General features: G+C 38.7%; 1 protein-coding gene and 1 pseudogene across 2 annotated transcripts; one reads left to right on the forward strand and one right to left on the reverse strand.

The window, feature by feature from the left end:
- The first annotated feature begins 21,611 nt into the window (after window positions 1–21,611).
- Window positions 21,612–23,890, forward strand: LOC140892368 (membrane-anchored ubiquitin-fold protein 2). Of its 2 annotated transcripts, XM_073301225.1 has the most exons (5): window positions 21,617–21,777; window positions 22,238–22,370; window positions 23,082–23,243; window positions 23,430–23,519; window positions 23,598–23,733. In XM_073301225.1, exons 2-4 carry the CDS (start codon window positions 22,238–22,240, stop codon window positions 23,480–23,482), a joined length of 348 nt encoding a protein of 115 aa, XP_073157326.1. In that variant the 5' UTR covers window positions 21,617–21,777; the 3' UTR covers window positions 23,483–23,519; window positions 23,598–23,733. The 2 variants fall into 2 exon arrangements, with proteins under 2 accessions (XP_073157325.1, XP_073157326.1); XM_073301224.1 differs by lacking the exon at window positions 23,430–23,519 and having other exon boundaries at window positions 21,612–21,777; window positions 23,598–23,890.
- A 941-nt stretch (window positions 23,891–24,831) lies between these two features.
- LOC140893222 (uncharacterized) lies at window positions 24,832–25,910 on the reverse strand (annotated as a pseudogene).
- Window positions 25,911–72,089: the final 46,179 nt, after the last annotated feature.

Below are 72,089 nucleotides of genomic sequence, written 5' to 3' on the forward strand. Positions count from 1 at the left end.
CACAGTATGATTTTAAATCAAAGAAGGAATTTTTAGAATACCACAAGCCGAGATTTGGAGTATTTGAAAGATATTTGAAAACGCGTTTTAAGGCGAACAAATGTGATTCCTTTGGACATTATTGAAATTGTGCACACAAGCAAACACTAAACATAATGTCCGGCCTACTGGCAGTAGCATATAGTAGGGAGCCAATCATACTACGAAAGGAGGACTGATCTACAGATTTACCATTTTCATCCTTGCGAGTCTGATTGCTGTGCTCATTGGTGTGGATGATGATTTCGTGTTCTCCATTCCAAACTTTTTTAAAATCTCTTTGATATAATTGCTTTGGTTCACAAAGAACCCATCTTTTGCACTGTTTGATTTGCAATCCGAGGAAATAGTTGAGTTCCCCCATCATGCTCATCTCAAAGTGTTCCTGCATAAGCTTGGAGAAATCTTGACAGAGAGTTTCGTTAGTTGAACAAAAAATTATATCATCAACATAAATTTGCACAATCAATAAATCATCTTTGATATTTTTGGTAAATAAAGTAATGTCAATCTTTCCTCTCGAAAAACCATTTGAGAGAAGTAAAGTTGATGGTTTTTCATACCAAGCTCTAGGAGCTTGTTTCAAACCATACAAAGCTTTGTTTAGTCTATACACATGATCAGGCAATAATGCATCAACAAAGCCATAAGGTTGTTCAATGTAAACTTCCTCTTTTAGTTCACCATTCAGGAATGCACTTTAAACATCCATTTGAAATAACTTGAAATTTCTAGAGCAGGCAAAAGCAAGCAACATGCGAATAGATTCAAGTCGGGCAACAGGAGCATATGTCTCATCATAATCAATGTCTTCTTCTTGACTATATACTTTCGCTACAAGCCTAGCTTTATTTTTAGTGATAGTACCATGCTCGTCAAGTTTAATCCTAAAGACCCATTTAGTACCAATAATAGATCTATCATGCGGCCTAGGAACAAGAAACCATAAATCATTCCGTTTAAATTCATTTAATTCATCTTGCATAGCAATAATCCATACATCATCTAATAAAGCATCATCAATACACTTTGGTTCAATATGAGAAACAAAATCAAGATGATTTCAAATATTATTAAGAGAAGAGCGAGTAGTTACACCCTTAGAAGGACTGCCGATGATAAGATCCATGGGGTGATCTTTGTGATGTGTCCATTCCTTCGGAAGTGGAGTTTCCTAAGCGTGAGCATCTATATCATTTAGTCTTGAGGAGACCATCTCTTCTTCGAGTAAATCTACGTCATCATTGTTAGTACGAGAAACTATAGACATAGATTTATCAAAAATTACATGCATGAATTCTTCTACAAGTAAGGTGCGCTAATTAAATACTCTATAAGCCTTACTCGTAGTAGAATACCCAAGAAAAATACCTTTGTCGGATTTGGTATCAAATTTGCTAAGGTTGTCCTTACCATTATTATGGATATAACATTTAGATCCAAAAGCCCGAAAATATGAAATGTTAGGCTTTCTCCCTCTCCATAATTCATATGGAGTTTTCTTGAGAATGAGCCTTATTGATACACGATTGATGATATAACAGGAAGTTTTCATTGCTTCAGCCCAAAAATATTTTGGTAGAGAATGCTCACATATCATGGTCCTTGCAATCTCTACAAGTGTCCTATTTTCCTCTCAACGACCCCGTTTTGTTGAGGAGTCCTAGGACAAGAAAATTGTGACCGATGTCTTTCTCTTCACAAAAATTTGTAAAACTCTCATTTTGAAATTCAGTTCCGTGGTTACTACGGATATGTTTTATTGAAAATTTTTCTCATTCTCAACACGTTTGACAAAAGTTTTAAAATAATCAAAAGCATCATTTTTGTGGGCTAAAAAAAATTTCCACGTGAAACGTGAAAAATCATCCACAAAGATAAATGCATAAAGCTTCCCTCCTAGGCTAGCGTTCCTCGAGGGACCACATAGATCTAGGTGAAGAAGTTCAAGGGGCATAGAAGTTAATACAAAATTTTTGCTTTTAAAAGATTTCTTTGTGTGTTTGCCAAGTTGACACGCATCACAAACAGAATATAATTTTAAATTGAGTTTTGGAATACCAACAACTAAATCAAGTTTAAAAAGTTTTTCTATGGTACTAGGACCAACATGACCTAGTCGTCTATGCCAAAAAATGTTGTCATCAACATTCAAGGATACAAGGCTTTTAATATTTGTCAAAGATAAATTATTTAAAAAAACCTTGTAAACATTTTCACTTCTATATCCTTTGAAATTTATGGATTTGTCAGATGTGAGTGATATAGTGCAGTGTTGGGGAGTGAATTTGACTTCATAACCTCTATCGCACAATTGACTTATTCTTAGTAGATTATGCTTAAGTCCTTTCACTAGGAGTACATCATCAATCAAGCAGGATTTTGATATACCTATTGAGTCAATTCCTTCAATTACTCCTTTGTTTTTGTCTCCAAAGGTGACAGTTCCTGTAGTGACCCTTACCGCGATTACCTACTAAACATAACTTAGGCATGCAATTAACTTAATTAAAACAGTAATTAGAACTAAGCTGCGGAAACCATAAATATTATACAATCCCAAGAAAAGGAATCTGCAAATACCCCAAATAATTATACAACCAAATCGAATAGCTGTATCAACCCAAAACAATAAAATAAAACCCTAGGCGAAGCTCCAACTGGCCAATCCACTGCCTAGCCCCTCTTGGATCCACCCGCCTCATCCAATCGCAAACCTGCCCCATGGAATAGGGTGTCCAGATACACAAAGTACGAGACATGAGCATAAAACGCTCAGCATGAGATCATGAGTATACATGAATGCAAATGTACCGTCTACTGACTAGAGGTCAAGAATCAGATAACAAAGACAGACCGGGCCCTGGTATGTAGCACGTTGTGTCGTCGCTTCAGGAGGTGGCTCACATACCAAAATACTAGTGGATACGCCGGACCCAAATTAATGGAAGTCCATACACTAACAGGATAGGGTAGAACCCTACTAACAGACATCTCAAAAGAGATAGCTCAAGATGCATATGTATGCACCATAAAATCATGTCATATAAATCATGCAGTCACATAATACATGCATACTCAGTCAGGATATCTCGAACAGTACTTTCGTACCTCTAATACTAGGCAAGTTCTACCAGCTCTAGGTCCACACCTACAATCCGCACTACACTGCCAAATGATACTAATATCATTATAGTGCTCTAAAAGCTTTAACTAAGCTATTGCATACTCCTAAATATTTTTAGAAAGCAAAAGCTATACCTGCGTCCGTCGTCAGCCCGTTGTTGTCGCTTGCCTCAAAACTAGGCCACAGCTCTGCTACGACGCTTGGATCGCTATGTCACTTCCGGATTCCCAATGAGACGCCTAGAAAGCCCTAGATCTAAGCTGGAAGACCAAGGAATCAAGAGAAGAGAGGTGATTGGTGCGCTCAAATGTGAGACTCAGCACCCCTATTTATAGACGGAGTTTGGGCCGTCCGAACTCAACTTTGGAGCGTCCGAAGTCCCATCAATGCGTCAGCAATGATGTCACCTTGCTGACGTAAGCAATGACATAATACTGAACTCCGATCGGGCCATCCGAAACTGCCGACGGAGCGTCCAAACACGTTCGGAGCCTCCGATCCTGGCTTCGGACCATCCGATCCCGTTCGGAGCCTCCGATCTTCCATTCGGAGTGTCCGAACTTGAGTTTCCTAATTGCGATTATTTCTCTTAATTACCTGATTTGGTTCGGGCTACTACATTCTCCCTCATTTAAGATATTTCATCCTCGAAATTAGATCTTAAGTACTGAATGTAAAACAACATGCAAAAACATTCTTTATCCAAATCAAATTATTACAAGGTACAATTTTAGTACAATACTGAAATAGCAATCAGAATAACTCGGGATGTTCTGAACGCATCCTACTTTCCAGCTCCCAAGTGGCTTCTTCAGTGCCTCGGCGCTGCCACTGAACCAAAACCAGAGGAATGAATTTATTTCGCAAGACCTTATCCTTATGATCGAGGATACGAATAGGTCTCTCTACATAAGTCAAATCTGTATCCACCTGAACTTCAGACGGCTGCAGAATATGAGAATGATCTGTCACATACCGTCGCAATAGAGATACGTGGAACACTTCGTGAATACTGGTCAGATACGGTGGCAAAGCTAGCCGATACGCTAAATCGCCAATGCTCTCCAAGATCTCAAACGGACCGATAAATTTGGGAGACAACTTGCCCTTAAGGACGAATCTGAGAATCCTGCGGAAATGTGAAACTCTCAAAAACACTTTCTCCCCAACCTCAAACTGCAAAGTTCTACGCTTAGTATTAGCATAGCTGGCCTGACGATCATGTGCAGTCTTAATCCATTTCTTGATCTGATCAACAACATCTGCTGTCTGTTGGACTAACGCCGGTCCCTCAGCCTGTCTCTCCCCCACTTTTTCCCAGAAGAGTGGAGTACGACAACGTCGCCCGTACAACGCCTCAAAAGGAGTCATCCCAATGCTAGTATGATAGCTATTGTTGTACGCGAAATCAATCAATGGCAAATGATCATGTTAGGCTGAACCAAAATCCATAGTGCACGCTCGAAACATATCCTCCAATGTACGGATAGTGCGCTCTGACTGACCATCTGTCTCCGGATGATAGGCAGTACTCAAACTGAGAGTAGTGCCCATCGCACGCTGAACACTCCCCCAGAACCTAGAAGTAAACCTGGGGTCTCGATCGCTGACAATGCTCACAGGCACTCCATGAAGTCGAACGATCTCTTGAATGTACAATCGCGACATACGATCCACAGAGTACTCTTGGCTATAGGCAATGAAATGCGCTGACTTGGTGAGTCGGTCTACCACAACCCAGATAGCATCACAATTCCTCGAGATTACCGGCAATTGGGTCACAAAATCCATCGTGATAAGCTCCCATTTCCACTCAGGAATAGGCAGACTGTGAAGTAAACCTCCAGGTCGTCGGTGTTCTGCCTTGACCTGCTGAAAGACCAAGAATTTTGAAACATACTGATACACGCTGCATTTTATTCCCTTCCACCAAAACCGAGTACGTAGATCCTTGTACATCTTGTTGCTCCCCGGATGAATACTCAACTTAGTGCGATGTGCCTGAGACAAGATCTCCTCTCGCAACTCTTCATCCTCCGGAATCACAAGCCTACCAGACAAACACAGAAATCCATCTGACTGATAGTGAAATCCAGACGTACTACTCTCGTTGGCTAAACGAGCCAAACGTTGGGTCTTCGAATCAGACATCTGAGCATCCCGAATCCGTGAATATAAAGCTGGCTCAGATAGTATCGCAAACATCTGGATACTCTGCATACCTTTCCTGTTCTTGAAGGTATACCCTGAAGAACAACAATCCCCGATCGCACTAGACATCGAACAAGTCTGAAGTGCGGATAGTCGCACTTTGCGACTCAAGGCATCAGCAGTGAGATTAGCAGCTCCCGGATGGTACTTAATCTCGCAATCATATTCCTTAAGCAAATCCATCCAACGTCTCTGCCTCATGTTCAACTCCGCCTGAGTGAACAAATACTTGAAACTCTTGTGGTCGGTGAAGATCTCAAATTTCTCACCATACAGATAATGACGTCAGATCTTCAAAGAGAACACAATAGCTTCCAACTCCAAATCATGAACTGGATAATTGCCTTCATATAACTTCAACTGTCTAGAAGCGTATGCGATCACATGCCCATTCTGAGTCAGAACACAACCTAACCCCTGAAGAGAAGCATCTGTGTACACCACATACCCTCCAGATCCTGACGGTAATGCCAATACTGGCACAGAAGTCAACCGCCGTCGAAGCTCACAAAAATTCTCCTCGCACTCTGAGGATCACTTGAAATCAACACCCTTGCGGGTAAGCTGCGTCAAAGGTCGAGCTAGCTGCGAGAAGTTAGGAATAAAGCGACGATAATATCCTGCTAGACCAAGAAAACTACGGAACTCAGCAACCGTCGTCGGGCGTGACCAATTAAGCACAGCCTTTATCTTGCTCGGATCAACAGAAATCCCCTCCCTGGAGATGATGTGGCCAAGAAAGACCACTCGATCCATCCAAAACTCACACTAACTCAGTTTGGCGTACAACTGCTCATCCCAAAGATTCTGCAGTACCAACCGTAAGTGAGAAACATGCTCGTCCGCATCACGCGAATACACCATAATGTCGTCAATGAAAACTACGAGAAACTTATCCAGAAAATCCCTGAAAAAGCGGTTCATCAAATCCATAAATATAGCCGGCGCATTAGTCAAACCAAAAGGCATCACTAGAAACTCGTAATGCCCATAGCGAGTACGGAATGCAGTTTTGGCTATGTCCTGATCTCGGACTCTCATCTGATGATACCCAGATCTCAAGTCAATCTTGGAGTAAACCGAAGTACCCTGCAGCTGATCAAACAAGTCATCGATACAAGGCAAAGGATACTTGTTCTTCACAGTAACTCGGTTCAGCTGCCGATAGTCAATGCACAACCGCATAGACCCATCCTTCTTCTTCACAAAGAGAACAGGAGCTCCCCAAGGAGATACACTAGGACAAATGCACCCCTTGTCCAAAAGATCCTGTAACTGATTCTTCAACTCTCGCATCTCTGACGGAGCCAGACGATACGGTGCTCGAGAAATAGGCGAAATATCCGGCATCAACTCTATGCCAAACTCGACTTCCCTAGCAGGAGGAAAACCCGGAATCTTATCAGAAAATACATCTGGGAATTTATTCACAACCGGAATACTCTCTAAACCCACACTCTCAGCGGACAAATCAACTGGATAGATGAGGTAATCTTTCCCGCCAGACTCTAGAGCTCGACAAGCTCTCAAAGCTGATACCAATGGCATCGGGGGTCGCGCTCCCTCACCATAGAAAAACCAGCTATCACTCCCATCCGGATGAAAGAGTACTAATCTCTGATAGCAGTCCACTGAAGCTTGATAGGTAGTCAACATGTCTATCCCCAGAATACAATCAAAATCATCCATCGCAAGAACCATGAGATTCGTTATCAGAATGTTCCATTCGAACTCTAAAGGGAAACCCATCACTAGACGCTTAGCCAAAGCAGATTGGCCCGTCGGAGTATAAATAGAAACTACTACGTCTAGTGCAATGCATGGTAACTTATGCCTCTTAACAAAACATGCAGAAATGAAGGAATGAGATGCACCAGTGTCAATAAGTACAAGAGCAGGTATACCATATAACAGAAATGTACCTACGATGACCTTATCATTCCCCTCCACTGCCTGATCATGCCTCAAGGCAAACACCTGGCCAAAAGCCCGCGGTTTCAAGTGAGAACTCCCAGCAGACTGTCCCTGCGACCTCTGCTGAACAGTAGCCTGAGAACCCGATACTAAACCAGAACCGCCTCCCCCAGATAGTGGACAATCCCTCCGGAGATGACCCACCTTTCCACAATGGAAACAAGCTCCAGAAGCTTTACGACATCTGTCGATCAGATGGTTCTTTCCGCAATGGTCGCACTTCTCCTTCTTCCCAAAACGAACAACACGAGCGGAACCAGAGGAAGAAGAAGTAGATCCAGACTTCTTGAAAGACTGAGCACGGGGACCCAAATAACTCGCAGGCCTAGACTGAGAGAAAGACCTGTTACGCCGAATACTATCCTCCGCTTGGTGACAACAGCTCACCAAACCCTCGTAGGTCATATCATCACCGGCCGCCAAACGGTCATGAATCTCCGGGTTAAGGCCCTGAAGGAACAGATTGTACTTCATCTCAAAGCTGTCAGCAATCTCGGGGCAATAGGATAACAGATCGAAGAACTTCTGCTGATACTCGTCAATAGACATGGCTCCCTGATGCAAACTCAGTAACTCACCCGCCTTCATCTGACAGAGTGCAGGAGGAAAATACAGCTTCTGAAAAGCCGTGCGGAACTCAGCTCAAGTGGTAAATTCTCTCGCCGCAACAAAGGGTGCAGAAGTGAATCTCCACCACTTCCGGGCTCGCCCATCCAGAAGATAACCAAGTGTCTCCATCATCTGCTCCTCAGTACAGTGAAACGTCTAAAAATTCGTCTCCATACAATCTAGCCAGTTCTCCGCATCTTCCGGAGACTCGCCTCCAACCAAAGGCTTAGGACCCATCTGTAAGAATCGGCGCACACTGAAGCGCTGATCATCATGGCGACGATGATGGTGTTCCCGACGACGCTCCCGATCGCCATCGCCCCAACTCCCACCTCCACTACCATGGCTACTCTGATCATCACGATCTGCCATCTACAAAATTAACCTCACGGTTACCTTATGAAGAATCTAAATCCCAAGAATACTATGCATGCTCTGATACCATAAATGTAGTGACCCTTACCGCGATCACCTACTAAACAAAACTTAGGCATGCAATTAACTTAATTAAAACAGTAATCAGAACTAAGTTGCGGAAACCATAAATATTATACAATCCCAAGAAAAGAAATCTGCAAATACCCTAAATAATTATACAACCAAATCGAATAGTTGTATCAACCCAAAACAATAAAATAAAACCCTAGGCGAAGCTCCAGCTGGCCAATCCACTTCCTAGCCCCTCTTGGATCCACCCGTCTCATCCAATCGCAAACCTACCCCATGGAATAGGGTGTCCAAATACACAAAGTACGAGACGTGAGCATAAAACGCTCAGCACGAGAGTATGAGCATACATGAATGCAAATGTACCATCTACTGACTAGAGGTCAAGAATCAGATAACAAAGATATACCGGGCCCTGGTATGTAGCACGCTGTGCCGTCGCTTCAGGAGGTGGCTCACATACCAAAATACTAGTGGATACGTCGGACCCAAATCGATGAAAGTCCATCCACTAACAGGATAGGGTAGAACCCTACTAACAGACATCTCAAAAGAGAATGCTCAAGATGCATATGTATGCAGCATAAAATCATGTCATATAAATCATGCAGTCACATAATACATGTATACTCAGTCAGGATATCTCGAACAGTACTTTCGTACCTCAAATACTAGGCAAGCTCTACCAGCTCTAGGTACATGCCTACAATCCGCACTACACTGCCAAATGATACTAATATCATTATAGTGCTATAAAAGCCTTAACTAGCTATTGCATACTCCTAAATATTTTTAGGAAGCAAAAGCCATACTTGCATCCGTCGTCAGCCCGTTGTTGTTGCTTGCCTCAAAACTAGGCCACAGCTCCGCTACGATGCCTGGATCGCTATGTCACTTCCGGATTCCCAACGAGATGCCTAGAAAGCCCTAGATCTAAGCTGGAAGACCAAGGAATCAAGAGAAGAGAGGTGATTGGTGCGCTCAAATGTGAGACTCGGCACCCCTATTTATAGACGGAGTTCGGGCCGTCCGAACCGGCGTCGTAGCCTCCGAACACGTTCGGACCATCCAAACTCAACTTTGGATCATCCGAAGTCCCATCAATGCGTCAGCAATGACATCACCTTGCTGACGTAAGCAATGACGTAATACTGGACTCCGATCGGGCCGTCCGAACCTGCCGACGGAGCGTCCGAACACGTTCAGAGCCTCCGATCCTGGCTTCGGACCGTCCGATCCCGTTCGGAGCCTTTGATCTTCCCTTAGGAGTGTTCGAACTCGAGTTTCATAATTGCGATTATTTCCCTTAATTACCTACTTTGGTATTGGGATACTACAGTTCCCTTCTCCTTTGGTTTGACCGATTGGATTAGATCTTTATTCCCCGTCATATGTCTAAAACATCCACTGTCTAGATACCATATGCTAGGGAGAACATTTTTCTTATTTCCCTGCGAAAATTGATTTTGGTACCCTTTAGTTCTTTTGGGTCCACAGTGTTAGAAAAGAGAGATACAAAATAGATTTCTAAGAGTTCAGTCTATCCTAGCGACATCATCGCCACTTTTCAAGAGTGCTCCCAGTAGTAGGTAGGGCTATGGCCACTTTAAAAACATATTTCCTTGGACAAAGCAGCGTTCATCAGGAAGACCAGTCGCAAGTCAAGGCAGTTTAAACCGGTCTATGATTAACTCCCTTAGATCATGATCTCATAATGCCGACTGATGGGTTGTTAAGTACTCTTAGGCCTCCATTTCAGATAGCTCTTTTGATCATATTGATATTTCAAATATCTACATTTATGCCTAGCATAACCTATTTTACAGCAGTAAGAGCATGTAGGTGGTGATCTCATTTTTGCTTTAGCAATAGGGTAGGAAAGTCTATAGATTTTTTACCATACCCTATTCCACCTTTATCAAGGCTACATTTTTGCATGCTTAGTAAATTATTCAATTTATTACTACTAACATTGAATTTATCAAATGATTTTTCTACGTGAGCTATATCATCTTTTAATCTTAGGTTTTCATGCTCCTTAGATTCTAATACATTTTTGAGATTTTTATTTTTCTTTCTAAGTGATTTAGCCATATCAAACATATGTTTATATGCATGCAATAATTCATCATAGGAAGGTACCTCGTCATCGTCGTCGGAGACGATGTCATCACTCCAAGCCATGAGGCAGATATTAGCTTCCTCCTCGTCATCATCGCTATCGCTCCAAGTGGCTATGAGTGCTTTCTTCTTTTCCTTGTTATTTTTCTTCTTGAGAGGGCATTCATTTGCATAATACCCTTGTTGTTGACAGTTGTAGTATGTTACTTCCTTATCCGTCTTCTTCTTGAATTTGTTTCCTCGCATAAATTTTTTGAACTTTCTTGCGAAGAGTGTCATATCATCATCTTCTTCTTCTTCGACTTGGGTGGATAAGACAATCCCATTTGCCTTGGTCTTCTCATCATCTTTCTTAGATTTTTTTCTTGTGGATACTTCCAACTCATGGGTTTTTAGGGTTCCATGAAGTTGATCAAGATCATAGGATGCGGTGTCACCTTTGTTGGACTCAATGATGGCCGTTCTCTTGGCATCCTACTCCTTGGGTACGGCGCGTAGATCTCTCCTCCACACTTGCTTGGTTGGATATTGTTCTCCAAGTTGGGCTAGCGCATTGATGATTTGAGAGAGCCTTCGAAATATTGTGTCTATATCTTCATTGGATTCCATCTCAAATGTCTTGTATTTGAGTTGTAGAAGATCTATATTTGCCTCTTTGACTTGGTTGGTTCCCTCGGGCATATCTCCAATTTGTCCCAAATCTCTTTTGCGGAGGAGCACATCGAGATTCGGTTGTACTCATTCATATCTAGGGAACAATGCAAAATATTCATAGCTTTAACATTTTGAGATATTAATTTCATATCCTCCTTTGAAAAGTCGTCCATTCCCTTAGGAATTTTGACTCCATCAACCTCTTTCATAGGTATGTAGGGACCTTTCACAGTTACTTTCCAAAGGTCATAATCTACGGATTTGATATATAAGGACATTCGATTTTTCCAATATCCGTAGTTTATGTCGTTTAAAAGAGGATGACGATTGGTTGATTGCCCTTGAGCATAATTGCTAGCTAGATTTGTCATAGAGTCTTTTTGAAAATATTTTGTAAAAATGTGGCTTTGATACCACTTGTTAGAACCTAATGGAGGGGGATTTAGGTTCTATTGGCAACTTTAACAATTTAAAGCGATTATGCAAATACACAAGTGGAAGACTTAAAACAATAAAAAAATAAATGCGGTAAATAAATGCGTAAAGTAAATAAAGCAATAAATGATATAGGATATGTTTATGAAAATTCGACGATAAATCGTCTACGTCTCCCCATCTTGGTTAAGATCGATTAACCAAGGATCCACTAGCACTTCAATGTCTTGGTCTTGATGGCTCCAAGGATAGCCGTACAATTCAACACGATCACCGCGCCGATACAACTCGAACACTTGGTCTTAAGGGCTCCAAGGATAGCCTCAACAATCAAACAACATACTAGGCTTCACACACGAGTGTTTACAACAATCGAACAACCAACTCACAAATGATCTTATACAAACAACCTTCGATTTGAATATATCGCACAAATATCACTTGAACACTTGATTGAGAGGATATTGCTTGTAAAGAAGAGAGGAGATGAATTGGTATGTCACCAAATGACCTTGGAAAGCCTTTATTTATAGTTGTTAAGGATTTGAATCTGATTTTGGTGCATGGAGCGTGTGTTGGAAAGTCAAGGAGTAGACCAAAAAGTGTTCGGCGCCGCTGCCTGCTTCCACCTATCACTGAGCGGATTTTGTGGAAAAATCATATCTAACAATCTAACTGTTGGATTGATCTGAACTTTTGAAGGAAGCTTTAAAACATCATAATGTTCATTATGAACAGTGAAGATTTGATTTGAATAAGTCAAACATTTCCAGTAATTTTCGGAATTCGTTTCATCATGTTTTTGCGACACATTTGAAAAATTCTTATCTCCCAATCCATCCGTTGGATTGATCTGAAATTTGGGCATAAGGTTTATAACATTCTGATCTTGAGTTTTATTGGAGGAGATTTGATTTAAATGTCTCAACCATTCCCAGTTATTTTCTTAAGTTGAATCTTTATGGTTTCGTTCCTTGCAGAAGTAGGTATTGTGCAGCATATTTGAAAAAAATCATATCTCGCAATATGACCATTGGATTGCTCTCAAATTTGGACATTTGGTTTAACATATCCTCAGCTAGATTATGACTGGGGAAGATCTGATTTAGCTCCATAGAAAATTTCCAGTAATTTTCGGAAGTTTCTGCTTCATACTTAAGCTTTTTCTTGTCATTTTTTTCATATCCTCATAACAATGTTCTATCCATTCAATGAGCAATACAAGAATTTATAAATACATTTATAGCTTCAAAATAGCTTCCAAGAATTTAATTGTCAATAAATATAATCTGCAAAATCTCACTTTAAATTGTTAGTAACAATTAACCGAGTTTTGTAATCATCAAAACATAATACGAGACTTGTTAATGCATTAAAAACATTAATCTCATAACACAAGATTTGTATGTGTTTAAGGTGTAACAAGTACAGAGTCACAATTCAAGGATCTAAGTTCAAAACATTTATGACCATGTTTCAGTACAGTTTATGCAGTTACATTGATTATGTTCGACTTAGCTATGCATATGTTTCAATCATGTTCACTTTCTTTTTGAAGTCTTTTGTTTACAGTTGAGGGCACAAAGTATTTATAGTACAAGCTATTTTTAATCTTTCGTGTGCATGTATGTATATAGTACTCGTTATTTCCCCCATATTCTTTCTGGGCCCCTAGGCTTACTACATCTACTTGGTGCAGGTTAGATTATTGTAGAGACCGAGGGGCAGGACTATTGAGTGGACTGCAATGCGGTCACGACACATCCCTCCGACTTATGCCAGTCTTCCGCAAAAGTAGTTCAAATTTTAATGATTTAAAGTCTTTATTTTGTTAATTTAATTGATGTAAATGTAAAGGTAATATTTGTAGAATGGTTTGTGGACACGTATATATCGAATTGTTAAATTTTTGGGTGTTTGTAGTGTCAAACCTCTTTCTCAGGTTTTCGATTATTTTTCTCAATCTAGTTTATTTAGTGTCGTGTTTGCATTTTAAATTTGTTGTCTGTGACAGGTGGGTCGTTATTTAAATAGATAGGTCATGCCGAATTTTTTTTTGAAAATCTGTAGTTTATTCAATAATCAATTATAAGTAATTAGGTCGTTTCAGTCCAGATCTTAATAGGTAAGACAAAATTCTGGTAGAGATAACGACAACGCAAGGAAAAATAAGACTATTTTGCGCAATATTAAGCAGTATCCTTGAGCACTCCAAATCGGATATTATTCACTTTGCTGACTTCAACCCCCGCTCTATTAGAAAGCTATCAAGTTTGTCAGGATCATCTAAGGGTTTTCAAATCCCTCGACCGCTCAAGAAAGAAAGCTCGAGAAGAAGGATTTGAGAGTTTGAGTTTGAGAACTCAAACAGAGTTATATTCACGAATAGTTTGATAAGAACTTTAAATCTTATTGTAACGTCCTAATTTTACAATCGAAACGTTACTCAAACATACATACTTAAATTTGGTAAAAATAAAAATTTCGCGGAAACATCATCTTCTTTATTAAAAGGAGCAAATAAAAATTTCACATAATAAAATAGTATCTAAAAATCTTTGCCAAACATGGCCAACAACTAAAGAAAATTAAACTTGTTTGCCTCTCATCAATTAAAAAAAATAAAACAAATGTTTTTAAAACATCTCCCAAGCTAAAGCGTTCACACTCATGCATTGCCCATTGGACCGACCCCAGCCTCTTCTTCATGCCCGGTCACATAATCATCAATGTAAGCATCCACATCATCGTTACCTGCACCATTCAAGTATAGTGAGTCGAAAGACTCAGCAAGAACAGGCAAAAAAAGTATTTTCTACTTTAAAAGGAAAACATTAACTTAAACTTTCATGCAATAAACATAACTTTGATGTATCCATAACATAAAAATATTTGAGGTGATGAAGTATGAGTAGTGTGGTAACCGTCATAACGAGCCATTCATGGTTTCCTATTGATCAACAAGCATATGGCATTACGCCCGTAAACTTTTTTTCTTTGGATAGCTGCTTCGGCGCTCATCCCGAAGTGCATACCCCATATAACCATCCCGTGAGCCATGTTTGGATAGCCGCTCCGGAGCTCATCCCAAAGTGCATACCCCATATAATCACCACAAGACGCATAATTCATCAAAATATTTTTCATGTATCATATCATTCATTTATCATATCATATCATATCATTTTCATAAACCTCGTAACATGCTCATAAAATTTCTCGTGATGCTACATGTTTAAATTCCTTAAAAACATTTCATGAGAAATTAGCTTTCATGAGAAAATCACATAATCATGCAATACATAACTTGACCGATCCATGTGAGGCATTCCGTCCGTTTCGAACCCTGAAAACTTTAACATTCTTCATGAACATTCTTAAAAATAATTAAAATACCTTAAAATATCAAAATCATGATTTTTAGAACTCAAAAACTCGTATACTCATAAAATTTTCAAGAAACATGCATAGATCATCAATCAAACACCTAGGGTTTTACCTAAAAAAAAAATACATATATTCTTGAATGGGTTTAAAAACATTAAAAACTTGCCTAAATCGTCTGATTGGGATTAACCTGGAAGGCGGAACGATCTAGCCTTGAGAAGTCGAAGAACCCTAGCTTTGATGCAGTGTTCGAGTGAGAGAGATTTGAAAAAAAAGAGAGCGTTCAAAAAAAAATGAGAGTTTAGAAGGAAAAAAAAAATCTGAACGCTTATTTCTTTCATGACTAATGGGCTCCAACACGGCCCATTAGTTACATTTAAAATCCTTAAAAATTTGTACTCTCCCAATAAAAATACACTCCATACCTTTAAAAAAAATATTTTCTTACTCGCTTCAAGGCTAAACTCGTTCCTGCGACCCAAGATTAATTCCAACATGAAAACTTTAAAATCATATATATTGCATAAAATTTCAGGCATTTAATTTAATCACATAATTAAACATAACAATTAAACATTCTAAATAACATGCATTAAATCATATAATTTAATCAATTAACCGTGATTAAGCTAGTGGACTTTTTGGACCTTACAACTCTACCCTCCTTAAAAGAATTTCGTCCTCAAAATTCGACTTACCAAACTGTTCAGGATAGCGTGCTCGCATATCCTACTCGGTTTCCCAGGTAGCTTCCTCAACCAGCTGGTTGCGCCATAAGACTTTCACCATTGAAATCTCTCTGTTTCTCAACCTACGAATTTGTCTGTCTAAGATTTGAACAGACATCTCCTCATAGGACAAGTCTGGCGTCCAATCCACTGGCTCATGGCGGATAACATGAGAGGGATTTGCCACATACTTCCTTAGCATGGAGATATGGAAGACATTGTGAACACCCTCCAAGTTGGGTGGTAGTGCCACTCGGTAAGCTCGAGCCCCAAGCTTTTCTAGGATCTAAAAAGGTCCTATATCTTGGACTCAATTTACCTTTTTTCCCGAATCTCATAATACCTTTCCATGGTGACACCTTTAAAAATATATGGTCACCTACTTCAAACTCCAAATCTCTACGTTGCTGGTCGGCGTAACTTTTCTGTCGACTTTGAGCCGTCAACATTCTGTCTCTGATCTTGGCTATCACATCTACTGTTTGGGTCACTATTTCCGGTCCCAAAACAGCTCTTTCTCCAACTTCATCCCATTGTAGGGGAGTTCTACACCTTCTCCCATACAATGCCTCATAAGGATCCATGCCAATAGTTTCTTGATAACTATTGTTGTAAGTAAACTCCACTAAAGACAATTTCGATTTCCAATTACCTCCAAAGTCGATCATACAAGCTCTCAACATGTCTTCGAGTATTTGGATCACTCGTTCTGACTGACCATCTGTCTGAGGGTGGAAATTTGTACTGAAAGCTAGCTTCGTTCCCAATCCTCTATGTAAACTTCCCCAAAAGTTTGAAGTGAATTTAGGGTCTCTGTCAGATACTATCCTCGCTGGTACTCCATGCAATCTGAAAATTTCTCGAATGTACAGCTCTGCATACTGATTCATCGAGAATTTATTCCTGACTGAAATAAAGTGAGCTGAATTAGTTAACCTGTCAACTATCACCCAAATCGAGTTCATCCTTCGCGTTAAAACTGGCACTTCTACCACGAAATCCATGGTGACATCTTTCCACTTCCATGTGGGTATTGGCAATGGTTTCAGGAGTCCTGCCGGTCTCTGATGCTCGATCTTCACCTGCTGGCAAGTCAAACATTTATTCACAAATTTAACAACATCCCTCTTCATTCCTGGCCACCAATATAAGGATTGCAGATCCTTATACATTTTCGTACTTCCTGGATGAATGAAATACGGAACAGTATGGGCTTCAGTCATCACTTCAACTCTCAGTGAGTCTACTACTGGCACCCACATTCTACCTCGGTGATGAACAATTTCATCTTTGACAGTGTACAATGTACCACCCTTAGTTTCATCTCTGTTCCTCCACAACGTCAACTGTTCATCAGAAGCTTAGCTTGCACGAATTCTCTCAAGCAAACTAGGTACTACTGTTAAGGCTGCTAGAGTGCATACCTCCATTGGTTCGAATACCTCCAACCTCATCCGTTCAATTTCAGCAATCAATTCCTGCTGGACTGTCAATTGGTTCAATGTCGCAGACTTGCGACTCAATGCATCTGCTACAACATTAGTCTTACCCGGATGATAGCTAATGTCACAGTCGTAGTCCTTCACCAATTTCAGCCATCGCCTCTGCCTCATATTCAACTCCTTCAGAGTGAAGAAATATTTTAGGCTTTTGTGATCAGTGAAAATCTGACACCTTTCGTCGTACAAGTAATGTCTCCAAAGCTTCAAAGCAAAAACCACTGCCGACAATTCAAGATCATGAGTCGGGTAGTTTCTCTCATGAACCTTCAGCTGTCGAGATGCATATGCTATTACTTTATTATCCTGCATCAAAACAGCTCCTAATCCACTCTTAGAAGCATCGGTATAAACCACAAAACGACCTGTGCCTTCGGGAATTTCTAGCACTGGCGCTGACATCAGTCTTTCTTTCAATTCGGCAAAGTTCTTCTCACATTGATCTGACCACACAAACTTCACACCTTTTCGAGTTAAGGAAGTCAGTGGTAGAGCTATCTTAGAGAAGTCTTGAATAAATCTCCTGTTGTAACGCCCAGAAATTCGGCACGTAAATCCGCATGCATAACTAGGGGATTTAATAATTTTAAAATAATGTGAAAATGTGTTAAATTAATTTTTTATGTTATTATGTGATTTATTGGCATGTTTTAAATATTGGTTCGGCATTTAAATCGGTATGATGTGATTTATGAATTTATTTGAGAAAGTTTACTTTATGATCGCGTAGGCGGGGCCGTGGACGGACGAGATGTTATTTTCACCCAAATTCTTTTATGAATTTTTAGGAGCTTTAAAATATTATTTTAAGGTATTTTGTCAAGAAAATTTTAGTATTTAATAATATATTTATTTAAGGATTTATTTTTAGCCAAAATAAGTCATTTTAATGACTTTTATTGATCTTTAAAAATCCTTTAATTCTATATTTCGTGATTTACTATTATATATCAGATTAGTAGATATTTTTAAAATTTAAAAATCTTATATTTATGTTATATTATCTACCTAATCAATTTATATTAGTTATTATCCTATTTTCTACCTAATCTACCCAATATTAAACCCCAAATTTCTCCCTACCCTACGTCTCTCCCCACTCAGCCAACACCCTTTCTTCCTCACCACCATTCTCACGACTTTTGACAGAAAACACTAGCTCTTAGCCGATCTCTTCAAGGTTTTGGTGTTCTTCGTCGTCCCGTCGTCCCGGCGAGCCCGATACGTGTCGATATCAACGTTTTGTTCAAATCTTCAGCAAGGCACGTTTGATTTCCATTCTTTAACACCATTTAAATCATATTACAAATATTTTATGCTTACAAGATCTGTTCTTGCATGTGTTATGATCTAGAAAAGAAAACATTGAAGTTCATGCATGTTCCTCACGTTTTTCATGTGCATGGCCGGTTTCCTTTATGTTTTCTGCTTAAGGCTGGTTCGAGGGGCTGACCAAGGGATAGGGGTCTGATCTAGGGTCCTTAGGGTCGGGTTTGGAGGGCTGGTTCAGGGCTGGAAGCAGCTGGAACCATGCGGGAAGGAGCTTTGACAGCAGCTGGGCGTGCAGATTTTTGTATGGGATTTAGGGGCCTTGACCGAGCCATGCATGGCTTGGCTCGGGCCAGGGCTGGGTCAGTGTGGTGGCTGGTTTGATGAGTGTGTACAAAAGCATGTGTGCAGGTTTGATGCTTGAGAAAACCAGACATGGCCGAGCCATGCACTGCATGGTTCGAGCCAAGGCTGGACCAGAAAGGACCCACGGGACCTTGGTGAGGTCCTGTGGGCGGGGCTCCGGCCAGGGGCAGCCGGAGCAGGGTGGTCTAAGGCCAAAGGGAGGGACTGTCGTGGGAGGTAGAGTTAGGAGTTTAGGGTTGAGTTTAGGGTTTAATTGGGCCGGGCTCGGGTCTGTGGGATCGGGTCCGGGTCGGGTCAAGTCGTGATGGGTCAAAAATAATTTTAGTCCAAGTTTTGATTGTATTGTTTGGGCTTGGGTCTGTTATTTTAATTAATTAAGAGCTTAAGTAGTTAATTAATGGGTTGGGCTTGATTAATTAATTAATTGGACTAGTTTAATGGGCTTAAATAAATTATGTAAGTGAGCCCACTAATTTGTCATGGGCCGTGTGATCCATGAGAATTATTGGGCCAAGTTGTGTCGAGTTTAGTAATTTTATCGGTCTAATTTATAAGTTAATGATTAGTTAATAATTTTATTAATTAAATTTTAAGATTAATTAGATAATGGACTTAAATCATATTTTTAAGTAAGCCCATTAGTTTCTCATGGGCCTGGGGGCCCATGAAGCTTAATGGGTCATGTCAGGTTGGGCTTTTGGGTTTTTGAGCCAGTCTAGGAAATTTTGAGTTAAGTCTAGTGGTCAGCAGCTCGAACAAGTCCTTGAAAAAATAAACGTTCTTAAATATATATTTAACTCATGCATGCATTTTTATTAGATATATAAGTATGATTTTTAAGAAAATAAATTAAATATATATTTACGGACAAATTTTTATGAAATAAAGAAATAAATGAGAATTTTAAGTTCATGCATCATTAAGAATTTTCATGATAAGTTTAAGAGCATGTTATGGAAAAATATTTTTATGGAAGTTGAAGTGAAGGTGGAAAGTGATGTGGTTGGAGGCCGGAATACCTGGGCCCGGTGACCTTCCTAATGATGTATAAGTATGATGAGCTTATGGATCCAGCTGAGAGGGCTGGTGAAGTGGCAGCACAGAGGTGGAAACCCCACCGCCGCGTACGTTGGTTTATAGATTGATCAATCGATTAGTATGATGCCACCGACATGGATACGACCTGTTGAGAACTAAGAAATTATGATAAGTTATTTGATGAGATTTATAAAGTATGATGAATTAGGTTATAGCATGATGATTTAGCATTATAATTATTTATTCATGTTTATATGCATATAATTTTAAGATCATGCACGTATATTTATATTCACGTATTTTATATGATGAGTGCTTGTGTGTGGTTTAATTTTGTTATATAAGGATAGAACGTGCTGAGCCTCTAGGCTCACTAGATTTAAATGGTGCAGGTGAGCAGAATATTAATGAAGTTAATGTGTTCCCGACTGGCGGCGAGGGCGTATGAGTATCCAGGCGGCTAGAACCCGTGACCATTGCTCTAAGATGATTTTTATGTTGAGATTTAGCACAATCATTTTCGCATATGTTTTATTATTATAGATTTTTAATATATGCATGGATTTTACATTTAAGTATTTATTTTCTAAGTTTTCATGAATTTTTGTGAAAGAAATATTATTTAGGAGTTTTATTATGGAATTATTATAAATTATTATATAGTATTTAATGTTAGGTATTTATTTGCATGCATTGTACTTTTATTGTATGTATTGTGTATATGTATTTTAAATTAAGTAAAGTTATTTTTATGTATGATATATATATATGTATGGGCATATATATATTTATATTCATTATTTTATAATTAGAGATTAAAAAAAAAAAAAATCACTAGAAGTTCTAGGATGTTTCACCTGTAGTAGCCTGCTAAACCCAAGAAACTTCGTATTTCTGTGGCATTCTTCGGAGCAACCCAATTCCGAACCGCTTCCACCTTAGACGGATCGACCTCAATCCCTTTAGCTGAAATTATATGACCCAAAAATGAAATCTACTCCAGCCAAAATTCACACTTATTGAATTTAGCATACATCTGCTTTTTTTTCAAAATCTGCAACACTGTAGTCAAGTGCTGACGATGTTCCTCCCTACTACGAGAATAGATCAATATATCATCTATGAAGACTATGACAAACTGATCCAAGAAAGGTTGAAACACCCTGTTCATCAAATCAATGTACACAGCTGGTGCATTGGTCAATCCAAACGGCATTACCAAGAACTCGTAGTGGCCATAGCGAGTCCTGAATGCTGTCTTCTGCACATCTGCATCTTTTACCTTTAGTTGATGGTAACCTGATCGTAGATCGATTTTTGAGAACACCTCTGCCCCTTGCAATTGGTCGAACAAGTCGTCTATTCTGGGCAAGGGATATCTGTTCTTCACAGTAACTCGGTTCAGCTCTCTGTAGTCAATGCACAATCTCATTGACCCATCTGTCGTCATTTGTTTGAGACGAGTCTCTTATATGGATTATCCATTAAAAAGTATTACATTTTATGCCAAAATATTATTTATTATTATAAATATGGGTAGGATTGACCCATCTCATGGATGAGACCATCTCACAGGAGTGTTACTCTAAAATGTAATACTTTTGAATATATAACTTATCTAAGAGACCCGTCTAAAAAAAATAACCAAGAGTTTTTGTAATGTAAGATGCCCGTTTAAAAAAAAGAGCAGACGGTATTGCGAACATGTAATTACGTGCTGTACATTATTTCTGCATTCCACGCCTTCATCTTTTTCTTTTGTTTTTCTGATTTCCCAGTCCTTCATTCCCCCCTGCTTTGCGTTTCTTGAAAATTAATAGAATCTAGTTAAAGAGGAGAATCAGAGGAAGAATTCAACACCACCCCAGATCAAGTAATTACTTTCTTCAAAGATTTTTTTCCCCATCTTTTTGGGTTTGATTTCTTGAAGTTACAAAAATATTTGAATAACTTTTTCGTGATATTTTGTGGAAAAAGGTGGAGGTGAATTACTGTTTAAGATTCTATACCACTTTAACTTTTTTTTTCTTCTTTCTTTCTCTTTTTGTATCAGTTGGATCAGTCAACGCTCTGGTTCTTGTTCCTTGAAACCGGGCATGATAAACAAATTTTTTTTTAGTTTTCTATGTGGTGCTCATTGTTTAATGTATTAATTGATATTGGACTGTGCATGTTAAGAATTCAAAGATTGTATTTTTGGTTCATTTTTAGAATCATGCACGAAAATAAAAGATGTGGATGGCTTTCATAATTCTTTTTATTTAGTGAATTAATTCGTGATTGCTTTTGTGGAAGAGATCTGAAGATTTTGTTGTTCTTGAATTATTTTGAAGATGTCTGGGGCAAAAGATCAGCTGGAAATCAAGTTTAGGCTGAATGATGGATCAGATATTGGTCCAAAGAATTTTGCCATGGCTACAAGTGTCTCGACTTTGAAAGAGAATGTCATAGCTCAATGGCCTAAAGGTGTGATGATTTTTTCAACCAAAAATGATTTTTTGTATGTCCAGTCTTTGGAGACATGAATCTGCATCTGTGCTGCACTTATTTTGCTTTACAAATATAAGCACACAGTATCAAATGGTTAGCATGTACCAAAGATGGGGATTGAAGAACTGGAATGGAATTTTTTTCCTGACAAAGGAACCTAGTAGTCAAGTTTTTTGAATTTCCACGTGCTCTCTTTTTCTGACTTTTTGAGAACTTGGTGCTCTTTAGGCGTAGCATAGTGATGTTATCAAATTTACGTGAATCACCAAATTCTACAAGGGATTTTATCATAAGGTTTATGAAATGGTGTCTCGTCTTTGAATGGAGCCTGTTATACTTAGGATTCGAACCATTGGTGAGCAACACCAACAATAATAGACTTGTTTGTTAATGTGGTTCATTTTGAAATGAGTTGAACATGAACGCAACATTGTCACTTGGTTGCTTTATTTCTGCAATCCAAACTAGTATATACCGATGCTCTTATATACCTTCTCGGCTTGTGGGCTTCATCACAGCACATTATACAAAAAAAAAAAAAAAAAATTCATCTCTCTCTTTAAATTCTGTCTCCAGTGCTTATTCAGTCTCATACATTGGTTGCTCGTTACCTAAAATCAACATTCTTTATGTTATGGTGATATTGCTGCCTTTGGGTAAATAATCAAACATACTTTCCTTGAACAGAGAAGCAAAATGGTCCACGCACAGTGAAGGATGTCAAGTTAATTTGTGCAGGAAGAATACTGGAGAACAACAAAACTGTGGGGGAATGTATGAGCCCGTTATGTGATATTCCTGGAGGAGCTACCACCATGCATGTTGTTGTTCAACCCCAACCTGAAAAAGGTCTGATTTAAACTCCCCTAACAAATAGGTTCTGGGAGATATTAGCATTTATGCATGTGTTGGTTTTTATTGCACAAGGGTCGATTTTGTGTCTCCTTCTTTCCCTTACTATTGCCTCAAATGCTCTAGTTTCTTTTTACTTTTGAATACTATTTTCATCGGGTATGTATCATATATGTGCAACAGAGAAGAAACTACGAAGCGAACCTAAGCACAAATGTTTGTGTGTGATATTATAAGATGCAAGCAATGTACCAGAATTCAGATTCTCGACAGGTTTTTAAATTCTCCACTCCCTTTACTCATCTTTTGGAATAAAAACGAGCTTGTTTCTTCTTTTTCGACATTTTGCAGATGAAGTTGATGGGATATGCAGTATAGCTGTCCAAAGTGGTAAAATTCTTCTTGACACAACACAAGCGGTGAAATGCGCAGTCATAAAAAACCATGCCTTCTTGCAGGTTCGTGTGTTAGCATACTCGTCGATGTTAGTGTGTTACTTCCATTGAACGCAACGTTTTACAGATAAAATAATTCTCATAATGTTTTGATGTATTCAGCCTTTTAAGCTTTAGATTAAAGATTTTCTTCACGCTTTGGAATGAATTCGATTCTTAATTATAGAATTCCCCTGTTGATATACTCTAGTTGATATTCATTCATGGTGTTTGAATTTCGGCTTTCTAATTTCTCCGCTATGCTAAAAAAAATAAAAAAATAAAAATCTAGTTTCTCCTCTAGTTACTAATGTTCATATATAGCAGTGTTCTTCTGCCCTCTTTATTTTGAATTAATGATTTTTGTGATTTTCAAATTAATGATTTTTGTTATTTTTTATTAAAAGTAATGAACTATGTAAAAATTTTAAAATGTAGATAAAAATATAATTTTTAAAAATATAAATAAAAATTCAATCATACCGCATTTGATGCCTTGTAATTTCAAATGATTTATATATATATATATATATATATATTTTATTAGAAGTAATGAATGCCTAAAATTTTAAAAATATAGAGATATGATTGAATTTTCTAATACAGAAAAAGATAAGATCAAATATTTATAAGATAAAACTGTTTATAAACATCAATTTTTCTTCTGTCAAAAATAAATAATTGGTATTATTGTAATTTTTACTATAGATTTTACCAAATTAATTAAAGACTTGTAGCTCATAATATGATGTAATTTCGATATTCGATGTAATTTGTACTAAAAAAAAAAAGTCTTGAAAACTCAAATTTAAGTCATCTCCTTTGGAAAAAAGAAAAAAATTTCCTTATGTTATGGGGGTTGGTCATGTTGCTAGCTGGACCGCAAAACAACCAAATATTATTTATTTTTTTAAAATCATTAAAAGCCAACGGAAACGCTGTAATCACAAGAACTTGTTCCATATTGTTCCTTACAATGAAAAAACAATGTTTTCCTTGGCAGCCTTGCTTCAGTGAATCTCAATGAAATAAACACACAATGTTCACTAGCATGCATCTTGAACACAAATCATTGCACAAATAAGATTTCCGAATGTCAAACCAAAACTATGGTCAAATCTAGCTACAATGAAAAAAATAAATTTATCTGGTTGGGCAGAAGCAAATTCATCAAGGCCCGAGTATATGTCGAGGGACAGAATGTCATGTGAAAATCTCCCTCATCAGCCAACCCAAACTGGGATATGCAAAGTACAGAATGAGAAAAGATGGTAGTGCAAAGACAACTGTGACAAGTATGCACAGAGCCAAGATGGCTGCACTAGCAGGAATCGCATAAAAAATTATGAGAAGAAAAATGATGACAAGGGGAAATTTTGCAGTCAGATGAACAAAGAAAATGAGGGCCTTTCTGAGGTTGGAATGAAGTCTTTTAACGTCAAGATAACCATTGAAATGATTGTCATCATGACTTGATTCCGACGGTTCAGAATGATGCATATGTTGCCGACTTTTGCCTATTAAGCTTCTCGTTGCTTTTGCATTTGATGGACAAACCACATGATGATCCCCACGTATGGTGGAATCAGATTTCACTCTGTCACCATTCATGCTTTCCAGCATCCAAAGAAGTAAGAAGTTTTTACGGGGAAATTTTAGGTTCCCTTTATAAACCAGGCGAAATGACAAGAGATTGCATCAGGGACAAGATATAAAGAGTGGGAGCTGAAGCGGTAAAGTGGGACATTTAACAACAGCCCATTGGAGACCAAGAATGCAGTTCTTGCACAATGTATGCCCACACCACAAAACGTAAGGTACATTTTCAACAAGATTAAAAGATTCCCAGCATATAGGGCATTGTAGTCCCTCCTCTCTGCTCGCTGTTGAAGAAATTTCACCATCAGAACAATCCATCGAATCTTGAGTTGGCTTCAATGTGTTAATCTTGATCCAAGTGTTAGCATCTAAACAACCGGAAGCAAAGTTCCACATCACGCAGCAAAGTAGGGAGGACACTAACACGAAAGGTTAGCGTGTCAACCTTACTATTGTTTTCTTGATAGATATTCTGGTTATTTTTAGATTGCTATCGCACCGGAGGATCAGGAAAAGACGACATTCACATGCCCGTTTGGTACCTTTGCATATCGACGGATGGCCTTTGGACTTTGCAATGCACCGGCCACTTTTCAACGGTGTATGGTTAGTATTTTTTCTGATTTCATCGAGCATATATTAGAAGTTTTTATGGATGATTTTACTGTTTATGGTGATTCATTCGAAAACTGTCTGTCTAACCTTGCTCTTGTCCTTAAGAGGTGTGTCGAAACCAACTTAGTCTTAAATTCTGAAAAATGTCACTTTATGGTTGGGCAAGGTATTGTGTTAGGCCATGTTGTCTCATCTAAGGGAATAGAGGTGGACAAGGCTAAAATTGATATTATTCAGTCTCTCCCTTACCCCACATGTGTGCGGGAAGTGCGTTCTTTTTTTGACCATGCAGGTATCTACAGGAGATACATTCAAAACTTCGCCAAGATTGCATCCCCCATGTGCAAGCTGTTGCAAAAAGATGTCCCGTTTGAGTTTGACGAACCATGCAAAACATTTTTTGATAAACTCAAAGACTCCTTGACATCTGCACCAATAATCCAACCACTGGACTGGAGCCAACCATTCGAGATCATGTGTGATGCCAGCGACTATGCCGTTGGCGCGGTTTTAGGCCAGAAAGTTGGGAAAGCATCGCATGCTATCTACTACGCTTCGCGTATCCTAAACGATGCCCAACGAAACTACTCCACCATTGAAAATGAGCTCTTAGCTATTGTTTTTGCATTAGAAAAATTCCGCTCTTATTTACTTGGTGCTAAAGTCATTGTTTATTCTGATCATGCAGCTCTTCGTTTTCTGATGGCGAAGAAGGAGGCAAAACCAAGGCTGATAAAATGGATACTACTTTTGAGCGAATTCGATGTGGAAATCAAGGACAAAAGAGGGACCGATAATCGAGATGCTGACCACTTGAGTCGCCTAATTCATGTAGATGAGGAGCTGAATTTGAGAGAAGAATTTCCTGATGAGCAACTGTTTTCAGCAAGCACGGAATTACCCTGGTACGCAAATATTGTGAATTATTTAGTTACTAATGGGTTTTCCTCTGAATTTTCAAAGGCGCAAAAGGACAAAGTGAGAAGCGATTCCAAGTACTATGTGTGAAATGATCCATACTTGTGGAAACACTGCGCTGATCAAGTTATACGTCGATATGTACCCGAAAACGAGGTAATCCCTATCCTTAGGTTTTGTCATTCTTATGCATGTGGTGGCCACTTTGGAGCTAAAAGGACCGCAAGAAAGGTGTTGGACAGCGGATTTTTCTGGTCATCCTTATTTCGAGATGCTTACGTGTTCTGTAAGTCATGCGCTCAATGCCAAAAGATAGGTAATATCTCCCAGAGTAATGAGATGCCCCAGCAACCCATTCTAGTTTGTGAGATCTTTGATGTTTGGGGCATCGACTTCATGTTCATATGGATTTATTTATATATTACTTGTTGTGGACTATGTCTCGAAATGGGTGGAAGTAAAGGCCACCCGTACTGATGATTCTAAAGTTGTTGCAGAGTTTATCAAGCATAACCTTTTCTCTAGGTTTTGAATTCCGAGAGCCATCATCAGTGATAGAGGAACACACTTCTGCAACCGAACTGTGACTACTTTGCTTAAAAAGTACCATGTGACGCACAGGGTCTCCACTGCATACCATCCACAATCCAACGGTCAAGTTGAGGTATCGAACCAAGTGATCAAGTCCATCCTAGAAAAGACCGTGAATCCTACAAGAAAGGACTGGAGCTTGCGTTTGGATGATGCCTTGTGGGCGTATAGAACTGCGTTCAAGACGCCGATTGGAATTTCTCAATATCGGCTAATTTTTGGAAAACCATGTCATCTGCCTGTGAAATTGGAGCATCGAGCCTATTGGGCTATAAAAAACTTCAACATGAAGATGGATGAGAGTGGCGAGCACCGGAAGCTGCAGTTGCAAGAATTAGAAGAGATCCGCAATGATGCTTATGCCAGCTCCAAAATTTACAAGGACAAAACAAAGGCCTTCCACGGCAAGATGATCTCTAGACGGGAATTCGAAGTCGTCAGAAAGTTTGGCTCTATCATTCCCGACTTCGGTTGTTCCCAGGTAAGTTGCGTTCACGTTGGAATGGTCCGTTTGTTGTCACTAATGTCTTTTCCCATGGTGCAGTCGAAATTCAAAGCTTGGACACATCCAAAACATTCAAGGTGAATGGTCACCGACTGAAACACTACCATGAAGGAGTCAAAGCAAACGTAGGAGGGGACGAGCATGATATCACCCTAGATGACGCCAAATGTCGACTAAATCGCGACATGCAGTCGAGCTATAGACTGACTGTAAATTTAGCGCTGACTGGGAGGCAACCCAGTGTTTCTTTCCCTGTTATTTTTGTTTGGTTTTATTTATTGGTTTGTTTTGCGTTCGTTTGTTTTGTGGAAAATTTTGAAAATAAAATTTTTTTTGAAGGCTTTGTGCGCTCGATCTTGCGTACTCACGCGATCGAGCGCACGTTTTTCCCCTAACTCTCTGCTCCGGATATTTTATTGGGCGCGCTCGATCTTGCGTACTCACGCAATCGAGCGCGCGGTTTTACCCCACTTCTCTGCCCCTGATTTTAAGAAGCGCGCTCAATCCTGCGTACTCATGCGGAGCGCGCTCCCCTGTGCGTGTTTTATTCCTTATTTTCTTTTTTTTCCCTCACTTTCCCTTTTCTCTTACTCGGTTTCCCTAGAACCCTAAACCCCCAAATTTTGAATTTGTTCAATCTTCACCAATTTTTCCTCATCTCTTGCAGGCATCATTCCAAGGATTGCATTCTTCATCCCTTCTCTCATCTCAACTTCTCCATCGCATTATTTTGCTCAGAAACACCGAAAATATTAGTGCATGCCAAGTGTTCGATAAATTGCCTCTGTCAAGTTTTCGTGCAATTCTCACGACATTATGGCTCCAAAATGCAATCGCGAGGTAGGCGAATCTTCTCGCCAGGGTACCCATGCTTCAAACGCTCCACTCCACCCAGCCGGCCAATTCGTCAACCAAGCGGCTCGGGACCGGTATGATCATGCAAAAATCCATCGCTCCCCTATTACTGAGAGGGGTTTTGATATCAAGGCTTACGACATCAATGTGGCTACCCAAATCTTGAACCGTGGGTGGGGAAAATTTAGTCAACAACCTTCTCCGGCCATTGTCCCTCTTGTTAGGGAATTTTACGCTAATGCTGCAGAGCGCACGGATAGTAAGGCTTTCGTTCGAGGAATGTTGATTTCTTATGCGCCCAAAGATCTGAATAGTCTGTTGGAGACGCCCGACATTGATGATAGCTTGTACCAGAGCATCGCCCTCGACCCGTATTTGCACAAGGTCCTTCAGCAATTATACATGGTAGGGGCTGCCTGGCGGGATCCTGTTATGTTCAAATGCTTTAAGGAGAAATACCTACTGATGGATCCGACCACTTGGTACATTTTCGTTGCCCGCCGTCTGATGCCCATCTCCCACACTAGTGAAATCCATGTTGAGCGTGTCGTGCTCCTCTACTCTCTCGATCTAAATATGCCGGTAAATGCGGGCCGAGTGATTCACGCACAGATGAGGCATTCCATCACTACCAGGACATCGGGTCTTTTCTTCCTGATGATCATCACGCAGCTGTGCTTGCGTGCTGGTGTGCCACATCGACCCTATGAGGAATGGTTGCCACCAATGCGCCCCATTGACAGTGCGACTATCGATGCCAAGCGTGCATATCGGATGAGCCAGTTCGTGGTGGACGATCATTTCGTACCGGTACCCGATCCCATACAACCTATGCCTCTTCCCCGCCGCACTACTACCATCATTGTTCGAGAATTGGCCCAACATGCTCGGTACCAAAATGAATTCAATGTCGCCACGACTTCAAATTTTCAAGTCCTGGACTCTATTTGTCGTGGCATTTCTGAGTGGCTCGGGATTGACCCTACCACGCTTCCACCGGCTGTCCCATTCTCGCCACCTTTTGCATTTCCCTTTGCCGATCCTGTCCCTCCTCCCGAGCATGAAGAGGAGGACGACGCCGACCGCTAAACCAGGGGAGTCTTATTTATTTTCTGTGCTTTGCATTCTGTTTGCATTGTGTCTTTGGTTTGTTGGTTGTTTTGTTCGTTTAGTTCTTGAGCAGTGATGACACTGCTTAGTTTAAGAGGGGGGGGGGGGGGGGGTGTTTCATGCATTTTGTAACACCCAGAAATTTTTATACGTAAATTCGCATGCATAATTAGGGAAAATAATTATTTAAAATTTATATTTGGGTTTGTTACGCCTTAAACGCATACAAATCTCGTGTTATGAGATTAATGTTTTTAATGCATTAACAAGTCTCATAATATTATGTTTTGATGATTACAAAACTCGGTTAATTGTTACTAACCATTTAAAGTGAGATTTTACAGATTAGATTTATTGAAAAATAAATTATTGGAAGTTATTTTGAAGCTATACATGTATTTATAAAGTCTTGTATTGCTCATTGAATGGATGGAACATTGTTAAGAGATATGAATAAAAAGACAAGAAGAAGCCAAAGTATGGAGCAGCAGCTTCCGAAAATTACTGGAAATTTTCTATGACTCCAAATCGGATCTCCACCAGTCATAATCTAGATAAAGAAGTGTTACAAGTACTTTCCAAATTTGAGAGCAATCCAACGGCTAGAATGAGAGATATGAATTTTTCCATATATGCTGCACAGTACCCACTTCTGCAAGGAATGAAACCATGAAGATTCGACTTCAGAAAATAACTGGGAATGTTTGAGAAATTCAAATCAAATCTCCACCTATCAGATTCAGTATTATGATGTTATAAAGCTTCTGTCCAAATTTCGGGTCAATCCAACGGCTGGATTCAGAGATATAAATTTTTCAAATGTGTTGCACAGAACAGGTTTGAAAACATGATGAAGCGACTTCCGAAAATTACTGGAAATGTTTGACTAGTTCAAATCAAATCTTCACCGTTCAGAATAAAGATTCGGATGTTTTAAAGCTTTCGTTCAAAATTTCAGATCAATCCAACGGTTAGATTAGAAGATATGATTTTTCCACAAAATCCGCTCAGTGCTGGGAAAAAGATGGCAGCGGCGCCGAACACTTTTTGTCTCTCCTTGACTTCTTAACACACGCTCCAAGCACTCAAATCAGATTCCAATCTTTGCCAACTATAAATAGAGGCCATCCAAGGTCATTTGGAGACATCCCAACTCATCTCTTCTCTCCTTTGCAAGCAATTTCTCACTATCAAAGTGTTTGTGTGATATATTTGAGAGTGTTTGTAAAAATAGTTTGTGAGTTGGTTGTGCTATTGTTGTAAAACACTTGAGTGTGAAGCCAAGTGTGTTGTGCTATCGTTGTAAGCACTTGAGTGTGAAGCCAAGTGTTGTGTTGAGGCTATCCTTGGAGCCCTTAAGGCCAAGTGTTCGAGTTGTATCGGCGCGGTGATCGTGTTGAGTTGTACGGCTATCCTTGGAGCCATCAAGGCCAAGACGTTCGAAGTGCTAGTGGATCCTTGGTTAATCGAATTAACCAAGAAGGGGAGACGTAGACGATTTATCGTCGAACTTCCATAAACATCTCTTATCCCTTTTTACTGCTTTATTAAATTACGCATTTATTTACCTCACTTATTATTTGATTGCTTAAGTCTTCCGCTTGCGTACTTGCATAATCGCTTTAAATTGCTAAAGTTGCCAATAGAACCTAAATCCCCCCCCCCCCATTAGGTTCTAACAAGTGGTATCAGAGCCACTTTTTTTACAAAATATTTTCAAAAAAGGCTCTATGGCAAATCTAGCGAGCGACTATGCTCAAGGGAAATCAACAAATCGTCCTCCTCTTTTCAATGGCATAAACTACGGATATTGGAAAAATCGAATGTCCCTATATATCCAATCCGTAGATTATGATCTTTGGAAAGTTACTGTGAAAGGTCCCTACATACCTACTAAAGAGGTTGAGGGTGTCAAAATTCCCAAGGGAATGGACGACTTTTCCAAGGAGGACATGCGATTAATTTCTCAAAATGCTAAAGCCATGAATATTCTTCATTGTTCCTTAGATATGAATGAGTACAACCGGATCTCAATGTGCTCATCCGCTAAAGAGATATGGGACAAGTTGGAGATATGCCATGAAGGGACTAATCAAGTCAAAGAGACGAAGATCGATCTACTCCAACTCAAATATGAAACATTCGAGATGGAATCAAACGAAGATATAGATACTATGTTCCGAAGGCTTACTCAAATTATCAATGAGCTAGCCCAACTCGGGGAACAATATCCAACCAAACAAGTGTGGAGGAGAGCTCTACGCGCCTTACCCAAGTAGTGGGATGCCAAGAGGACGGCCATCATCGAGTCAAACAAAGGCGACACCGCATCCTACGATCTTGATCAACTACATGGGACTCTAAAAACCCATGAGCTGGAATTATCAACAAGGAAGAAATTAAAGAAAGAAGATACCAAGGCAAAGGGGATTGCTCTATCTAGCCAATCCAAAGAAGATGATGATGATGATGATATGGCGCTCTTCGCAAGAAAGTTCAAAAAATTCATGCGAGGAAACAACTTCAAAAAGAAGACGGATAAGGAAGTTACTTGCTACAATTGTCAACAACAAGGGCATTATGCAAATGAGTGCCCTCTCAAGAAGAAATATGACAAAGGCAAGAAGAAAGCACTCATAGCCACTTGGAGCGATAGCGATGACAACGATGAGGAAGCCAACCTTTGTCTCATGGCCAAAGATGATGACATCACCTCCGACGACAATGATGAGGTACCATCTTATGATGAAATACTTCAAGAATATAAACTTATGTTTGATATGGCTAAAACCCTTAGAAAAGAAAATAAACTTCTTAAAAACGAATTAGATTCTAAGAAGCATGAAAACCTAAGATTAAAGGATGACATAGCTCACTTAGAAAAATCATTTGATAAGTTCAATATTAGTAGTAATAAATTGAGTAACTTACTTAGCATGCAGAAATGTAGTTTTGATAAGGGTGGAATAGGGTATGGTAAGAAATCAATTGACTTTACTAGCCTAATTGCAAAGGCAAAAATGAGATTACCCCCTACATGCTCTTATTGTTGTAAAATAGGACATGTTAGACATAAATGTAGATCTTTAAAATTTCAATATAATCAAAAGAGCTATATGAAATGGAGGCCTAAGAGTACTTAGCAACTCATCAGTTGGCATTATGAGATCATGATCTAAGGGAGTTCATCATAGACCGGTTTAAATTGCCTTGATGCGACTGGTCTTCCTGATGAACGCTGCTCTGTCCAAGAAAATAGGTTTTTAAAGAGGCATAGCCCTACCTACTACTGGGAGCACTCTTAGAAAGTGGCGATGATGTTGCTATGAGAGACTGAACTCTAAGAAGTCTATTTTTTATATCTCTTTTCTAACACTGTGGACCCAAAAGAACTAAAGGGTACCAAAATAAATTTTTTGTAGGGAAATAGAAAAAAAGTTCTCCCTAGCATATGGTATCTAGATAGTGGATGTTCTAGACATATAACGGGAAACAAGGAGCTTCTACAATCCATCAAACCAAAAGAGAAGAGAACTGTCACCTTTGGAGACAACAGCAAAGGAGTTGTCGAAGGAATCGGCTCAATAGGTATATCTGAATCTTGTTTGATTGATGATGACTCCTAGTGAATGGGCTTAAACATAATCTACTAAGCATAAGTCAATTGTGCGATAGAGGTTATGAAGTCAAATTCACTCCCCAACACTGCACCATATCACTCATGACTGACAAATCCATAAATTTCAAAGGTTATAGAAGTGAAAATGTATACAAGGTTTCTTTAAATAATTTATCTTTATCAAATATTAAAAGCCTTGTATCTTTGAATGTTGATGACAACATTCTTTGGCATAGACGACTAGGTCATGTTGGTCCTAGTACCATAAAAAAACTTTTTAAACTTGATTTAGTTGTTGGTATGCCAAAACTCAATTTAAAATTAGATTCTATTTGTGAGGCATGTCAACTTGGCAAACATACAAGGGAATCTTTTAAAAGCAAAAATTTTATATCAACTTCTATGCCCCTTGAACTTTTTCACCTAGATCTATGTGGTCCCTGTAGTGACCCTTACCCAGATCACCTACTAAACAGAACTTAGGCATGCAATTAACTTAATAAAACAGATATCAGAATAAAACTGCGGAAACCAATAACATTATACAATCCCAAGAAAAGGAATCTGTAATTATCCAATAATATACAACCAAATCGAATAGCTGTATAAACCCAAAACAACAGTAATAAAGCCTAGACGAAGCTCCAGCTGGCCAACCACTGACTAGCCCCTCCTGGATCCACCCTCCTCGTCCAATCGCAAACCTGCCCCATGGAATAGGGTGTCCAGAAAATACAGAGTACGAGACGTGAGCATACAACGCTCAGTGCGAGAGTATGAGTATACATGCATGCAAAGTGAACTCCCTATAGACTCGAGGTCAAGGATCAGATAACAGAGACAGACCGGGCCCTGGTATGTAGCACGCTGTGCCGTCGCTTCAGGAGGTGGCTCCCATATCGAGATAACTGTGGATACGCCAGACCCAAATCGATGGAAGTCCATCCACTAACAGGATAGGGTACAACCCTACTACAGACATCTCGAAGGAGATACAGCAAGATGCAAATGAATGCAGCATAATATCATGGCATATAACTCATGCAGTCATATAATACATGCATACTCAGTCAGGATATCTCGAACAGTACTTTCGTACCTCAATACAGTGCAAGCTCTACCAACTCTAGGTCCACGCCTGTAGTCTGCTCTACACTGCCAAATGATACTACTATCATTATAGTGCTCTAAAAGCCTTAACTAAGCTATTGCATACTCCTAAATATTTATAGGAAGCAAAAGCTATACCTTCGTCCGTCGTTAGCCCTTTGATGTCGATGCCTCCAGAACTTGGGCACAACTCCGCTACGACTATCGAACGCCTCTCCGACCTCCGGACCAAGCCTAAGAAGACTAGAACAGCTCGAATATGACTAGAAATAGGGAGGAAATCCGGAATTGGCAAGGAGAAATGAAGTCTCGGCCTTCTATTTATAGACAACGATCGGAGCCTCCGATCCTCGATCGGAACGTCCGAACCTCGATCGGAACGTCCGATCCTGCCATCGGAGCTTCCGAAGATCCTGATCTGCCACGTGTCAAAATATCATTTGATGACTCCGGATAGGGGTGATCGGAGCCTCCGGTCCTGATCGGAGCTTCCGATCCAGCCACACGTCATGGATGACGTAATATCATCGGTGCCTCCGATCCTCATCGGAGCTTCCGATCCCGATCGGAGCTTCCGATCGTCCCTTCGGAGCTTCCGATCCGTCCAATCCCCAATTCAATTAATTAGCATTAATCCTTTAATTACTCAATTAGGGCACGGGCTACTACATTCTCCCCCACTTAAGATATTTCGTCCTCGAAATCAGATCTTAAGTACCGAATGCAAATACAGAAATCAGAAACATTCTTTATTCAAATCCAACGTTTACAGAGTTTGCAACTGAATAAAACTTAAAGAATGAAATCAAAACAACTCAGGATGGTCTTTACGCATCCTGTCCTCAAGCTCCCAAATAGCTTCTTCAGTGCCTCGGCGCTGCCACTGAACTAAAACCAAAGGAATGACTTTGTTCCGTAAAACCTTATCCTTATAATCCAGGATACGAAGAGGTTTCTCAACATAAGTCAAATCCTTGGCTACCTGAACCTCAGACCGCTGCAGAATATGAGATTCATCCGCCACATACCGTCGCAACAGAGATACGTGGAACACGTCGTGAATACTGGATAGATGCGGTGGCAAAGCTAGTCGATAAGCCAAATCGCCAATGCTCTCCAAGATCTCAAACGGACCGATAAATTTGGGAGACAACTTGCCCTTAAGGCCAAATCTGAGAATCTTGCGGAAAGGTGACACTCTCAGAAACACTTTCTCCCCGACCTCGAACTGCAAATGCCTACGCTTGATATTAGCATAACTGGCCTGACGATCCTGTGTAGTCTTAATCCGTTTCTTGATTTGATCAACAATATCTAACGCTTGCTGGATAAACTCCGGTCCCTCAGCCTGTCTCTCCCCCACTTCTTCCCAGAAGAGTGGAGTACGACAACGTCGCCCATACAACGCTTCAAAAGGTGTCATCCCAATACTAGTGTGATAGCTGTTGTTGTAAGCGAACTCGATCAACGGCAAATGATCCTGCCAGGCTGAACCAAAATCCATGACGCACGCTCTAAGCATATCCTCTAACGTACGGATAGTGCGCTCTGACTGACCATCAGTCTCTGGATGATAGGCTGTACTCAAACTGAGAGTAGTACCCATCGCACGCTGAACACTCCCCCAGAATCTAGAAGTAAACCTGGGGTCCCGATCGCTGACAATGCTCACAGGCACTCCATGAAGTCGAACGATCTCCTGAATGTACAACCGAGCCATACGATCCACATTGTACTCCCGGCTATAGGCAATGAAATGCGCTGACTTGGTGAGTCGGTCCACCACAACCCAGATAACATCACAGTTCCTCGGGGATACCGGCAAATGGGTCACAAAGTCCATTGTGATAAACTCCCATTTCCATTCAGGAATAGGCAGACTGTGAAGCAATCCTCCAGGTCGTCGGTGCTCTGCCTTGACCTGTTGACACACCAAACATCTCGAAACAAACTGATAAACACTGCGTTTCATTCCCTTCCACCAGAAACGAGTACGTAGGTCCTTGTACATCTTGTTGCTCCCAGGATGAATACTCAACTTAGTGCGATGTGCCTGAGATAAAATCTCCTCTCGCAACTCTTCATCCTGTGGAATCACAAGCCTACCAGACAAACACAGAAAGCCATCTGACTGATAATGAAATCCAGACAAGCTACCCTCGTTAGCTAGACGAGCTAAACGCTGGGTCTTCGAATCAGACATCTGAGCATCTCGGATCCGCGAGTACAAAGCTGGCTCAGATAATATCGCAAACATCTGGATACTCTGCATACCTTTCTTATGCTTGAAGGTATAACCTGAAGTACAACAGTCACTGATCGCACTAGACATCGAACAAGTCTGAAGTACGGATAGTCGCACCTTGCGACTCAAAGCATCAGCGGTGAGATTAGCAGCTCCCGGATGGTACTTAATCTCGCAATCATAGTCCTTAAGCAATTCCATCCAACGTCTCTGTCTCATGTTCAATTCTGCCTGAGTGAACAAATACTTGAGACTCTTATGGTCGGTGAAGATCTCAAATTTCTCGCCATAAAGATAATGACGCCAGATCTTCAAAGCGAACACAATGGCTGCCAATTCCAAATCATGGACTGGGTAGTTGTCCTCGTGAAGCTTCAGCTGTCTAGAAGCGTATGCGATCACATGCCCATTCTGAGTCAGGACACAACCTAACCCCTGAAGAGAAGCATCTGTGTAAACTACATACCCTCCAGATCCTGACGGTAATGCCAACATCGGCGCAGAAGTCAACCGCCGTCGAAGCTCACGGAAATTCTCCTCACACTCGGAGGACCACTCGAAATCCACACCCTTGCGGGTAAGCTGCGTCAACGGTCGAGCTAACTGAGAGAAATTCAGAATGAAGCGACGATAATACCCTGCTAGACCCAGAAAACTACGGATCTCAGCAACCGTCGTCGGACGCGACCAATTAAATACCGCTTCAATCTTGCTTGGATCAACAGAAATCCCTTCCCTGGATATGATATGGCCAAGAAAAACCACTCTATCCATCCAGAACTCACACTTGCTCAGCTTAGCGTACAACTGCTCATCTCGGAGAGTCTGTAGTACCAACCGCAAGTGAGAAACATGCTCTTCCGTATTACGCGAATACACCAAGATGTCGTCAATGAAGACCACGACAAACTTGTCCAAATACTCCCTGAAGACACGGTTCATCAGATCCATGAATATAGCCGGCGCATTAGTCAAACCAAATGGCATCACTAGGAACTCGTAATGCCCATAGAGGGTACGGAATGCAGTATTGGCTACGTCCTGATCACGGACTCTCAACTGATGATACCCAGATCTCAAGTCAATCTTGGAGTAAATTGATGTGCCCTGCAGCTAGTCAAACAAGTCATCAACACGAGGCAACGGATACTTGTTCTTCACAGTCACTCGATTCAGCTGCCGATAGTCAATGCACAACCGCATCGACCCATCCTTCTTCTTCACGAAGAGTACAGGAGCTCCCCAAGGAGATACACTAGGACGAATATACCCCTTGTCTAAAAGATCCTGTAGCTGATTTTTTAACTCACGCATCTCTGACGGAGCCAGACGATACGGTGCTCTAGAAATAGGCGAAGTACCCGGCATCAAATCTATGCCAAACTCGACTTCCCTAGCAGGAGGAAAACCCGGAATCTCATCAGGAAACACATCTGGAAATTCATCCACAACAGGAATGCTCTCTATCCCAATACTCTCAGCGGACAAATCAACTGCATAGATAAGGTAGCCTTCCCCGCCAGACTCTAGAGCTCGACAGGCTCTCAAAGCTGATACCAAAAGGCATCGGGGGTCGCGCTCCCTCACCATAGAAAAACCAACTCTCACTCCCTTCCGGATGAAAGCGTACTAATCTCTGATAGCAGTCCACTGAAGCTCGATAGGTAGTCAGCACATCTATTCCCAGAATGCAATCAAAGTCGTCCATCGCCAGGACCATGAGATTCACCAACAGAACATTCCCTTCGAACTCTAAAGGGCAACCCATCACTAGACGCTTAGCCAAAGCAGATTGGCCCGTCGGAGTAGAAACAGACATCACTACGTCTAGTGCAATGCATGGTAACTTATGCCTCTTAACAAAACGTGCAGAAATGAAGGAATGAGATGCACCAGTGTCAATAAGTACAAGAGTAGGTATACCATAAAGCATAAATGTACCTGCGATGACTTTCTCATTCTCCTCCACAGCCTGATCATGTCTCAGGGCAAACACCTGGCCAGAAGCTCGTGGCCTCAAATGAGAACTCCCAGCAGACTGTCCCTGCGACCTCTGCTGAACGGTGGCCTGAGAACCCGATCCTGAACCAGAACCAGAACCGCCTCCCCCAGACAGTGGACAATCCCTCCGGATATGACCAGTCTCTCCACAACGGAAACAAGCTCCAGAAGCTCTGCGGCACTTGTCGGATGGATGGTTCTTCCCACAGTGATCACACTTGTCCTTCTTACCGAAACGGACAACACCTCCCGAACCAGAGGAAGAAGTAGACCCGGACTTCTTGAATGACTGGGCACGGGGGGCCAAAGAACTAGCAGGTCTCGACTGAGAGAAAGACCTGTTCCGTCGAATGCTGTCCTCCGCCTGGTGACAACGGCTCACCAAACCCTCGTAGGACATGTCGTCGCCAACCGCCACACGGTCATGGATCTCAGGGTTAAGGCCCTGAAGGAACAGATTATACTTCATCTCTGAGCTATCAGCAATCTCGGGGCAATAGGATAGCAGATCAAAGAACCTCTTCTGATACTCATCGATAGACATAGTTCCCTGTCACAGACTCAGTAGCTCGCCTGCCTTCGACTGTCGGAGTGCAGGAGGAAAATACCGCTTTTGGAAAGCTGTGCGGAACTCGGCCCAGGTGGCCACTCCTCTCGCCGCAACAAAAGGTGCAGAAGTAAACCTCCACCACCTACGCGCACGCCCATCCAGAAGATAGCCAAGGGTCTCCACCTTCTGCTCATCGGTGCATTGGAAAGTCTGAAAAGTCGTCTCCATGCGGTCTAACCAGTTCTCCGCATCCTCCGGAGACTCACCTCCAACTAAGGGCTTAGGACCCATAGCTAAGAATCGACGCACAGTGAAACGCTCGTCGTCATGGTGACGATGACGCCGTTCTCGACGAGGCTCCCGGTCGGCATCACCCCAACGCCCACCAACACTGCCATGAGAACTCTGGTCGTCACGATTTGACATCTACAAAAATACCTCAAGATGAGACTAAATCCCAAGAAATCTTTTGCATGCTCTGATACCATAAATGTAGTGACCCTTACCCAGATCACCTACTAAACAGAACTTAGGCATGCAATTAACTTAATAAAACAGATATCAAAATAAAACTGCGGAAACCAATAACATTATACAATCCCAAGAAAAGGAATCTGTAATTATCCAATAATATACAACCAAATCGAATAGCTGTATAAACCCAAAACAACAGTAATAAAGCCTAGACGAAGCTCCAGCTGGCCAACCACTGACTAGCCCCTCCTGGATCCACCCTCCTCGTCCAATCGCAAACCTGCCCCATGGAATAGGGTGTCCAGAAAATACAGAGTACGAGACGTGAGCATACAACGCTCAGTGCGAGAGTATGAGTATACATGCATGCAAAGTGAACTCCCTATAGACTCGAGGTCAAGGATCAGATAACAGAGACAGACCGGGCCCTGGTATGTAGCACGCTGTGCCGTCGCTTCAGGAGGTGGCTCCCATACCGAGATAACTGTGGATACGCCGGACCCAAATCAATGGAAGTCCATCCACTAACAGGATAGGGTACAACCCTACTACAGACATCTCGAAGGAGATACAGCAAGATGCAAATGAATGCAGCATAATATCATGGCATATAACTCATGCAGTCATATAATACATGCATACTCAGTCAGGATATCTCGAACAGTACTTTCGTACCTCAATACAGTGCAAGCTCTACCAACTCTAGGTCCACGCCTATAGTCTGCTCTACACTGCCAAATGATACTACTATCATTATAGTGCTCTAAAAGCCTTAACTAAACTATTGCATACTCCTAAATATTTATAGGAAGCAAAAGCTATACCTTCGTCCGTCGTTAGCCCTTTGATGTCGATGCCTCCAGAACTTGGGCACAACTCCGCTACGACTATCGAACGCCTCTCCGACCTCCGGACCAAGCCTAAGAAGACTAGAACAGCTCGAATATGACTAGAAATAGGGAGGAAATCCGGAATTGGCAAGGAGAAATGAAGTCTCGGCCTTCTATTTATAGACAACGATCGGAGCCTCCGATCCTCGATCGGAACGTCCGAACCTCGATCGGAACGTCCGATCCTGCCATCGGAGCTTCCGAAGATCCTGATCTGCCACGTGTCAAAATATCATTTGATGACTCCGGATAGGGGTGATCGGAGCCTCCGGTCCTGATCGGAGCTTCCGATCCAGCCACACGTCATGGATGACGTAATATCATCGGTGCCTCCGATCCTCATCGGAGCTTCCGATCCCGATCGGAGCTTCCGATCGTCCCTTCGGAGCTTCCGATCCGTCCAATCCCCAATTCAATTAATTAGCATTAATCCTTTAATTACTCAATTAGGGCACGGGCTACTACAGTCCCTCGAGGAACGCTAGCCTAGGAGGGAAGCTTTATGCATTTGTCATTGTGGATGATTTCTCCCGATTCACGTGGACATTGTTTTTAGCCCACAAAAATGATGCCTTTGTTTATTTTAAAACTTTTGTGAAATGTGTTGAGAATGAGAAAAATCTTTCGATAAAGCAGATCCGTAGTGACCACGGAACTGAATTTCAAAATGACAGTTTTTCAAACTTTTGTGAAGAGAAAGGCATCGGTCATAATTTTTCTTGTCCTAGGACTTCTCAACAAAACGGGGTCGTTGAGAGGAAAAATAGGACACTTGTGGAGATTGCGACGACCATGATATGTGAGCATTCTCTACCAAAATATTTTTTGTAAGAGTGGGTGCCCAGTGAGCCAACTGTGTGGCTATGGGTTTTGATGACTCTTTGTATAAACAATCTTTTGTTTAATATTATTTACACTTTTATGGCAATGACTTTATATTACTTCATATTGTTATATTGTGATATACTATTGTTGTTTTGATAAAGACCTTGAATATACTATAGTGTATGTAAGATGTGGTAGAACATGGAGATGTCTATCATGAAATACATCTTATAGTCACTGTATATTCTAAAACCGTTCCTAGTCGATTGAGCCGTCCGATAATAAGGATAAGGATCGCTCGAGTTTGAGACTAGCATTTGCGATGCGGAGTACCACGTTTCATTGGTAGGGAACATGGAGATGTTCGAAGCATGCAAATGGATATTCATAGGATGAATAGTCGAACTACCCTATCCGGACTTTCCAAGTGGTTATCACTTATCGAGTGGATAAAGTCCGCGGTTTTTGGTTGTACACCATTAGTCCTTACGACTTGAAACATCATGGAGACTCTATATGCTAGTACTGTGCTTTGACTCGTTTACCGACTCTGAGGGGGTCATCAGGTGTCGAGATTGGGTACAGTTACGACACATATAGGAGTCAATGCATTGTTGTCAAGGATTCACCACATACTTGCGAGTGTGGATATCCTATGCGATCTGAGGAGATATTAGTGTGACAAATCTCTGGCCAGAGTACTTGATGTGATTTAAGAAATGGTTTCTTAGTAGCACATGCGATGTCACTAATTTGATCTTCAAGATGCATTGCATAGTTATCGAATCTTGAGCGACTCTCGATATACCAATGGTTGTTGATTCGATCGGGATATTTGGATGAAGGGACCGTACTGTACGCTAACCAAAATCTACTGGTTCTTGTAGGCACTATCAGTGATACCTAGGGAATCATGGGGCGATGTTGCTAGGCGCTTTACCATGATTCGTTGGGCAAGTCGGAAAGTGTTGTTCCGAGTCACAAGGAGTTGTGAGCCCACGGCTAGCTGTATCCCTGAACCATTGAGGGTCACACAGTGTAATGGAGTTTTAATCCCCGTTGAGATAGTTAAATTTAAAGAGTTAAATTTAATGAACTAAGGAGTTGGACTTCTTAAATAAGAGTAAGAGAGTAGGATTTCCTAAAATGACATAGGGATGGACATTTTAGGAAACCACTGAATTCGGATTCAGGAAAATTTATTTTGACTTTAAAATGTGCAGAAATGGTTTCTGTGCACATTGGTGAAATCGGTTCATCAATCGGAGTCACGATGAATTTTATATTAATTTCTGAATGTGCGGGCTTTGCTTGTCGGGCCCTAACTTATGACTAATGGGCCCTAAGGTGTTAGTGGCCTGCATTATAAATAAGTTATTGCAGTACAGAAATTAGACACAACAGGTCATAAATTTTTGAGAGCAAAAATTCGAAAAACCCTATTCTCTCTCAAAGAATTTCGGCCGCCCCCTTGCTCTGCCCGAGAAAATTCCGGTCTGTGATTTTGAATCGCAGTAAGGAATAACGAATCAAATTCGTGTATTCTCTTCGCAGAAAACTTCTGATAGATTTTCTAGTGCAATCTATCAGAGGGATTAAACCTCTGTTCGTGGACCTGATTGAAGGCGTTCATCGGTTCCAGGGAGAGACAACAAGAGCAGAATTGTTCTGTTGGTGTCCATTAATCTCGTTGCGAGATTTGAGGTAAAATTTATTTAATTGTTATTTAAATTTTACACACACGTAATTCAATCGATGAACGGTTGATACCCATACCATGGAAACGTTCCATGAAAAATTTTTAAACTTCCGCTGCACCGGGTATCAATCGTAATTGGTCTGGGAACTCGCCAGTTTTCCAACAGTGGTATCAGAGCCAGGTTGCTCAGATCAATCGATTGAATTAATCAATTGTACAAAATTTTTGAGTCTCGGTTTTTGAAACAAAATAAATATTTTAAATAAAAATTTTTTTTTCGGGGCAAAACCCGGGCAGCGATTGGATCGCTGCCCGGTGGGGCAGCAATTGTTGCTGCCCCGGGCGGCGCACGGCGCCACCCAAGGCGGCGACCGTCGCCGCCCAGGGCGGCGCACGGCGCCGCCCAGGGCAGCGCTGTGCGCTGCCCAGCGCAGCGCTGGGCGCTGCGCAGGGCAGCGCTCGGCGCTGCCCAGGGGCGGCGCTCGGCGCCGCCCAGCGCAGCGCCAGGCGCTGCGCAGGGCGGCGCTCGGCGCCGCCCAGGGCAGCGCACGGCGCCGCCCAGGGGCGGCGCCAGGCGCTGCCCTAAGGGGGCAGCCGGGCTGCCCCCGGCCCGCGCCCCGGGTGCGGGCCAACCCGGGAGTGTCCCGGGGGGCCCGCGGGAAAAATTAATTTTTAATTTTTTTTTATTAATTTTAATATTTAAAATTTTATTTTTGGTCCGGTCAAAAATTGTTTTTGATTGGTTCACGAGATTTCGGATCGAATTGTTCGAGTCCGTAAATTTTAAAATTGATTTTGGATAAATTTGAATTTTTGGAAAATTTTAATATTTTATCCGTAAATTGAATTTTGAAATCAATTATTTTGGTACAATTGATGATAAGATATGATCTTATGATATATTAGATAAAATATGATTTTATTTGTAAAATTGGATTTTATAGATAAAATATGATTTTATTTGATATGGAGATAAAATATGATTTTATATGTGAAATGTGATTTTATATATAAAATATGATTTTATCTTGTTTAAATTTGAATTGCCACAGCATGTTATCCAATAAATTAATTTTGAATTAAATGTTATTGGATAAGGATGATCGATTGCCATGACCAATTTTGTAGGTGTATGTTAGGAATTTACATTTTGTCTTTATTGTTGTTGGTTTTATTAATGGGCCTGGTTTATGGCCCGATATGAATGTCATATGTAATAAAAGTGGGCTTGGTTTATAGCCCGTTCCCACCCCCTAAAAATGTATCCCCTACTTGTCATTGTTATTTAATTGTAAATACATTAGATTTAGTGGGAGATCAAGATTTGAAGATGGTGGGTCCAGCAGACAATGAAGACTGAAGAAATGTAAATTGGAAGCATATGTAATAGGATTGCATTTGCATACTGCATATTACCTAGGATTGGACTAAGACCCGTGATTGGCAACCACGGGTCAATTAGAAATGGAATCGATCATCCTATATAATATGTGATTATTATGTATGCATGTTTAGACATAAATTGCGTGAATCCGGCAATGCATGCAATAAATTAAAAATGATGAGACAAATATTTTTATAAATAAAATCCCTCATTTTAAATATGATTTAAAATTTATATCAAGATAAATAAAGGAAATTTAAATATTGTTTAAATGTTCCTACCTTCCATCAACGGTCAATGTATGTGATGCTACCCGCGGATACGGTCCGGCTCATATTATTGGGGGGCCCGTTCGTCGGAAAGCTGTACATTGGATCGACAAATGTTGTAAGTTGGGTGGAACTCCCATGGGATCGGCTCATATTATTGGGGGATCCACATGGCGACCGTCCATCACAACTTAATATTGATGGGTCATCTTGACATGTCACTTTAAACGGCGTCATATTATTGGGCCCTTATTGGACATGAGGTAAATACATGGGGGTTGCTTTGGAAGCAATTGGGCTCTACCTTTTGAGAATTATGGTTGGCTGATATTATTCGGGACCATAAGTTTGTCAATTGGACTCCATGTTCTCACTAAGGAAAAAGTTTCCCGTTTTCACTAGAGGGTGGTGAAATCGTTAAAATAGTGGGAGTGAGATTCATAAAATTAAATTCGCCTATTTTATGTCTTAGTAAATTGTTAAACAATCATTGATATATGTCTGTTTTTCCTTTTCAGTATTTCATACAATGAATTCGCGAAATCCTTTATTCTCGATCCTCGAACAAAACAAGCTGACTGGCGCCAACTATACGGAATGGTTCCGGAAGTTGAAGATTGTCTTAACTTCGGAGAAAATGCTCTACGTGTTAGAGAAAGCACCTCCGAAGGAAGCACCAGCTGACATAAGTCCGGAGGAATTGGCCAAACTTGATGCATGGTGTGACCATGACATCAAGACCAAATGCTATATGCAAGCCTCGATGTCTGATGAACTCCAGAGGCGATTTGAGGACACGGTGAATGCTGCTGACATTCACACGCAACTCAAGGAACTTTTTGGGGCTCAGTCGAGGGCTGAAAGGTTCTCTACTGTTAAGGAGTTGATGACGTGCCGCATGCGTGAAGGGACTTCGGTCCGTGATCATGGGGTACGAGTGATTTGGCTCATACAGAAGTTAGCGACCCTTGATTTGGTGTTGGAGCATGAACTCAATGTGGACTTGCTGCTTCTATCTCTTCCTTCTTCATTTGATGGATTCGTGATAAATTTTAATATGAACAAGATAGAGGTCACCCTTGAAGAGATGGTCAATATGCTCGTTACATATGAATCCACACTTAAGAAGGATAAGCCAGCTTTCTTGGTGGGCTCCTCATCTTCTGCTAAGAAGGGGCCAAGTATGAAGGGCAAGAAACGTTCTGCCCCACCCAAGAAAGTGGAACCCGAGAAGAAGCAAAAGACAAAGGCTTCAAACGATGGAAAATCCAAGGATGTTTGCCATTACTGCAAGAAGCCGGGTCATTGGAAGCGCAACTGCAAGGAGTATCTTGAGCAGTTGGGAACTGCAAAGGGTATGTTCTATATCGAAATAAACATGTCACTTAATACAACTTCTTGGGTATTGGATACCGGATGTGGTTCTCACATTTGCAATGATTTGCAGGTGATGACAAGAAGTCGCAGGCTTAGAATGGGTGAGACCCAGCTGAGGCTCGGGAATGGTTCCAGAGTTGAAGCTACGGCCATTGGAGATGTTTGTTTGATTTTGCAGAATGGTTTTAAATTATTGTTGAGAGATGTTTTATTTGTGCCAGATTTAATTAAAAACATTATTTCTATTTCTATGCTTGATAGAGATGGTTATTCTTGTAATTTTGTGAATGGGATTTGCAGTATTTACAAGAATGAATGTTTAATTGGAAATGGACAACTTGAAAACGATCTATACAATTTAAAACTAAAAGACGTTCCAGTGAATTGTATTGACAAACCGGCAACAACAAACAAAAGGAAAATCGATAGTCAAAACCCGGCAAACCTTTGGCACGCTAGACTAGGTCATATTTCCTCAAGGAGGATGAACAAGCTAGTGGGAGAGGGCATGTTTGATATGTCTGATCTTAACTCTCTACCTACTTGTGAATCCTGCCTAAAAGGGAAAATGACTAAATCTCCTTTTAAGGGGAAGCCTGAACGTAGTCAAAATCTGTTGGATTTGATCCATACAGATGTTTGTGGTCCATTTAGAGTAGGGACTCAACATGGCCACACCTACTTCATTACCTTTACTGATGATTATTCAAGGTATGGGTATTTATATTTAATGAAATATAAGTCTGAAGCATTTGAAAAGTTCAAAGAATTCAGGGCTGAAGTAGAAAACAAGCTAGGTAAAAGTATTAAAGCACTTCGATCGGATCGAGGTGGAGAATACTTGAGTACCGAGTTTTTGGACTATCTGAAAGAGAATGGGATTCTCTCTCAGTGGACTCCTCCTATGACACCACAGCTTAATGGTGTATCGGAGCGTCGTAATCGAACTTTGTTGGACATGGTTCGATCCATGATGAGCTTCACTGAGCTTCCACCTTCGTTTTGGGGCTATGCGCTTGAAACGACGGTATTGTTGTTGAATAACGTCCACACTAAAGCAGTGGACAAAACACCATACGAGTTATGGAATGGCAAAGCTCCTAAGTATTCATACTTGAGGATTTGGGGATGTCCTGCTTACGTGAAGCGGACAGTGGGAGATAAGTTGGATAGTCGATCCAGCCTGTGTTATTTTGTGGGGTATCCGAAGAATTCAATCGGATATTATTCTATTATCCTGCTGAAACAAAGGTGTTTGTTTCGCGGAATGCCACCTTCTTGGAGAAGGAGTTCTTATTGGATAAGAAAGGCGAGATGATGGAACTCGAAGAAGTTCGAGAAGAACCCGAAATACAAAATAACGATCCCACACCTCAGGAACCATTGCTGGACACGCCTGCACCTAGAAGATCCGAGAGGACTTCTAGACCTCCAGTTCGATATGGTCTTCTTCTTGAAGAGGGTCAAGATGAACCCGACATTGGATGTGATCCAAGAAGCTTCAAGGAAGCAATTTCTGATGCGGATTCGAATTTATGGCTTGAAGCTATGCAATCAGAATTGGATTCGATGCATACTAACCAAGTCTGGACTTTAGTGGATCCTCCCGATGGAATTGTTCCAATAGGGTGTAAATGGATCTACAAAAGAAAGCTTGGGCCTGATGGTAAGGTATTGACCTACAAGGCGCGATTGGTGGCGAAAGGTTATACTCAAAGGCAAGGAGTTGACTATGATGAAACTTTTTCACCAGTCGCAATGTTCAAGTCCATAAGAATCCTTATTGCCATAGCTGCATGGTATGACTATGAGATATGGCAAATGGATGTGAAGACTGCTTTTCTTAATGGAGACATTAAGGAAGAAATCTATATGAAGCAGCCTGAGGGGTTCACATCCATGGGAAGCGAGCATAAGGTATGCAAGCTTCAGAGATCAATTTATGGTCTAAAACAAGCATCAAGAAGTTGGAACCAGAAATTTGATGAAACAATTAAAGACTTTGGTTTCATCAAGAACCCGGAGGAACCTTGCGTGTACAAGAAAGTAGTTAAGGATGCGGTGACATTCTTAGTACTTTATGTTGATGACATCCTACTCATTGGGAATGATGTAGGGATGTTGCAGTCAACAAAGATATGGTTATCAGGTAGATTTTCGATGAATGATTTGGGTGAGGCATCCTACATTCTTGGGATACAGATCTATAGGGATAGATCTAAGAGAATGATAGGACTCACTCAATCAACCTACATCGATACCATATTGAAACGGTTTTCAATGGATGGGTCCAAGAGAGGACATCTACCCATGTGTCATGGAGTTTCTCTATCCAAGTCTATGTGTCCCAAGACTGATGCAGAGATAGAGAATATGACACATGTACCATATGCGTCAGCTATAGGTAGTATCATGTATGGGATGATATCTACCAGACCGGATGTAGCATTTGCTCTGAGTGTCACGAGCAGATATCAGTCTAATCCTGGTCAGATGCATTGGAAAGCCGTGAAGGACATTCTTAAGTACTTGCGAAGGACTAAGAATATGTTCATGGTTTATGGAGGACGAGAACTCAAACTGGAAGGCTATACCGACTCTAGCTTCCAAAGTGATGTGGATGACTCGAAGTCAACCTCTGGATTTGTGTTCATGCTCAATGGCGGTGCTGTCTCTTGGAAGAGTTCCAAGCAGGACACCACAGCGGATTCCACCACTGAGGCTGAATACATTGCAGCATCAGCTGCTGCTAAAGAGGCCGTTTGGATGAGGAATTTCGTCCAAGAGTTGGGCGTCATTCCTGAATTTGTTGGTCCAGTCCCGGTGTACTGCGACAACACGGGTGCCGTTGCTCAAGCAAAGGAACCAAGGTCTCATCAAAGATCCAAACACGTACTGAGGAAATACCACATAATCCGGGAGATTGTGGAAAGAGGAGACATCAGTGTCGAACGAGTGGCCTCTGCAGACAATATCGCTGATCCACTTACTAAGCCTTTGCCAGGACCATTGTTTGACAAACATCGCGAAGCAATGGGTCTACGTAGTATGACTAGTTGGCTATAGGGCAAGTGGGAGATTGTAAGAGTGGGTGCCCAGTGAGCCAACTGTGTGGCTATGGGTTTTGATGACTCTTTGTATAAACAATCTTTTGTTTAATATTATTTACACTTTTATGGCAATGACTTTATATTACTTCATATTGTTATATTGTGATATACTATTGTTGTTTTGATAAAGACCTTGAATATACTATAGTGTATGTAAGATGTGGTAGAACATGGAGATGTCTATCATGAAATACATCTTATAGTCACTGTATATTCTAAAACCGTTCCTAGTCGATTGAGCCGTCCGATAATAAGGATAAGGATCGCTCGAGTTTGAGACTAGCATTTGCGATGCGGAGTACCACGTTTCATTGGTAGGGAACATGGAGATGTTCGAAGCATGCAAATGGATATTCATAGGATGAATAGTCGAACTACCCTATCCGGACTTTCCAAGTGGTTATCACTTATCGAGTGGATAAAGTCCGCGGTTTTGGTTGTACACCATTAGTCCTTACGACTTGAAACATCATGGAGACTCTATATGCTAGTACTGTGCTTTGACTCGTTTACCGACTCTGAGGGGGTCATCAGGTGTCGAGATTGGGTACAGTTACGACACATATAGGAGTCAATGCATTGTTGTCAAGGATTCACCACATACTTGCGAGTGTGGATATCCTATGCGATCTGAGGAGATATTAGTGTGACAAATCTCTGGCCAGAGTACTTGATGTGATTTAAGAAATGGTTTCTTAGTAGCACATGCGATGTCACTAATTTGATCTTCAAGATGCATTGCATAGTTATCGAATCTTGAGCGACTCTCGATATACCAATGGTTGTTGATTCGATCGGGATATTTGGATGAAGGGACCGTACTGTACGCTAACCAAAATCTACTGGTTCTTGTAGGCACTATCAGTGATACCTAGGGAATCATGGGGCGATGTTGCTAGGCGCTTTACCATGATTCGTTGGGCAAGTCGGAAAGTGTTGTTCCGAGTCACAAGGAGTTGTGAGCCCACGGCTAGCTGTATCCCTGAACCATTGAGGGTCACACAGTGTAATGGAGTTTTAATCCCCGTTGAGATAGTTAAATTTAAAGAGTTAAATTTAATGAACTAAGGAGTTGGACTTCTTAAATAAGAGTAAGAGAGTAGGATTTCCTAAAATGACATAGGGATGGACATTTTAGGAAACCACTGAATTCGGATTCAGGAAAATTTATTTTGACTTTAAAATGTGCAGAAATGGTTTCTGTGCACATTGGTGAAATCGGTTCATCAATCGGAGTCACGATGAATTTTATATTAATTTCTGAATGTGCGGGCTTTGCTTGTCGGGCCCTAACTTATGACTAATGGGCCCTAAGGTGTTAGTGGCCTGCATTATAAATAAGTTATTGCAGTACAGAAATTAGACACAACAGGTCATAAATTTTTGAGAGCAAAAATTCGAAAAACCCTATTCTCTCTCAAAGAATTTCGGCCGCCCCCTTGCTCTGCCCGAGAAAATTCCGGTCTGTGATTTTGAATCGCAGTAAGGAATAACGAATCAAATTCGTGTATTCTCTTCGCAGAAAACTTCTGATAGATTTTCTAGTGCAATCTATCAGAGGGATTAAACCTCTGTTCGTGGACCTGATTGAAGGCGTTCATCGGTTCCAGGGAGAGACAACAAGAGCAGAATTGTTCTGTTGGTGTCCATTAATCTCGTTGCGAGATTTGAGGTAAAATTTATTTAATTGTTATTTAAATTTTACACACACGTAATTCAATCGATGAACGGTTGATACCCATACCATGGAAACGTTCCATGAAAAATTTTTAAACTTCCGCTGCACCGGGTATCAATCGTAATTGGTCTGGGAACTCGCCAGTTTTCCAACATTTTTGGCCTAAAGCAATGAACACTGCCTGTTACATTATCAATCGCGTATCAATAAGGCCAATTCTCAAGAAAACTCCATATGAATTATGGAGAGGAAGAAAGCCTAACATTTCTTACTTTCGAGCTTTCGGTTCCAAATGCTACATACATAACAATGGTAAGGACAACCTTGGCAAATTTGATGCCAAATCCGACAAAGGTATCTTTCTCGGATATTCTACCTCAAGTAAGGCCTTTAGAGTTTTTAATAAACGCACTTTACTTGTTGAAGAATCTATGCATGTTATTTTTGATGAATCTATGTCTACTATTGTTCGCACTAACATTGATGATGTAGAATTACTCGAAGAAGAGTTGGCTTCCTCAAGCCTAAATGATATAGATGTTTCCGTTGAGAAAACACCACTTCCGAAGGATTGGACGCTTCACAAAGATCACCCAATGGATCTTATCATCGGAAGTCCTTCGAAGGGAGTAGCCACTCGTTCTTCTCTTAATAATATTTTCAATCATCTTGCTTTTGTTTTGCATGTTGAACCTAAGTGTATTGATGATGCTTTATTAGATGATTCTTGGATTATTGCTATGCAAGATGAGTTGAATGAGTTTAAACGCAATAATGTTTGGAATCTTGTTCCTAGGCCGCACGATAGATATATCATAGGAACTAAATGGGTGTTTAGGAATAAACTTGACGAGCATGGTACTATCACTAGAAATAAAGCTAGGCTTGTAGCGAAAGGATATAGTCAAGAAGAAGGCATAGATTATGATGAAACTTATGCGCCTGTTGCTAGACTAGAATCTATTCGCATGCTACTTGCTTTTGCTTGCTCTAGAAATTTTAAGTTATTTCAAATGGATGTCAAAAGTGATTTTCTTAATGGTGAATTGAAAGATGAGGTGTACATTGAACAACCTGATGGCTTTGTTGATGCATTATTACCTGATCATGTGTATAGACTAAACAAAGCTTTGTATGGTTTGAAACAAGCTCCTCGAGCTTGGTATGAAAAACTATCAACTTTCCTTATTTCAAATGATTTTTCAAGAGGAAAGATTGATATTACTTTGTTTACCAAACATGACAAAGATGATTTATTAATTGTGCAAATTTATGTTGATGACATAATTTTTGGTTCTACTAATGAAACTCTTTGTTAAGAATTCTCTAAGTTGATGCAGGAACACTTCGAGATGAGTATGATGGGGAAACTTAACTATTTCCTCGGATTACAAATCAAACAGTGCAAGGATTGGGTTCTTTGTGAACCAAAGCAAATACATCAAGGAGATTCTAAAGAAGTTTGGAATGGAGAACACAAAATCATCATCTACACCGATGAGCACAACAATCAGACTCGACAAGGATGAAAATGGTAAAACTGTAGATCAATCTTTCTTTCGTAGTATGATTGGCTCCTTATTATATGCTACTGCTAGTAGACCGGACATTATGTTTAGTGTTTGTCTGTGTGCACGATTTCAATCATGTCCAAAGGAATCACATTTGTTCGCCTTAAAACGCATTTTAAAATATCTTTCAAATACTCCAAATCTCGGCTTGTGGTATTCGAAAAATTCTTTCTTTGATTTAAAAGCATATTGTGATGCCGACTTTGGTGGATATAAGGTGGACCGTAAAAGCACTAGTGGAACTTGTTTCTTTTTAGGAAACTGTTTAGTTTCTTGGTTTTCAAAGAAACAAAATTGTGTTGCGTTGTCAACGACCGAAGCCGAATATATGGCTGCTGGTAGTTGTTGTGCGCAAATTCTTTGGATGAAGCATCAATTGCTCGACTATGGCGTCTCTTTTTCAAAAATCCCTATTTTTTGTGACAACACTAGCGCCATATGTCTAACAAAGAATCCGATTCAACATTCGCGCACCAAACATATTGACATTCGTCATCATTTTATTCGTGACCACATCGAATGAAATGAAGTTGAACTTCAATATGTTGAAACGTCAAATCAAATTGCCGATATTTTTACAAAACCACTAGATGAAAATAATTTTATTTGTTTGCGTGGTGAACTTGGTATGATTGAGTTGTAATCACTTGTTGACATATTCTAAAGATAATGACATATTAAGGGGGAGCTTAATATAAAATTCGAGCAACTTAATTTTGGATAATACAAATTAATTGTATTTATTCAATATTATACGCTCATATTTTGTTATTTATGTGAATTTATGTGTTGCATTTTAGAAATCATATTTCAATTCTCATGTTTTTGCATACTTTTCCAGTCTTTTTGATTATCACAAAAAGGGGGAGAATTAGTTTGGTTAAATACTTTAACTAAAGGGGAGCGTAAATGCATGAAAAATAAAATCGGTTATTTGATAAAAAAAAACTCTTCTTCACTAATTGTTTAATTTAGGGGGAGTTTTATTCATGCAATTATATTGTGCAAATTTAAATTATTTATTTAATATTGTACATTTATTTCTCCTATTTAACCAAGTTTTGTGATCATCAAAAAGGGGGAGATTGTTATGCCTTAAACGCATACAAATCTCGTGTTATGAGATTAATGTTTTTAATGCATTAACAAGTCTCATAATATTATGTTTTGATGATTACAAAACTCGGTTAATTGTTACTAACCATTTAAAGTGAGATTTTGCATATTAGATTTATTGAAAAATAAATTATTGGAAGTTATTTTGAAGCTATACATGTATTTATAAAGTCTTGTATTGCTCATTGAATAGATGGAACATTGTTAAGAGATATGAAGAAAAAGACAAGAAGAAGCCAAAGTATGAAGCAGCAACTTCCGAAAATTACTAAAACTTTTTTATGACTCCAAATCGGATCTCCACCGGTCATAATCTAGATAAGGATGTTTTACAAGTACTGTCCAAATTTAAGAGCAATCCAACGGCTAGAATGAGATATATGAATTTTTCCATATATGCTGCACAGTACCCACTTCTGCAAGGAACGAAACCATGAAGATTCGATTTTAGAAAATAACTGGGAATGTTTGAGAAATCCAAATCCAATCTTCACCGATCAGATTCAGTATTATGATGTTATATAAAGCTTTTGTCCAGATTTCAGGTCAATCCAACGGCTGGATTAAGAGATATGAATTTTTCAAATTTGTTGCATAGAACAGGTTCGAAAACATGATGAAGCGACTTCCGAAAATTACTGGAAATGTTTGACTCATTCAATTCAAATCTTCACCGTTCAGAATAAAGATCTGGATGTGTTAAAATATCAGTTCAAATTTCAGATCAATACAACGGTTAGATTGGAAGATATTATTTTTCCACAAAATCCGCTCAGTGCTAGGAAAAATATGGCAGCGGCGCCAAACACTTTTTATCTCTCCTTGACTTCTTAACACACGCTCTAAGCACTCAAATCAGATTCCAATCTTTGCCAACTATAAATAGAGGCCATCCAAGGTCATTTGGAGACATCCCAACTCATCTCTTCTCTCCTTTGCAAGCAATTTCTCACTATCAAAGTGTTTGTGTGATATATTTGAGAGTGTTTGTAAAAATAGTTTGTGAGTTGGTTGTGCTATTGTTGTAAAACACTTGAGTGTGAAGCCAAGTGTGTTGTGCTATCGTTGTAAGCACTTGAGTGTGAAGCCAAGTGTTGTGTTGAGGCTATCCTTGGAGCCCTTAAGGCCAAGTGTTCGAGTTGTATCGGCGCGGTGATCGTGTTGAGTTGTACGGCTATCCTTGGAGCCATCAAGACCAAGACGTTCGAAGTGCTAGTGGATCCTTGGTTAATCGACTTAACCAAGAAGGAGAGACGTAGACGATTTATCTTCGAACTTCCATAAACATCTCTTATCCCTTTTTACTGTTTTATTTATATTACGCATTTTACCGCACTTATTATTTGATTGCTTAAGTCTTCCGCTTGCGTACTTGCATAATCGCTTTAAATTGCTAAAGTTGCCAATAGAACCTAAATCCCCCCCCCCATTAGGTTCTAACAGGGTTAAATGACATTTATGTGTTATTATGTGAATTATATGCATGATTTAAATTTATTTTAGCATTTAACCCGCAATTATTGTATTTTTAGATTTTTTATTAAATAAGTTATTTGATCGCGTAGACGGGACCGAGGACGGACGAGATATCAACTTTTGAGCCAAAAATATTTTATGAGATTTTATGAGCCTTAAAAATAATATTTTATGATATTTTGGTCAAGAAAATTTTAGTATTTAATTATATATTTATTTAAGGGTTGATTTTTAGCCAAAATTAGTTCCTTTATTGACTTTTATTAATTTTTAAAATTAGCATATTTATTAATTTCGGGATTTAAGTATTTTATCAACATGGTAATTTTATATTGAGTTTTATTAAGTATTATTTATATATATTATGCAATTATCTCCTAATTAGCATATTATCAATCTAAAAATCTATTTTTTTCACTAAACCTAAAACTCCAAACTCATGTTAATCCCCTAGCCGCCTCCCTCACGTCATTCATCAGATTTATCATCATCTTCTTCAGCCCCTTAGCCGTGCCCTTCAGGATTTTTGTGGAGTTCTTCGCCGTCTCGTCGTCCCGGAGCCGTATACGCGATATTATTCGATAATAATTAGCAAGGCATGTTGAATTCTCTCATTTCAACACCATATAAGCTATGTATTTCGTTTTTATGTTTGTAATCATCATTTTTTAAGGTTATATATGGATTATGTACAGAATTTTCGTTCATGGCATGAACAGTCCACAAATTTGGTTGCTTTCATGATTCATGCTCACGTTTTTTATGCATGGGATGGTCCAAGCTGATTTCCAACATCTGGGTGCATGTGTGAGGGTCCTTATGGTCGAGTGGTGTGGTCGGTTTGGGGCTGGAAGGGTCTGAAACGAAGCACTTCTTCTCTAGTGTACTAGATCGCGCATATTTGGGTTCTGAGGGAGAAGGCTTCGGTCTACCTCCTCAGGCCATGGTTTGGGGTGAGGTCTGAAATGTTTGAACCCCCTAGATGTTGGCTAGGATTGAGAAGTGGTTTCACGGAAAAATATGTCCGGATTAGGGAGAACGTTCAGATTTACGGCAGCCGCTCAGGGCTGGACGCGAGCTTGGAGAACAGCATGTTGCAAGGCTTTGTTCTCCTTCCTCAAACCACCGTTTGCGCTGATTTTTATCTTGATGGAAACGTCTTGATGTTGGCTAAGTTCTAGAAGTGGTTTCATGGTCAAATATTGTCTGATCAGAGAGAACGAAAGGAATTAGTACAGCTGCACAGAGTTGGTTGTGAGCAAAAATATGTTTGGGTTAAGTTTTGAACTTTTGGGTTTTATTTCGGGCTGGGTGGTCTGGGTCGGGTCTGGGGTGTAGTGGGTCGGGTCAGAAGGGTCTGGGTCTGGATTAGGTGGGCCGGGCTCGGGTATTTTAATTTTTAAGTGTTTATGAATTTAAGTGGTTTTTGGGCTTTAATAAATAGTTAGAAAATTATTTGGGACTTAAATAATTTATTTAAGTTAGCCCAATGATTTTTATGGGCTTGGGAGCCCATGAGAATTTTTGGGCCAGTCAGTAGATTTTTGGGCCAGTCTAGAGTTTTATTGGGCTTAATTAAGTTAATGGGCTTAAATATTTTTATTTAGGCCCAGTTAAGTTTAATTAAGTTATTTGGGCTAAAAATATGATTATTGAGTTTTATTTAAGTTTAATGGGCTTAGCGTGAGTGATCAGCAGTCTGGACCAACCCATAAAAAATTAACTAAGTCCGGAATATATATTTAATTATTTTTTTTATGCATAAAGTCTATTTTAAGTATAAGCATATTATATTATGAAAAATTAATTAAATATATATTACGGACATATTTTTCAGTGCATGCATTCATGAAATTTCTTATGTATATAATTATGTAAATGATGAGCAATAAAATATTTTGGTGGAAATTGAAGTATGTGTGACATAGGGATGGTTTTCCACCATATGATTCGGTAGTTTTACTACCATAGGGGTGGTTATCCACCATATGATTCGGTAGTTTACTACCATAGGAGGTGATTTATCACCGCCATCGTACGTTGGTTCAGGAGACTGATCAGTCGACCCATGAGCGTCACACTTATGGATAGGACCATCTTCAGGTTTCAAAAGCATTGCTCAATTATGTTATATATGATGAAGAAATGATATGTTTATGATTATGGTTATGATTCAGTTTATGATTCAGCAGTTTTATTATGTGATGAAAATATTTCCATGCATGCTCATGTACATGTATATGTATTAGTAATTATGTGATGCATTATTTTTAACCTTGTTATAAAGGATTAGACATGTTGAGCCCCTAGGCTCACTACGCTTATATGGTGCAGGTGAGCATGATGACGTTTATGTAGCTCCTACCGGTGGTGAGGACTTATGAGCTCACGGAGCAGTGGATCCCGTGACCGTCGCAGCTATTTAGTTTATTATGTTGAATTTTGAAACATGTTTTATTTTATTATTGTTTCCGCATATGAGATTTTTCAGCAGCATTGTTTATTATTTTAAATTGATGCATGAAACATTTTTAAGGATTTATTTATTTAATATTTTTCAGGTTATTTAAGAAAAAGTATGTTATTTTTATATACATATATGTATGGGCATGTATGTATAGTAGTATTATTTAAAAAAAAAAAAATTCCGCATTTATTAGTAGTAGGCGTTTCATTTGGTATCAGAGCGCGGTCCTTGGAGGGTGTCTACTGTCACGTGAAGCTCAGAAATCTCACTATCTGTGACGACCCGAGTTCTAATCTCTCATTTAATCAAATGTCCAATATTAGACAAGAAACAATGTCTAAACAAAAGAGTAAAAAAAAAAAAAAAATTTTAAATGGATTGCCCTGCGCACGCGCGGGCATCACCCCTCGCGCGGGCGCAGTTCAACGAGCCCGAGGCTCCATGGGCTAGCTTGCGCGCGCGCGAGCAGTAGCTCGCCCGTGCGCAGGCCACTGCACCAGAAACAAAATGAAGGGGCTCAGCTGCTATCAAATAGGTTCTATCATGCAATTATCATCTAATATAAGTTCATGCAAAGCCTTTTTCAATATCATAAGCTATCATGCATTCTAACATGATCTCATTAATAGAAATGATTCATAACAAAGCCTTAAAACATAACCATAAGGGCTCATAATCATGCACGAAGCAATGTTATTCATTCAAGATCAAGCTACACCATGTTGTTTCAAAGGATTTAAACATCTATCAAATCCTAAATACAACAACAAGATAACAACTAGATCATCTACACGTTGTGAAACAAGTAGCTATAACAAGATCATGTTTAAAGCTCAACTCTACATCATGACAACTCACTCAACCATCTAACTCGGATCATCACGCTATATCTCTTCAACCCTTGTTCTTCAAGATTGCCTTTGTTTTGCTCCATTCCCTCCTATTGCCATGACACATACAACATAACAATAGCCGGATAACTCCAGTGAAAAATATATTTCCCAGTAAAAGCAACTAAACATGCATATCAAGCATATATCAAGATCATGATATAAAAGTAAATACAATGCATATTTTCAAAACAAGGTTCATTTCATCATTCGTCGATTGGGATCCCGAGAAGTAGATATCATAACTAATCCACCGACTCTTCCGCTCGAGGTGGGGTTACTTATCTTTCTTCTCCAGACTTTGAAGCAATCATATATGCAAATCAGACGCTAGGCTAAAACAACCACCCAGGCCATACATATACGATTCCTCAAATCGTCTATTCGAACGTTTCCGTTCATTTCAAAATCAAGGAATAAGTCTTCAAGATGAATGCAACATATATCATCATCAAAGCATTCATTATATCAAGAACTTATTCAATAACTCAAAGTAAAGCACATAAGAGCAATTAAGCAAACAAGTATGTGATTTAGGGGAACTCGATACAAACCATCTTGAGTTGTATTCACAATCAAATAGTAGTACACTTTTACCTTCGTATTTCGTATGTTCTGAATTCTTCAACCTCAAAACATGCACATCAATCTTTGTTCAATTCATTCCTTTCAGAATCGAGTCGAAATCATCAGCACATCTTCAATCAAATCATTTCAAACCTCAAGCGAACTTCCTCGGTTCACAATTCGACTTCTTGAGTTGCTTGAGCTCGTAGCATGTCTGAAATATAAAGATTGCATCCAACAAAATCAGTATACAATCCCAAGATCATTGGCTCAATCTTAGACTATCAATATGGCTTCAAAACATAACCAAGCATCGTAGCGATTGACAATCGGGAATCGTTACAGTATCGAATTCATTTCTAATTTCAATTCCATTCATACGGATTTTCATATCCGTTCATTGTCATTCAACTCTTCAAACCAACAGCTATTATTATAAACATATCAAAGAATATCTTATCTCAAAAATCATCTATCAAACTTGTCTCAAAACACGAATCGACGGCGTAGCGATTAAAAATCGGTAACCGATGACATATCGAAACCATTTTCAACTCTTCCAACAAATTGTATATCTTCAATCAGCTATATAATCCCATCATAATCATCATACCAGCAAAATCATAGTCTATATAACTGAAAACATCTGCTGGAAATCAAAGCAAATACAAACAATAGTCATTCGTCAATTCGGTTTCGATATCGGAATGCATACAAGTTCAAAAACACAATTAGAAACTTATAATCTGATCTCTGCAATATTTCGATTTTCAAACCATACCGAAGTAATCAGAAACTTACATCAAATCGAAGTACTCATGGCAAGGATTCCAGAACATCTTTCGGAATCGAAATCGGACGAACGGATCAAAAGTTACGGCGATTTGAAGAAATCAAAATCAAAAGAAAAAGATGAGCTCTCGGCTCTCTGTTCAGAATTTCTCAATTCATATGCTTTCAACACGTGAAATTTCTGAATAATCTGATTAAATTCGGATAGCTATTGCATAAATTGCAATTTAGTCCCTGAAGTCTTCAGTAATTTCAATTCAGTCCTCGGCCGTCGTTTTAATTCAATTTCAATCCAAAATAATTTAAGAATATTAGAATTTAAATCAAAACTCTAAATATTCCCAAATTAAATATACTCGAATTAAAATAAATTAAATTCGGATTAATTAAATAATCCCGACCGTTTGCACTTCAGCCCTTCAAATGTCAGTATGTGCAAATCAGTCCCTGATCGAGTTATATCTTCCAAATTCATCTTCTTTAATTTCCGAAACATGGAATTAAATCTTCAATTCCATAAATATTCAAATCGAATATTTATTCTTTTTAATTTAAGAATTCTCGGAATTTAATTCTCAAAATCCGCATATTCTCAAATTAAATATTTTCGGCTCGAAAATTAAATCTATCATTTTCATAACTTCTCAAATCAATATTAGCCCATAATATGGAATTTAATTCTCAAATCCTATAATTAATAATTTACTATTTTCGGGCCTTACAATTCCTCCCCTCTAAGAAATGATTTCGTCCTCGAAATCGTAGTCCAGCCAAATATCAAGTCTGATAGACTGAATGATTATCTGAAGTTATTCTCACTTCAATCATCAGTTGTACTCAAATACTGAAAAAAATTCTCTCTGAGTTGTTTCTATTCTAAATCAAGAATCTGTCGAATATTCGACTTATCTCAGAATCTTTTCATTAGTCCTCTTGTCTGATTTAAGTCCACAGAAGGAATCTATCAATACTTCCTTACTTTAGATACATGAAACAATTCAGAATCATTGTATCAAGCTGAAAAGAATAAATCTTTTCCCATTGTTAAGTCCATCTGACATCTTATTCAATGAAATTCAGTCTTTGTGTCGACTTGTTTCTTTCTGAATATCATTCAATGTTCTGTATAGAACATATCAAGTCTACACTATCATTTATTTCGTTGCTTCAAGTTCAGTATTCAACCTCATATTCTGAATCTGTAAATGAAATTCTGCTTTTTCTCTATTCTGAATTGAATGATGTTTCAAGAATAACTTTGTCGCTTAACTAATCCGTTTCAGCTTCCAAAGTTATATCTATCATTCAATTACTAATTCTGGTTCTTCTTTTCCGTTTTCATTTCATACAGATTCATCATCAAATTCGTTGTGTATTTCGAATCAACTCCGATTAGATATCGACAAATCATGTCTGATCTGATGTCATATACCTCGGTAATATCATTATAACACAAGAAACCAGATTTCTTTTCATCATAACATCATAACATTATCTCAAAATCGGCTCAATAGCTATTACAGGAATTAGAATCCTCAAGTGGCAACATATCAAATCAAATAATACCGAATCAGGTATTAAATTTCTGAGAATATCCTCAATATTTGGAAAATCGACTCAGATAATCCATCAATCGAATTCAACTCTCAGAACATCAGTCAATCAATCGATGCCACATTCTGTCAAATAAATCTAAAGTCTTAATTCGGACAATAGATTTTAATAATTCCTGTACTTTCATCATATATCTATCTTCTTCACGGATCTGAATTGATAGCTGTTCGTCACATCTCATACAGAGTATTCTGCCAAATTCTGATTAGTCTATTCGGACTATCAATTAATCAGAGTATAATATGTTGTAGTCACAGATTTCAACGTATTCAAAACTGTTGATAATTGGTATCATATCAGATAAAAAAATTCATTCTCACAAATTCGATTCATCTTCTCTGATTATTCTTCCAATTCAAGGATAAAATACTGTACCTTTACCTCAAAAAGTACTCAAAGTCATCGGATCATCTGTATTGAAATTAATAGTAAACCCAATGTTTCAATCTGAAACATTATTTCCTGGCTTACTGTTCATCTTGCAACGAATCTAATCACAATTCAGTGACTTGATCATACAGACAGATCATCGTATACAGTAATGTTCATCAGTCTGTTCTTAACTACCACCTGTTTACCTCATCTATACTATTTCATCACGGTAGTTGTTGCAAAATATTCTGTCAAATTATAATCTTGGTTCAATGTTTGGAGTTTCCAAACTAACATTGAACTCATCTGATCAACGATTTTCAACTTCATCAGAAATTCTCTGTACGTTTAACTTCACAAACGTACTAATTCTGTTACTTCTATTTGCTTTATCAAAAGATAAAACAATTATCAAATGAATATCGAATTCATTGTTGTGCAATTCTTCAAATTTGGATATTTCTTTTCGAAAATATCAGGCACAATCAAATAATCAATCCTCATAGAATTCATTCATTCAGATCTGAGACTTCAATTCATATCTCAATCTGACATTCTGTACTGAATTCTAATCACTTCAGTTTACTTTCTGTGTTGTTTTCATCTTCTGAATAATTCTGCCGTATTTCCAATAGAAAAATCATTCTGATTGGTGATATATTCGTCTGAATATTCAAACCCGAATACACAAAAATCTGAAATCAATTCATCGGATGCCTATTTTATTCCTTATTCCTATCTCCAAATACCGACAAATCATATCATCTAACCCAAAAATCATGGATCATATTCAAATTTTTCTATCAGTTACGAGTCACAATCTTAAATACGCTGAGATATCATCAAATGATCAATAATTCTCTAAATTAAAAGAAATAAATCAAGATTGAGAAAATCCCTCAATCAAGGTCATCCAAAATCGAATCTTCTGGATAACAAACTCTGCAAAGTGAAAACAACTCACTTGCATCACATAACTCAGAATGAGTAAATCAACACAGGCTCTAAACGAAAGCAATGTGCTATGAGAGCCAATCAATATTCAATCATTCAAGAATTATATCTCCAGTTGATGTAATCGATTCAGCATAATCAAAGAAAAGACTCATCTGTAACTGATTTTCATATCACCATATATCTTCTAAACCTCAAAATTAATATCCAATTCATAATCTCATCAAGGCGATAATTCATAAATTCTTCAATTATTCAATTCAATATTGAATTCCAGTTCACAATTTAAACTAAAGCCAAAATCTTACTGGAATATATCTGTAATCTCTATTCAGTAACATACTTATCAATGCTAATTTAGATCTTGAACATATCTCGTGCATTGAATATACTGATTTCGGAATATTTCTGTAATCAAACTTCATATATCAAACTGAAATCACAGAATCTTAATTCGAGATTCTATATCATATCATCATATTTATATGCACACTATGTTCTTGTTGATCTAATTTTATCGCTTCTGATCATCATACTGATTGGTTAATTCACAAAATCCAGTGATTCAATAATCTGCAACTATCACTAATCAGTACTTAGGTAAATTCTCACATGAACAATATCATGTTTAGTTTCAGTTCATCAAAGCAATAGTTCTAATCTTCAGTTCAATTCACAAAATCTCTTTTCTGATACAGAGGTAATCATATAATAAGCTTTCAGCTATCATATATCTATTGCACCAATAATAAACAGGTCAAAACAAAATAAATCTGTTACCTGAAATTTCATTCTCAGGTGCAATTTCATTCTGATCCTCTGTATACTTCTGGAATTTATTAATTGAATAAATTTTTGCACATCTGTCTGACTTGTCCTTACACTATTTGTTCAGATATCTTCCTCCATAAAGAGTGTAATAATTTCTAATATACTCTGCATTCAGAATCAGACTAATTCATCTCGATTCGCTAGAGTTAGAGATTTCTTCTCATATCATTCACCTCATATCTGTTCTAGAATAAAAATTGTAGATAAAGTTGTGAATATCTCACATACTCTTATATATCTACAATTTCATTCTCCTAACTCATCATTCAGCTTCAATTCTCCTAGACAAGGCTATGTCTTTAAACAAAATGTTTCAGTCTTCAACATTTATTCAAACATAATCTGCGGATTCAAGCCATTAAATAATTCACTCAATCTTGAGCTTTTCATCATTTACAATTCAAAGAATTGGAATAGGCTTGAAAATTCTAAGATGGCATTTCTCAAATTCAAAATATTCAACTTCTACAGGGTATGTTTTCTTTCTCATCATTTCTATCTGTTGTGGCAAAGAACTATAAACAAAATACTGTTCTAAGCACTTACCAACAATCAACATACCTCTGCCTTCTTATCATTTCTTTATCAAAATCCACCAGCTGGTTGCTAGGTTTCGAAGTTGGTATTCAATCAATCTGATTCGATATTCATCTGAATCTTTTCGGTATTTGAACAACTAGTCAAGTTATTCAAGCCAACTGTTACCTACAACATCATCTATTCATTTGCTGATATTCTGTTCTGTTCATTCAGAGATAACTTCATTCAGCTGAGTAATACCGTTCTGTTATGTTCAATCTGACCATAACATTCTGTTCAGTCTGGCCATACTATTCTGTCAGTCTGGGGTGCTTACATCACCCAAAGAACAATATTCTCTTCGATTCTGGGTGCTTACATCACCCGAGAAGATTTATAACAAAACGGTAAAAATTTCAGAAATTTACAAATCAGTAAATCAGGCAATTGAATTTCAAATATAGATCATGCTCACATGCAATTTATCAAATCATCGAATTATCAAATCAAGTAATGCATAATCATGCAATACACTTCATGCATGTGACTCAATCTACCCCGCTCAGCTTCTATCTCAGTCCAAGAACTTACGCTCTGATACCACCTGTTGTGACGACCCGAGTTCTAATCTCTCATTTAATCAAATGTCCAATATTAGACAAGAAACAATGTCTAAACAAAAGAGTAAAAAAAAAAAAAATTAAAATGGATTGCCCTGCGCACGCGCGGGCATCACCCCTCGCGCGGGCGCAGTTCAACGAGCCCGAGGCTCCATGGGCTAGCTTGCGCGCGCGCGAGCAGTAGCTCGCCCGTGCGCAGGCCACTGCACCAGAAACAAAATGAAGGGGCTCAGCTGCTGTCAAATAGGTTCTATCATGCAATTATCATCTAATATAAGTTCATGCAAAGCCTTTTTCAATATCATAAGCTATCATGCATTCTAACATGATCTCATTAATAGAAATGATTCATAACAAAGCCTTAAAACATAACCATAAGGGCTCATAATCATGCACGAAGCAATGTTATTCATTCAAGATCAAGCTACACCATGTTGTTTCAAAGGATTTAAACATCTATCAAATCCTAAATACAACAACAAGATAACAACTAGATCATCTACACGTTGTGAAACAAGTAGCTATAACAAGATCATGTTTAAAGCTCAACTCTACATCATGACAACTCACTCAACCATCTAACTCGGATCATCACGCTATATCTCTTCAACCCTTGTTCTTCAAGATTGCCTTTGTTTTGCTCCATTCCCTCCTATTGCCATGACACATACAACATAACAATAGCCGGATAACTCCGATGAGAAATATATTTCCCAGTAAAAGCAACTAAACATGCATATCAAACATATATCAAGATCATGATATAAAAGTAAATACAATGCATGTTTTCAAAACAAGGTTCATTTCATCATTCGTCGGTTGGGATCCCGAGAAGTAGATATCATAACTAATCCACCGACTCTCCCGCTCGAGGTGGGGTTACTTATCTTTCTTCTCCAGACTTTGAAGCAATCTAATATGCAAATCAGACGCTAGGCTAAAACAACCACCCAGGCCATACATATACGATTCCTCAAATCGTCTATTCGAACGTTTCCGTTCATTTCAAAATCAAGGAATAAGTCTTCAAGATGAATGCAACATATATCATCATCAAAGCATTCATTATATCAAGAACTTATTCAATAACTCAAAGTAAAGCACATAAGAGCAATTAAGCAAACAAGTATGTGATTTAGGGGAACTCGATACAAACCATCTCGAGTTGTATTCCCAATCAAATAGTAGTACACTTTTACCTTCGTATTTCGTATGTTCTGAATTCTTCAACCTCAAAACATGCACATCAATCTTTGTTCAATTCATTCCTTTCAGAATCGAGTCGAAATCATCAGCACATCTTCAATCAAATCATTTCAAACCTCAAGCGAACTTCCTCGGTTCACAATTCGACTTCTTGAGTTGCTTGAGCTCGTAGCATGTCTGAAATATAAAGATTGCATCCAACAAAATCAGTATACAATCCCAAGATCATTGGCTCAATCTTAGACTATCAATATGGCTTCAAAACATAACCAAGCATCGTAGTGATTGACAATCGGGAATCGTTACAGTATCGAATTCATTTCTAATTTCAATTCCATTCATACGGCTTTTCATATCCGTTCATTGTCATTCAACTCTTCAAACCAACAGCTATTATTATAAACATATCAAAGAATATCTTATCTCAAAAATCATCTATCAAACTTGTCTCAAAACACGAATCGACGGCGTAGCGATTAAAAATCGGTAACCGACGACATATCGAAACCATTTTCAACTCTTCCAACAAATTGTATATCTTCAATCAGCTATATAATCCCATCATAATCATCATACCAGCAAAATCATAGTCTATATAACTGAAAACATCTGCTGGAAATCAAAGCAAATACAAACAATAGTCATTCGTCAATTCGGTTTCGATATCGGAATGCATACAAGTTCAAAAACACAATTAGAAACTTATAATATGATCTCTGCAATATTTCGATCTTCAAACCATACCGAAGTAATCAGAAACTTACATCAAATCGAAGTACTCATCGCAAGGATTCCAGAACATCTTTCGGAATCGAAATCGGACGAACGGATCAAAAGTTACGGCGATTTGAAGAAATCAAAATCAAAAGAAAAAGATGAGCTCTCGGCTCTCTGTTCAGAATTTCTCAATTCATATGCTTTCAACACGTGAAATTGCTGAATAATCTGATTAAATTCGGATAGTTATTGCATAAATTGCAATTTAGTCCCTGAAGTCTTCAGTAATTGCAATTCAGTCCTCGGCCGTCGTTTTAATTCAATTTCAATCCAAAATAATTTAAGAATATTAGAATTTAAATCAAAACTCTAAATATTCCCAAATTAAATATACTCGGATTAAAATAAATTAAATTCGGATTAATTAAATAATCCCGACCGTTTGCACTTCAGCCCTTCAAATGTCAGTATGTGCAAATCAGTCCCTGATCGAGTTATATCTTCCAAATTCATCTTCTTTAATTTCCGAAACATGGAATTAAATCTTCAATTCCATAAATATTCAAATCGAATATTTATTCTTTTTAATTTAAGAATTCTCGGAATTTAATTCTCAAAATCTGCATATTCTCAAATTAAATATTTTCGACTCGGAAATTAAATCTATCATTTTCATAACTTCTCAAATCAATATTAGCCCATAATATGGAATTTAATTCTCAAATCCCATAATTAATAATTTACTATTTTCGGGCCTTACACTATCGGTCTGTAAGTTTTAAATGTTTTATTATGATTTATCAGGAGCATATGTTATGACTTAAGACTTTATGTTAGCAAAGTTTTAAAATACTTAGTTATGCATTGCGATTTACGTGAAGAATATGTGGTGATGCAGTATGCCCCAAGACATGTTATACGACTGATTGACCACAAGGAATTTTGAATTTGGGAATTCGATTTTATTTTGTTGAAACTAATTTTGATATTTATGATATATGGGTTGTCATTTGAATTTTTGTAGTAACTTATTGATTTTAAGTTAGAATGATTTCATTGGTAAATTATTGGGTTTGTGATGGTAAGAGGTAGCGGACCCTATCTAGGAAATTTTTATGAAGAGCGAAAGACAGAACAATAAAGGTAAATTTCGATAAGATGTATTAAGTTAATGTGATAGCAATAGAATTATTGCTTGAGGCAAGAGTAGGATTCCTCGCAAGATCGATTAATCGAGGGTTGTATCATTTTCTTCTTTGGTGAATTTAAAATGTTACTTTATAGAGGCTAGTATATATTTTTGGGAATTAAGTCCGCTTGTGTCAAATTAGGTTAGTCGGGTTCACAGATATCATATTGTCATTCATTTAACTATTAAGGTTTTTCATTTGACGAAGAAGTCATGATTTTCTTGGAGATGACACTTGTACCGTAAGATTATAGTTGGTGGTTTGTGGTTTTAAGTTTGTAATATTAATTATATGAGGTATAAATTGATGATAAGTATGTTTTGCATTAGGTTCTTGAATCTTTGAGAATAAGAATAATTGTGGAGTTAGTTTGATAAAGAATTTGATAATCTTTGATAATACTTAAGGGTTCGCATGGTTGGTGTTACCATGTAAGCTTTATTGGGTTTGACGTTCAAGTCACTACGTTTAAATAAATAGATTTGGGAACTTGTCAGCCTGACTTATGAATATTGTGATGACTGAATGATGAAGGCCTAAATTTTTATAGGCTCGTGTAATTGGTCAGGTGTGGCATAACACTTGTTATCAATTTTGGTTTCGATGTCAAGTATAATATAAGCTTTAGATATGGCCTAAGAGTTGACGATATATATATATATTTGGAGTGAGTTTTTTTGTTAAGAGTTGAGTCGTTTGAGAATTTGGGTTGTTGGTCCGACACACGTATGGGTATTTGAAGCACTTGGAATAATCACGAGTCAGCTTAATGACTTGATATATAACTGTTATCTCGATACTTTCGTTTTACGTTGGGATTATTCAGTTTATTAGGTAATTGACTTAGTATTTTGATTTTGAGGAGTTTAGATTCCATGGACTGTAAGTAGAGGCAACTAGGAAATGATATGGAATTAACTACTTAATGTTATATGATTACGCTATTTAGAGACGATGACATGTAAATACTGTTAGGGGAATTTCAATCCTCCAATAGGAGAATCTGAGTGCTTTAAGCCTAAACTAACCATAAAATTAGAATTCATATATTTTAAGCATATTCCTGACGTTAGGAGAATTTATGTTGTACATGACGTTTGATACTAAATTCACTTTTTGGGTTTCATGGATTTATAGCACTCGAGATTTAAGACTTTCAAGTGTTCAATAGTTGGAAGCGTAGTGATAAATGGATAAGTTGAAGAAAATTGCGATGAATGGCAGATGTTCAACTCAAAGATGTTTAACTTGTTATAGAAGGCTAGTGTGTGGATAAGCTTTACAAGTTGAATTTATTGGAGTTGATATTGTAATCCTATGTTTTAATAAATAAATTTGGGAACAAAAGTGCGGCTCACAAATGTTGGGGGATTGATGAGTAGAGTGTATAAGCATATGAAATCAGTCAAGTTTTGGCATAGTGCGAGTACTAAGATTTGTATAAAATGTCAGATTTTGTTTACAGTGGAATGTAAGTAAATTTTAATGATTCTCTTTACGAGGTGTTTCAGCAGCGGAAGTTTATAAATGTAGGTTTGATGGAGATAAAGAGGACACCTAGGAAGGATAAAATATTTTGTTTATCAGAGTGCGCAGCAGAAGCATGACGTTTAGGATACTGAAACTTGGGAACTAGATAGGTAATCGTGGATTTAGTAAATTGGATTTTTGAGAGTCCGTTATTAGATTTTGATCAGTCGAATTTCGAGGACGAAATTCAATTTAAGGGGGGAGAATTGTAACACCCGGAAATTTTTATACGTAAATTCGCATGCATAATTAGGGAAAATAATTATTTAAAATTTATATTTGGGTTTAATGACATTTATGTGTTATTATGTGAATTATATGCATGATTTAAATTTATTTTAGCATTTAACCCGCAATTATTGTATTTTTAGATTTTTGATTAAATAAGTTATTTGATCGCGTAGACGGGACCGAGGACGGACGAGATATCAACTTTTGAGCCAAAAATATTTTATGAGATTTTATGAGCCTTAAAAATAATAATTTATGATATTTTGGTCAAGAAAATTTTAGTATTTAATTATATATTTATTTAAGGGTTGATTTTTAGCCAAAATTAGTCCCTTTATTGACTTTTATTAATTTTTAAAATTAGCATATTTATTAATTTCGGGATTTAAGTATTTTATCAACATGGTAATTTTATATTGAGTTTTATTAAGTATTATTTATATATATTATGCAATTATCTCCTAATTAACATATTATCAATCTAAAAATCTATTTTTTTCACTAAACCTAAAACTCCAAACTCATGTTAATCTCCTAGCCGCCTCCCCCACATCATTCATCAGATTTATCATCATCTTCTTCAGCATATTAGGTGGGCCGGGCTCGGGTATTTTAATTTTTAAGTGTTTATGAATTTAAGTGGTTTTTGGGCTTTAATAAATAGTTAGAAAATTATTTGGGCTTCCAAATATTTTTATTTGGGACTTAAATAATTTATTTAAGTTAGCCCAATGATTTTTATGGGCTTGGGAGCCCATGAGAATTTTTGGGCCAGTCAGTGGATTTTTGGGCCAGTCTAGAGTTTTATTGGGCTTAATTAAGTTAATGGGCTTAAATATTTTTATTTAGGTCCAGTTAAGTTTAATTAAGTTATTTGCGCTAAAAATATGATTATTGAGTTTTATTTAAGTTTAATGGGCTTAGCGTGAGTGATCAGCAGTCTGGACCAACCCATGAAAAATTAACTAAGTCCGGAATATATATTTAATTATTTTTTTTATGCATAAAGTCTATTTTAAGTATAAGCATATTATATTATGAAAAATTAATTAAATATATATTACGGACATATTTTTCAGTGCATGCATTCATGAAATTTCTTATGTATATAATTATGTAAATGATGAGCAATAAAATATTTTGGTGGAAATTGAAGTATGTGTGACATAGGGATGGTTTTCCACCATATGATTCGGTAGTATTACTACCATAGGGGTGGTTATCCACCATATGATTCGGTAGTTTACTACCATAGGAGGTGATTTATCACCGCCATCGTACGTTGGTTCAGGAGACTGATCAGTCAACACATGAGCGTCACACTTATGGATAGGACCATCTTCAGGTTTCAAAATCATTGCTCAATTATGTTATATATGATGAAGAAATGATATGTTTATGATTATGGTTATGATTCAGTTTATGATTCAGCAGTTTTATTATGTGATGAAAATATTTCCATGCATGCTCATGTACATATATATGTATTAGTAATTATGTGATGCATTATTTTTAACCTTGTTATAAAAGATTAGACATGTTGAGCCTCTAGGCTCACTACGCTTATATGGTGCAGGTGAGCATGATGACGTTTATGTAGCTCCTACCGGTGGTGAGAACTTATGAGCTCACGGAGCAATGGATCCCGTGACCGTCGCAGCTATTTAGTTTATTATGTTGAATTTTGAAACATGTTTTATTTTATTATTGTTTTCGCATATGACATTTTTCAGCAGCATTGTTTATTATTTTAAATTGATGCATGAAACATTTTTAAGGATTTATTTATTTAATATTTTTCAGGTTATTTAAGAAAAAGTATGTTATTTTTATATACATATATGTATGGGCATGTATGTATAGTAGTATTATTTTTTTAAAAAAAAAATTTTCGCATTTATTAGTAGTAGGCGTTTCACATTTTGTGTGCATCCATGCATTTTTTTTTTGTTTTGTTGCATTGTTGCAGTTCGTTAATGTTAGTATCATATCATTTTCATTGTATTGCATATTCTTGTTTTATTATTGATGTCGTTTGTGTTATTCGAATGCATGAGTTGAGATGAGTTTGTTAGCCTATGATGAGGTAATTGAAAAAATGAGAAATTTTTGAAAAATTTTCACTCTTGATCAGATTTGAGAAACTGTAGGTTGTTTGTTGAATATTCTTAAGCACACATGTTTAACCGATGAAGTGTAGCGATGTATTAGATATTGTGAATGTCTGTTGGACCATTGCACGACAATAGGTGTTTGTGGAACATGATAGTTCTTGAATTTTGATGATTTCTTTGATGTGACATATACTTTCTTGGGCGCACC

The sequence above is a fragment of the Henckelia pumila genome, chromosome 3 (genome assembly GCF_033568475.1).
Source record: "Henckelia pumila isolate YLH828 chromosome 3, ASM3356847v2, whole genome shotgun sequence".
In the NCBI taxonomy this organism is placed as follows: Eukaryota; Viridiplantae; Streptophyta; class Magnoliopsida; order Lamiales; family Gesneriaceae; genus Henckelia; species Henckelia pumila.

Excerpts from the sequence above, each read along its gene's own strand:
- LOC140892368 (XM_073301224.1), top strand. The coding sequence starts at position 22,238 with ATGTCTGGGGCAAAAGATCAGCTGGAAATCAAGTTTAGGCTGAATGAT. Across the intron at positions 22,371-23,081 it reads CATAGCTCAATGGCCTAAAG|AGAAGCAAAATGGTCCACGC; the intron begins GTGTGATGATTT and ends TTCCTTGAACAG. Across the intron at positions 23,244-23,597 it reads TCAACCCCAACCTGAAAAAG|ATGAAGTTGATGGGATATGC; the intron begins GTCTGATTTAAA and ends GACATTTTGCAG.